General features: G+C 46.0%; 2 protein-coding genes across 3 annotated transcripts; both read left to right on the forward strand.

Annotated features, from left to right (window-relative positions):
- The first annotated feature begins 1,493 nt into the window (after positions 1-1,493).
- On the forward strand, positions 1,494-11,135 carry LOC135243654 (probable G-protein coupled receptor 146). Its single transcript, XM_064315630.1, has 2 exons — positions 1,494-1,795; positions 8,609-11,135. Exon 2 carries the CDS (start codon positions 8,637-8,639, stop codon positions 9,642-9,644), a length of 1,008 nt encoding a protein of 335 aa, XP_064171700.1. The 5' UTR covers positions 1,494-1,795; positions 8,609-8,636; the 3' UTR covers positions 9,645-11,135.
- Positions 11,136-32,396: 21,261 nt separating this feature from the next.
- LOC135243681 (G-protein coupled estrogen receptor 1-like) lies at positions 32,397-42,571 on the forward strand. Of its 2 annotated transcripts, XM_064315671.1 has the most exons (3): positions 32,397-32,769; positions 35,172-38,412; positions 39,279-42,571. In XM_064315671.1, the coding sequence occupies exon 3, from the start codon at positions 39,679-39,681 to the stop codon at positions 40,735-40,737; it is 1,059 nt and encodes a 352-aa protein (XP_064171741.1). In that variant the 5' UTR covers positions 32,397-32,769; positions 35,172-38,412; positions 39,279-39,678; the 3' UTR covers positions 40,738-42,571. The 2 variants fall into 2 exon arrangements, with proteins under 2 accessions (XP_064171741.1, XP_064171740.1); XM_064315670.1 differs by lacking the exon at positions 35,172-38,412.
- The last annotated feature ends 9,778 nt before the right edge of the window (positions 42,572-52,349 follow it).

Here is a 52,349-nt window from a genome sequence, read left to right on the forward strand (position 1 = left end):
TGTCCAAGTAGGACACACATGGTATTTACTGCCACAGTCTTAATTACAAACCATCTCCTGCAGCCTGGATTTTAATATGTGGGTCATAATGAATACATTTGAACCTCCTTCTGTAATCATTAATCTTCTTAGAAAACAGGAGTGCTTTTTAGGGTTGTGTTCAATTTCAAAACAAAGCATGACAAAGTCTAAAAATAAAATTATGCTTTAACTGTTTGCTGATTAAATCATGTTGCTTTGCGGAAATTAATAACTGACCCTTCGCCCTCGGAAGAACTGGGCATGCTCAGTCAAAGAGAAGGGGTACTTTCACATAGGCTGGCTGTGTATCGGTAGAAGCCGAAGGGGTACTTTCACATAGGCTGGCTGTGTATCGGTAGAAGCCGAAGGGGTACTTTCACATAGGCTGGCTGTGTATCGGTAGAAGCAGAAGGGGTACTTTCACATAGGCTGGCTGTGTATCGGTAGAAGCCGAAGGGGTACTTTCACATAGGCTTGCTGTGTATCGGTAGAAGCCGAAGGGGTACTTTCACATAGGCTGGCTGTGTATCGGTAGAAGCCGAAGGGGTACTTTCACATAGGCTGGCTGTGTATCGGTAGAAGCCGAAGGGGTACTTTCACATAGGCTGGCTGTGTATCGGTAGAAGCCGAAGGGGTACTTTCACATAGGCTGGCTGTGTATCGGTAGAAGCCGCTGCTGGGGTTAGACTGAACTGTCTGATGTCGGGATTAGTCCGGTGTGGGCGTGGCTGCTATTAACCCAGCTGTCTGAGATGGCTGCAGGGTGACTGCAAACAAAATCCCCGGCATTCTTAAATCAGCAGTCCCTTTAATTTAGGACAGCTTTTCAGGGATACACGTCTCCTGTCAGTCAATCAGTTAGCAGCCACGGCACAGTCTATTAAATTCATAACATGTATTCATACATTCACTGCAAGATAGAACATACATGTGCAGGGTTGTGTAGGTATGGCAACCGGTATGATTTCCACATGATCAGATTAAAGCACTGTGTTTCTAATGTCAAAATATAAGTATGTTACATAATGCATAATCGCCTATGATCTATGCTGACTGTGAGTATTTCCAGGATACATAAAGCTACCGCAGTGTACAGAATGGCACTGTTTTGTTCTCAGTGGGCTTAAGAATTTGAGACCTTTGAGAATGTTTCCTGGAAAGGACCCAACCACAGACTATTAAATTCCTCCATCCTTCCCTGCCTGTTTATTCAAAATCTGCAGGAAGGGTGGGAAGTTTAAATATCTCTCTGGCCAAGTAGCCAGGTTCAAACGTGAGAAAAAAACGTTTTTTGCACACTTGAATTTTCTTTCAACCTTGTTATATCAGCCGGGACACTTTCTGACATGTATTCCCTCTACAAAACTGACAGCGCGCGCTCGCGTGTGTGTGAGCTCGTGCTTGCAGGTTGTCACTGTCACTCCTCCTTCCCATCCCATCCAATGAATGTCAATGAAAACCAAGCTGGCCTCATCCGACTTGTTGAGTGACGATGGGGGAGGGTCACGTGTGCAGTAGTAGTTCGGAGCAGCACGGCTTGTAGTGTGGAATAGCTTGTAGTTTACGCCTCATTTACTGGAACTGCAGACAGAGAATATAACTGGCATGTACCGCACTGTTAACTTATTGAACATTTCTCGTTGGACGCAGAGAGGACGTGTTTGTGATTGCTTTGCATTGCCAAAGACAGACAGAGGGTCATGTCTGCGGGAGTAAATGGGATTCAAATGCCGCCTCCGTAGATCTCTCACCGAGTCGGAGCCTTGCTGTGCAGGTTGGTCTACTTTGTAAAGTTACGGCTGCCTTTATAACCATATACTTTCACCAGAGGCGAAATAACCTATGTTTACACATCAGATGCTCAATTAAATATATTGACACAATGCTACATGCCCATTGCTTCTGAGTGCGAGCAGGATAAACTTGTTAGTTGCAGCGAACTGGATTTATTGTAGGAGCAGTTAGCGAGCCACAATTGACAGTCACCAATTCAACACTTTAGCGAAAATGTTTATTTTGAAGAGTTTCCGTCGTTTAAGCGTGTAGCTTGTGACCGTGTATGTAAACACGTACTAGGGCTACATCTGAGCTACATATTCATAATTGATAAGCTCCGTTTCTCATCTGTTGCTAGCCCATGGTTTAGAATGTTTTGCGTGCATACAATATAATTGTTATTGTGCTTTAGATCATTTGAATTAAACCCATTCATGACACCGATGCTGTTCCCACTTCGCTTTCGCAAGATGTTGCTTCAGTGGTGTAAATGCCGCATTACGACCGCTTACCGACTGGTGATGAATGATCTGTAGCTTGGCAGTTTATGACCGATGATGAGTTTTTAAATTGCGAACATAAAAATTTGGATCACGTGACCATCATGCGCAAGTCACATTATCAGAGTTTCTTTGGATAGTCTAGCATACACAAGTTGTAGCCCACAATGTTTAAAGTGGCGGTCATATAAGCACTGGTTCTCATGAGCAAAATTCGGAAGTCCCGGTATGGTGTCCCGGTCCGTTCCAGCCCACTTCAAGACCTGATAGCCCCGACATGTTTTCCAATAGATCTAGGAAACTGTCACCAAATTTACAACTTCTCAGTTTAAGTTATTGCGATCCGATTGGTCTGTGAAGTTATAACCAGTGTTGTGTTGAAACTCAGTGGTTAAATTTGCTAGACCCACACAAGGTAATCTGTCAGAAGTAGCACCTGACCCAAGCGCATCCCCAGAATATGGGCACTTACCTCACCTTGGAGTGTCAGTTTGGTCAGGCTTACAATGCCTATAATTACCTTACAAGTGTGTGCCTACCTGGTGAGGCTGTGGTTTGCCATACCGGCTAACTTTCCCAGAAAGGTTGAGACTTGCTTGTTTTGTAGCACTGCGTGAAAAGAATACTAAATGTCCAGTTTACTCTTGGTACAGCACTGCAAATACATACAAAATCACACAAAGTTGTGGTACACAACTGGTCCCCTAACAAAAATAGAGAACACACAGGCATCATTTGATAGGCAAGCATGGTGGGGGATGTCTGGCTCTTCTGGATAATGTGAGCAGTAAGTCTGTTTTATCCAATTTTCCCACTAAATGGGTAGCCTGGTTTTTCCTTTGATCAGTTGTCTCACTGAATAGAGTTAGACTTTTGGCACAAAATAAGAGAGTACAAGATCATAGGTAGATAATGGTATCTTAGTATCAAATTTAAGAACACAGAGAAGAAAAATGAATCTGTCTGAATGTTGGGTGAGGTTACCTCAGGTAAAATGTTTTTTTTATTTATTTCAAACATTGCTGGCTGTAACTACAAACCTGGTGATACATTAGAGCAGGGCCTTGCTGTAAAAGAGCATGCATGCTCAGTCAACCTACCCTGAATAAAGAAGAGGTTAATAAATAAACAACAAAAGAATAAATAAATATGTAGTATGATAGGATCAGAGTTTTAATGGTCAGGGCTGTGGTAGGGTTAGGGTTAGGGTTAGAGGGATATGATCAGTGCATATTCACTCTCATGCATCTTGTCTTTTTTCAGTTAGCCTGTTACTCATGTATAAATTGCCTTGAAAACGGTGTACACCCTCTGTAAATGGGTGTTGTATTTTGAGTGACCTTTTGCCTATGTGAGCAGGGACCATGGATCCCCAGCTTTAAACCCTGGGCCAATGGCTTTTAATTTACTGAGCTGATGGAAGTGGTTTTGATTGCACGAGCTTTCTTGGCAACATCGGTTTTCAATTGGCAGGATTGGACAACTCCCTTTCAATAAAGGTAATACAGGAAATGAACAAAAAAATCCCATTGATTTATTTGGAAATATAATTACCAGAGAACACTATGGGTATGTTTTAATTTATAAATTGAATTTTGCTTAATTTCCTAAATTGACCAAATTGAAATTGAGTTGGCCCTCAATCCTGATAATTTGCTGACAGGTAGGTGTATAAAGGTATCCCCCTGCTAAACTTTACGCAGTGTAAATTCTACAAGGTCAGTCCAGTGTGTGGAGCAGAGAGATAACATTGCAAGTTCTCTCTGAGTCCTTCGGTCAGAGAGACAAACGGAAAGAGGTGATGCCAAAAATTGCATCACTCATGGACACGGAGCTGTCTCACAGTCTGTCCTTCAGAAAGTCGTTCATGGACACCGAGCTGTCTCACAGTTTGTCCTTCAGAAAGTCACTCATGGACGCGGAGCTGTCTCGCAGTCTGTCCTTCAGAAAGTGAAATCAGAGAGCATAACAACCTGGCTATGCAATCAGTCACATAAAACTCCCTCTAAATAATAATTTTGGGCCGGTCAGTTGCCTTAGGCTAGGGCTTACGCTAGATATGTAAAAATACTGCAGTTAAAAAATAGTTTTGTGTTGGTATTCTGTATGCCTATTTTATGGGGTTTCCTACTGTTGCTGGGTAACAGATACAGGATCGTGTCTTATGTGGCAGTGCCAAAAGGCAAGTGAAGTGAAAGTAGACGCCAACAATTTCGGTTCCAATCCAGTGGTTAATATTGAAGATTAGATTACAATGATAAGCATGTCACAAAAGAGTTGGCACAAACCTGGAGGTTTTGGAGACTGCAAAGTTTACAAATTGGGTTTATGCTTTGAAGTTTCTCATTTTAGGTGCTGCAAGGTAAGATCTGGAGCCGATCAGTGTATTGAGCTCCCGGCTCGCTGCAGAATGCTTCTTTTCAATTTTGACTGGCAGAAGAGTGGACAGTGGGTGGGCAGGCTGAATGTTTTAATGGTGTGGACATAGGAACAGGGCAGACATGGGAGCAGAAGGGTGGGCAGTGGGTGGGGATGGGTGGGTGGGTGCTGCGGACGCAGGAACAGGGCGGATGTCGAAAGGCTCTACACTGGGATCCTGTCCCATCTTGGGTCATCGTTGGCGTGAAACCGCACAAACACCGCCGGCCAAAGTTACTCGGTCAGTTTCGGGAGTTTTGGGGTTGGGTGCACATGAGGCCTCACGCCCACAGGACGAGCAGCTGCTGTGATTTCACAGTGAGGAGGAGGACCTCCGCCCCCCCGCCCCCTGGGAATCACCGCAGAATCCTAAAACTCACCAGATGCTCCCGAGGTCCTTACATCCTCTGACAGAGACAGAAAGGGGGTCACGTGACAGGAAATGTCTCGGCGGGGAATCCGACTTCTGACCTGGCTGGAGCATCTGTAAGCGGGGTGCAGAGTTGACCACCGCGAGACGGTCTCCAGATACCCCGCTCTAGCGTTCCTTTTCGTTCTCTTTGCATTTTAACTTCAGGAGATTCCGGTTTTAGTAGGCACTTCTGGTGCTGCATTGCAGCGCAGAACGTCCAGTGCAAGCCGTTATATTATTGGCCGTGCCCCTTATGAATATTAATGAGGGTGCATATAATTAGAGTGTCTGGACGTCAACAGTTGGGAGATTAGCTTTGTAAGTGTTGCCTCCTGGTTGTTGAGAGGAGTATCTCTGGGTGTGTTAGGTTTGCGTCGGTCAGTGCTGCCACGGTCTGGATTCAGTTCAAACCGTGGGGGTGCATCGCTGCATGAAGATCCATCAGAACCGCGACACAGCCGTGACCAAACTGTGACAGAACCGTGAAATCCCCGTGAAGGGAGCCCAACCCCCCCTGTTCCTACGGGCGGGTGCGTAGGCGCGTTCAGTCTCTGCTCCTGCAGTTCGGGGGTCGGCTCAACTTGCAGTCCCAGGCGCCCCCTCTCCAGGGAGCCCCGGTAGCTCCTTTTGGACGGGGAGCAGAATACCCTCTCCTGTGTCTTCACGTGAGATCGGTTCCCAGAGTTCGGAAGTGGTTTTTTTTACAAGTGATCGGGGATTTGCTCCTTTCAGGGTGCAACCCGCTTCTGAGCTGACATCAGATTGGGGAGAGCTCAGTCGGTACTGAAATGCGACAGGGGAGACCTTACCAGCCACAAAGTGACAAGCCAGCAAGTTTGCTTGTGGCACTGGAACTGCATTTTGCGATAAGACTGTTTTCATGAGGGGGGGAAAAAAGGCCAATTTGAAAATTTCATATGTGTATGTTTTGCAATAAGCATTGCCCTAGTAAATCAGAGGCTTCAGTGTTTTCCTAAGCTGGTAAAGTACACGCTACTCTCAGTTGTGTGGTGACTGCGGGAGTTTGAGGAATGTGAGTCACCCTGTAACTGTAGAGTGGAGAGTGGGCGCCGTTGACTGTTTTAAATTCCCAGGAATGCTTGCATCTTGCCAGCTTGAGCAGTGTTTTGTTATGGTCTCTCTCTCTCTCTCTCTTGAGAAAAAATGCAGCCAAACAGAGGAGTAAAGAGGCTGGACTTGATAAGCGGCTTCCTCCAAACCGTCAGCCTTGAGCTTCGCGTGCGCCGTGACTTCAGATCTCGAGCCGTCTGATGTCACCACAGGAAATCAGCCAAAGGGGACTGCGGGGCCCCTCATCCACAGAGCGTCTGAATACGAGCGCTTTATCTCGGATCGGGCCTCCCCCCGTGCGCGTCGTAGCCAGATCCGCTGCGGGCTCGAAGGCAGAACCCGGTCCTCGGGCGACGCTCGTATTCACAAAGCATCAGAGAGCGGGAGCGCCGATGTGGGACGAGGTCCTCCTCTGTCCGTTTCTGCCCTTATTCACGGAGCGGCTACGTGCTGCCTTCCCGTGCCTCGGCTTTCTCAAGCGGCCGGATCTGGGAAACAGAACCTCGTTGAGCGACTGTTATTGAATGGTTTCTGTGGGAGTTTTAATAGCTTAGCGGTTAGCCTTCGGCCTTAGCAACGGCCGTCTTACAGCTTTCATTTTACGCATCCGTTCGTGCGGCTGGATCGGATTTAACCTCGCCTCTCGCGATTGGCTGTTTTTTTTGTTTTGCTCCGGCCTCCCCTGAATCCCCCCTCAGCCCGATGACGTCAGAGCCAGTCAGGGGCTGGCCCTCTGTTCTGCGATCGGGATGGCCCACGCCCCGGTGCCAGAAAGCCCTCGGGTACTAAGGTTACAAAACTGACCAGGAAAACAATCCCTGTGCTGACTTCTTTCCCAGCCAGCCTCTAAAATCAAGACATCAGTTTACAAGCGTTTAACATTGTCTGGAAACGGTCCATTAAAGGCACAGTTCAATTTGCGCTTTGTGTCCGATGAGCACGTTCATCTTATAGCATACATTCACAATTATTAATGTGTTTTTAATATTGCGCTGGTTCTTCTTTCGTTGAGTGTAGTGGTCTCAGGTTGCATGCAACAAAGGAAATGGTTCCCACAGGAAATTAGATTAAATGTAATTTTTGAAAGAATGCACACACGTATAACCTCTGGAGTTGTAAGGTCGGTTGTACAAGCTGCTTTGGAGTTACTTGAAGGGCATTTAGTTGCTTTACACCACAGACCCCGTAATGTCCCTATACCTGCCATTTGTAAAGTTGAAACTTCTGTAAATATCTAAAATATCCTTCATTGCGCACGAGAAATGTCTGAGCCAACTGAAAACTGAACTAATTTCAGAAGACCGCATGAAGTAGCTTTTAGCAACACAGAAACTCGTAACGTGTTAATGTCGCTCAGCTGTAGAGGGACAGATAACCGTGAACGTTCCTCATGCCTCAATGTAATCTTTTCATGTGTGTTAGTTTGATTGTGTATCAAGTATGGCAGAAGATGCCGTATGTAAACATAACATCACATCGGAGTTGGAGAACTTAAAGTGGCAACTGGAAAAATCCGCCCAGGGAAATTTTCGTTACAAGTTGACAAACCGGTCTTGGAAAATGGGACACCAGAATTTGAGTAATAGTGTGACAGTCAAAACAAGTGCACAGTAAGGACACTTCCTGACGTCTGCACGTGCAGAAAGGTCATCCCAGGGGGATGGGGGGGTGGGGGGGTGTCATCATATTGCTCGGTGACCTCTGCCTGAACTCCAGTGCTATGCTTGTGTGTAGCTGTCCCAGAGGCAGGGCCCCTTTAGGTACTGTGCAGTGTGAATCAGCTCATTTTGTGGCCCCGCTTTAACCTCAGAGAGAAGAGAGAGGTCCGGATCGAGCTGGTTGTAGACTGGAGGTTCTGTTCTTCTAAGTTTACCTGATTAATCACAGAGCGCTGATTCTTCAAACCCGACATATTTCAACTAGAGCCAGCAGACTTGGGTACAAGGAGGAGCACGCACTTCAGAATGCTGATTGCCAGAGGGTGTGTTCAGCAACAACAAAGCCAAATACTAAATGCCCCGAAGACATTTGTGACTGGAAAAATCAGTATTTCCTGATTAATCAGGAGCGCGCGATTGAAAAGCTAACCGCACGCTGCAAAAATATCTGTCTGTTTATTCATACTGACAAAACAATGGCACACGTTCTGTCACACCTGCGACTCCGCGTCACTCGTGCCTGGTGGGGAGAGGTGCGTTTAAGGGCACTGAAAAGCGTTGAGCTTTAAGAAACACGACTGAAAAATGGCCTTGGTGTTTGGGAAAGGGAGAGTGCCTTACCAGAGACGTACTGAAAACACCATTTCAGTGCCGCCTGTTTGCTTCTCGCTGTTTTTACAGCCGAGCTGTTTAGAGGAGTTTAACTGACCCCCCCCCCTCCCTCTCCCCCCCCCCCCCTCGCTGTGTTGCAGCTGATCCTGCCCCCGTGGGTCCCGCGCCATGTGGAGCTGCGTGCTGTCCAATGAGACGGACGACAGGGCGGACCAGCGGCTGTGCCAGGACCTGGGCCTGGCGCTGTCGGTGCTGTCGCTGGCCTACCTGCTGGTCTGCTTCCCCACCGGCCTCTGCTACAACGCCCTGCTGGTGGCGGTCAACCTCTCCAACAAGGTGTCCATGACCATGCCCGACGTCTACTTCGTCAACATGGCGGTGGCCGGCCTCCTGCTGGGCGCCCTGGCGCCCGTGGAGCTCCTGGGCCCCGCCTACACCCGCTGGCCCGCCTGGGACCCCGGCAACGAGGTCTTCGTGGGCCTCCTCATCCTCTTCGACGTGTGCGCGCTGGTCACCATGTACTCCACGGCCCTGCTGAGCCTGGACTACTACATCGAGCGGGCCCTGCCGCACACCTACATGTCCAGCGTCTACAACACCAAGCACGTGTGCGGCTTCCTCTGGGGCGGGGCGGCGCTCACCAGCTTCTCCTCGCTGCTCTTCCACGTCTGCGGCCACGCCTCCGCCAAGATGGCCGAGTGCGCCAAGATGCGCGACAAGGAGGCGGCCGACGGCATCATGATGCTGGTGGGCTACGCCGTGCCGGCGGCGGCCGTGCTCTACGCCCTGGCGCTCGTCCTGCGGATCCGCCGCGAGGCCGCGTCCCTGGAGCCGGACCCCGGCAGCCCCGACCCCGCGGCGCAGCGCCTCCTGCTGGCGTCCGTGTGCGCGCAGTTCCTGCTCTGGACGCCGTACTACGCCGGGCTGCTGGCGCACGCCGTCTCCGGCGGGGCCGGCGCCCTTCCCGGCAGGCCGAGGGGCAGCACGTACCACTTCCTGCGGCGGCTGGCGCAGCTCCTGGCCTTCTCCAGCAGCTTCGTCACGCCGCTGGTGTACCGGCTGATGAGCCGCGACTTCTCCCACAAGCTCCGGCGGCTGCTCCGGAGGCTCCCGGGAAGGAAGCGCGGCTGCGGCCACGCCCACGACCCCGCCGCGGCGCAGCAGGTAGTCACGTAGCCCCTCCCCCCACCCCACCCCCCGCCACGTTTCACCTCAAGGCCAGAGATAGGACCCAGCAAAACCCAATCGCGACAGGCGGACCTGGCTCACAACATTCCCCCTTATTCCCTTCCGGGCGACGGCAAGCGGGAGAGACCACTAAGTGCGGCTTTCCTGACCGAGGGAGCCCTGATAGCGGCTACAGAAAAGCTAAAACCCTCGCAGGTCTCCTCTCTCCTCTGTGCCTCTTGTTCTCCGTGAACGGGACAGGGCGATCTTCCGTCGCGCGAAGAATTCGGCTTTTCCACAGCTCCCCCTTCCTGTGAGAAAGAGACGGTGTCTGTACCTCAGTGTGACCCCCCCAGGGCATTGCTGGCTGAGCCTCTCTGGGCCCAAGTCCTCAAACACATCGAGCGGAACGTAGTGACCTGCAAACCGCTTCTCTTCTTCACAAACACAACCGCTTGCCGCTCACACACACAACATACGCTGGATGGGAGTGTGTGGAAAGGTGTGCTTCTCTTTTAATGATCTGTGGCTGTGTGGCATACAGTGTGTTTGCGTGTGCCTGCGTGTGTGAGTGTGTGTGTGTGCCTGTGTCTGTGTGTGCACGTGTGTTTGTGTGAGTGAGTGTGTGTGTGTGTGCACGTGTGTTTGTGTGTGTGTGTGTGCACGTGTGTTTGTGTGAGTGAGTGAGTGTGTGTGTGTGTGCACGTGTGTTTGTGTGTGTGTGTGTGCACGTGTGTTTGTGTGAGTGAGTGAGTGTGTGTGTGTGTGTGCGTGTGCGTGTGTCTGTGTGTGCACGTGTGTTTGTGTGAGTGAGTGTGTGTGTGTGTGCACGTGTGTTGTGTGTGTGTGTGCACGTGTGTTTGTGTGAGTGAGTGAGTGTGTGTGTGTGTGTGCGTGTGCGTGTGTCTGTGTGTGCACGTGTGTTTGTGTGAGTGAGTGTGTGTGTGTGTGCACGTGTGTGTGTGCGCGTGTGTCTGTGTGTGCACGTGTGTCTGTGTGTGTGTGCACGTGTGTTTGTGTGAGTGTGTGTGTGCGAGCGCGTGTGACTGTGTGTGTGTGTGTGCGCGTGTGTGAGAGAGACCCACATAGCTACGATGTAAAGAGTAAAACAGACTCATTTAATTTCTAAACCTGCGACCTCATAGACCTGTAATATGATGCAGTTTTATTTATAGACCTGTGATATGATACAGTTTCATTCATAGACCTGTAATACAATACAGTTTTATTTCTTAGACCTGTAATATAATACAGTTTCACAGGTTTCTGTATGCAACCACAAACCACAGTGCTGTCAGTACCTTTACTGAAACTCTAGCTACATTTTAATTCACTCAGCACAGTTGAAAAAGTGTCATATATTTTACTTGGAAGTGTCATGTATGCATGTCAAAAACGCACTGAGGTAAAGACGTCTGCTCGCTGGGTCTTTTCAGACCAAGCCGATGTACGCCGCGTTGAGAGGCCGCGGTCAGAACGCACCGCAGGCCGCCTACGCGTAAATTCCAGGCATTCGGCTTTCGCTCTACTCGCACGTAATGCAGACGGGCTTTCAGGACTGCAGACGAACGCACTTCAGCTAATTATCTCGACGGAGCAAAGTCCTCTTCAGCCCAGTTCAGCACGCGCATTTTGGTGGGACGAAATGGAATATTCCGCCAGTAAAACTGTGGGATAGTTTATGGCCAGTTATTTTGCAGTTATAATACCTTACACTGGGGGAGGATTTGAGGAGATTTTTTTTGTCATACAAGCAAACCTGGAAAGTAGCGGGCGTCTGAAACAACAGGTATGGCATCCAGTCCTTAAATTAGATGAACTAACAGTTTTTCTTTCTTCACACTGTATAATTATGATTATGATACACATTTTCTTAAATTGCCCACCAGACATTTGATATGTAAAAAGTAGGCTAATTATACATTTTTGTCACGGACAAAGCAGGCTAATTATTGTCACAGACAAATAGCCATATCTGTCCCGAGCGGTTGGCTTTGGCTGTGTGCTGCTCAGTAGCGTCAGAATCACATAAACATTATGGTCCCCTGCAAAGCAAGCAACTCCAATAAGAGCATCACTCAAAATGGAGCCTTTGCAAAGTACTGTCCCCTTTTTTTTTTATAATGAATCCAACAGCCTGTAGTCCACAGATTTGAATACATCCATCACAGATATACACAGAAATGATTGCTGCTTGTCGATACTAAATATATCATCTGGAGGGCTAAGCACAGGTGTACCAATAAGGGAGGCGAAAGCGTTAACCCTTTGTATCTTAAATGGCAAAACCACAGTTTGGACAAATCATGTGCAACTCGACAGAATGAGCTGATGTTATTACTTAATCATACAAAAATCAATATTTTTAAAAGTACTGTATGCGTTATCTATAAAGGCAATGGCATTTTAAACCCAATTATGGAGACTTCAAAATATATTTAATTTTATGAGAGTAAGCTACAAACAGGAAGATCCTTTCAAAGGTTGAGAAAAGCAAAATGTCCTTTTCAGATCTCGAGGCTTTCTGTGTATTTATACTGGTATGTATGTACATATATATTAAAAAATGTCTGTATATATTGTATGTTAGAGATTTACTGGAAAAAAAAACACAAATTCACTTTAAAAAGTACAGAATTACGTTCCGAGATATATTTACATACTTTAATGTCTATAATCTACTCTGCTGTCCTTTGTGTCAGTGCTGATGAATAATTAAATAAACTAACACGAATGTAAAATACTGTGGTTTTATCGATTTATGAACTTTTGGTCTGTTACTTCTCAAGATGTCATTTCTTCCACAACTCTCCACATCCCCATAACCCTTCTCCAAATATTATTATTATTGTTATTATATTATTATATTACATTACATTTACATTACAGGCATTTAGCAGACGCTCTTATCCAGAGCAACTTACATTGTATATAATTATACGGCTGGATATATACAGGAGCAATGCAGGTTAAGTACCTTGCTCAAGGGTACAATGGCAGTGTCCTACCGGGGAATCGAACCTGCGACCTTTAGGTTACAAGACCAACTCCTTAGCCATTATACTACACTGCCGCCAAATTGTTATTATTATTATTATATTATTATTATTATTATTATTATTATTTTTATTATTGTTATTGTTATTATTATTATATTTACGTTTGTTTAAAGGACTAATCTTTCTTTTTTGGCTAACGCTACTCAGTACACTCTCATTGCTGCTGGCTCTGTTCTCTGAGATGCTACCTGCTCCCTCTGAGATGCTGGCTCTGTGTTCCCAGATGCTGGCTGAAGGCCCTGTTTCCGTAAGGGGCCAAGGGTTTCTGGGGAGATCTGTTTACATTCGGTGGTGCAGAGCAACCCCAAAGCCCCTGACATCACTCCGGCCTGAAACCTGGTCACGCGTACAGCTGTGTGCGTGTGCGTGTGTGTGTGTGTGTGCTCGCGAACACGCAGTGCCCGTGTTCATATCACGCCTACAGCTGTGTGTGTGTGTATGGGTGAACACGCCCATGTTCATATCACACCTACAGCTGTGTGTGTGTGTGCATGAACACGCAGTGCCCGTGTTTATATCACCTGTCAGTCAAGGCCACTCGATAGGACAGGAACATCCTTGGAATTCTGGGAATTTATGGCACTACACTGTATGCCCTGTAAATGCCCTATTCTAGTTATTTCAGGAGAAAGGGGCCTCTATATTACAGTTATTCAGGAAAAAGGGGCCTCTATATTACAGTTATTCAGGAGAAAGGGCCTCTATATTACAGTTATTCGGGAGAAAATGCCCCTATATTACAGTTATTCAGGAGCAAGGGGCTCTATATTACAGTTATTCAGGAGAAAGGGGCTCTATATTACAGTTATTCAGGAGAAAGGGGCTCTATATTACAGTTATTCAGGAGAAAGGGGCCTCTATATTACAGTTATTCAGGAGAAAGGGGCTCTATATTACAGTTATTCAGGAGAAAGGGGCTCTATATTACAGTTATTCAGGAGAAAGGGGCCTCTATATTACAGTTATTCAGGAGAAAATGCCCCTATATTACAGTTATTCAGGAGCAAGGGGCTCTATATTACAGTTATTCAGGAGAAAGGGGCCTCTATATTACAGTTATTCAGGAAAAAGGGGCCTCTATATTACAGTTATTCAGGAGAAAGGGCCTCTATATTACAGTTATTCAGGAGCAAGGGGCTCTATATTACAGTTATTCAGGAGCAAGGGGCTCTATATTACAGTTATTCAGGAGCAAGGGGCTCTATATTACAGTTATTCAGGAGAAAAGGGGCTCTATATTACAGTTATTCAGGAGAAAATGCCCCTATATTACAGTTATTCAGGAGCAAGGGGCTCTATATTACAGTTATTCAGGAGAAAATGCCCCTATATTACAGTTATTCAGGAGAAAGGGGCCTCTATATTACAGTTATTCAGGAGAAAATGCCCCTATATTACAGTTATTCAGGAGCAAGGGGCTCTATATTACAGTTATTCAGGAGAAAGGGGCCTCTATATTACAGTTATTCAGGAGCAAGGGGCTCTATATTACAGTTATTCAGGAGCAAGGGGCTCTATATTACAGTTATTCAGGAGAAAATGCCCCTATATTACAGTTATTCAGGAGAAAGGGGCCTCTATATTACAGTTATTCAGGAGAAAGGGCCTCTATATTACAGTTATTCAGGAGCAAGGGGCTCTATATTACAGTTATTCAGGAGCAAGGGGCTCTATATTACAGTTATTCAGGAGCAAGGGGCTCTATATTACAGTTATTCAGGAGCAAGGGGCTCTATATTACAGTTATTCAGGAGCAAGGGGCTCTATATTACAGTTATTCAGGAGAAAGGGGCCTCTATATTACAGTTATTCAGGAGAAAGGGGCCTCTATATTACAGTTATTCAGGAGAAAGGGGCCTCTATATTACAGTTATTCAGGAGAAAGGGGCCTCTATATTACAGCTATTCAGGAGAAAGGGGCCTCTATATTACAGCTATTCAGGAGAAAGGGGCCTCTATATTACAGCTATTCAGGAGAAAAAGTCTTTACCTCAGCAGGCTAATCATATCCCTTGTAGAGTGAGTGGCTTGGCTGTGGTTAGAAACTCACAGCAGATCTCACCCCATTACACCTACGCCGCTGTACATATTCATTATACGTTATAAGTGCGCTCATGTTGCTGGAGAGGGACGCCAGTGGTGCTCTGCACAGCTGCTTTCTCATGAAAGATTTGGCATCTGAATGAAGCTGAGGATTATGATGACTTGAGGAGTGTTGCCATGGATGCAGCTCCTTTCTGCCAATTCACCCTGGTGCCTCGCAGTTCTGGAGACATTTTAAGACGATACAAGAAAGCCCCCAAATGGAGGTGGCACGTCTGCTAATTTTCCTCTTACCACCATTATGTCCATCCTATTACAATCCTGTTATTCAGAGGTGGCGTATATCTGACCTCATTTGTGTGGTCTGCATGTTACACTTACTCCCCCTCTGCCGAATGGATACTACATTTAAAGCCTGTTTCGGGTTTAGAATGCTATTATTTTTTACTGCAGTGTGTTGTCTGTGCCTTTGTGTGTGGTTCTGTGACCTGACCTGACGGGGAGGGTGGCACAGCACCCCGAAATGTGCCCACTGTGTGCCGAGAGCAGCGGGCACGGGCACGGGGCATAGCCTGACTCCCCCGAAAACAAAACCCCCCGCCGTTGCCTGAGGCCACGAAGCCCCGCGCTGCGTTTCCATGGAAACACACCGCAAGGCACGACAGCTGGTAATTAGTCCACTCGGCAACAGTAACAATGGCGAGCTGCCTAGGAAGAGCCTGGCGGAGGGAAAAAACACAAAGACACACGCCGCTGCTGCTGGGTTTTTATTTAAACCGAGCCCCCTTGGGTCTTTCAGGTACATGCGGGGACACTTTCGTGAGGAGCATTCAACTAACCCAGCGTCGCCTCGACAAAGGCCACTGTACATTGTCAAGTACATTTAAAACGTTTCTAAGTCAAAGGTTCTTTACTACAGCATCCCTAACTCAGTATAAAAACAAAAAAGGCCTAATCAACTGAAAATAATAAACACAACTATTTGTTTCATAATTACAATTGATTTTGTGGCATTCGGTTCGGCATTCGTCTCGGCTGCGCCGGCAGGTGGAGAGAGAACACGCACCTGGTTTGCGTTAATTAATCACACCTAAAGGTGTGTGCCTTTCCACAGTTCGGGGCCGAGACCGGGAGCACACAGAGAGGGCGCGTTTTGATGGTCATTTAATTTAGTTTCAGTTTAGTTGGTTAGCACGACAAGAGAGACTAAAAAAAGCTGGTCCGTTAAAAGCGTGCCAGTTATGATCTGTGAACCGAAAAGGCTGCCATTTTCCTTATTTGCCGTTACTTCTTATTTTAGTTTGTTTTAGTTTCTTGTTTTCGCCCGGAAGGGCGAAGGGTGTTCGTTTGATTTTGTGTTGTGGGTGCGCGCTCTCTCTCTCCATGCAGCAACCAACGGTGTTCTCATGGCGCTGCCGCATCTGTCACGCTGGCGTGTGACAGTGTTTTATTCATTTATTTATTTATTTTAATTTATTTTTTATTATTATTAAAGCAAATTACTGCTATTCTCTTCACGTTCACGTAGCAAATGCTATCATCCAGAGTGACTAAGACCATGTTCAGACTACAGCTGAAAGGTGTTCATTAAAAAAAAAAATTGGGAGACAGTTCTGATCTTTTTAGAACAATGTGAATTGGGCGGAAAAAACATGTGGAGTCACATCCTTTGTTCTGATTGGTGGCACATCCATGTGTGGAAATAAATTGGACCTGCAGCCATATGACTTTCATGAGACTGTCATGTTTGCTGCAATCACTGTTGGTCAGGCCCTATATGCGTTTAGTATGCTGGTGTCCACTAAGTGGGCGAGGTTTGCCCTCGATCAAAGACAGGTTTGGTCCAGAAGGGTATTCTACACCAAACCAGTGGTACACTGGTGTAGTGATTCTTATGTGACTCTCCGTGTGACAGGTTAATGATGTCATCATTCTGCATTGGCAGTACTGTGGGCTCCCTTTCAAAAATGAATGCGAGCAGCTAGTGTAAAAGACTTTGATCTGAACAGCGAATCGGAACTGAGCATCAAGACCTGCAGTCTGGACGTAGCCTCACACCGTGGCATGCAGTGTTCTGAAAGCTGGAAATGTATAAAGGCGGCGTTTCGCCCGGGAATCAAACCCGCAACCTCATAGTTACGAGACCAGTTCCTTTGGGCTGGAATTCCCACACTCCCGTTTCCATGGCCCCGCTCCCGACGCCGCTCACGCATCCAGTCACATGTTCCTTGTGAGGGAATATCTTGGTGGAGAAACAGGATTTTGTGTCCTCCCTCCTTGGCTTCGCCCAGGCTAGCTTGGTAAAAGGCTTTCAGTATGATTTAAACATTGAACTGAAGCCATTGCTCAGAAGTGCTTGTCAAAACAATTTGGCGGAATGCGGGGTTTTGGTCCACCGGCCGCAGTGCAATACCCGTAACGTGACTTTCAAACCAAAAAGGCACGGGACCGGCGAGCTCCAGCGGACCACCGGGGCGCTGGCTCGCACCGCTGCGTGTTCTTTGGCTGTTGGGCTTGGCCGCGACTCCGCCGTCTCCCACACACCGAGAGCGAGCTTCGCTCTCCGAGCGAATACCGGGGTTATGCCAGGTAACCGGTATCCCATGAGCCTACGGGGCACGCGCGGAAGAGAAAAACAGCTGCTTTAGGACCTTTGCAAACTGCCGTGTTTATCGTAGGAAAAGGCTATCTGCGCTCTCCTTGAAAAACAGCACAAAGGTCCACAGAAACAGGCCCACCGCGAAATGTATTTTGAGCTTCACTCAGTAGCTGAGCTGTGCCAGGAATGGGTCCGGCCGCTGTCCCGCTGTGACTGAGCCTCTGTTTGATCCGCCATTGATCTGTCAGCAGCCCTGTGAGTGCTGTGGGAGGGGGGGTGTTTGGCAGTGTTAATGCTATTGCTCTCTGTGACATCATGAACACTGCAGAACAAGAATCAGGGAATGGGCTCAGATTACAGACATAACTGCTCTCTCCCACCCCACCGCACACATACACTTGAGCTGTGAGGGGGCAGCCAGGCCTGAACACGGGTGTCATACCTCTCTCCCTCTCTGAGACAGGTATGACCAAAACATCCCACATCTGAGCTCAGAATTTTGTCACCTCTCTCACTCTTTCTCTCAGAGACAGGTATGACCAAAACATCCCACATCTGGGCTCAGAATCCAGTCACCTTCTCTCTTCACACAGAGAAAGGTATGACCAAAACACCCCACATCCAAGCTCAGAATCCAGTCACACCTCTCTCCCACTCAGAGACAGGTATGACCAAAACATCCCACATCTGAGCTCAGAATCCAGTCACACCTCTCTCCCACTCAGAGACAGGTATGACCAAAACATCCCACATCTGAGCTCAGAATCCAGTCACACTTCTCTCCCTCTCTGAGACAGGTATGACCAAAACATCCCACATCTGAGCTCAGAATTCTGTCACCTCTCTCGCTCTTTCTCACAGTGACAGGTATGACCAAAACATCCCACATCTGAGCTCAGAATTCAGTCACCTTTCTCTCTTTCACACATAGAAAGGTATGACCAAAACACCCCACATCCAAGCTCAGAATCCAGTCACACCTCTCTCCCACTCAGAGACAGGTATGACCAAAACATCCCACATCTGAGCTCAGAATCCAGTCACACCTCTCTCCCACTCAGAGACAGGTATGACCAAAACATCCCACATCTGAGCTCAGAATCCAGTCACACTTCTCTCTCTCTCAGAGACAGGTATGACCAAAACATCCCACATCTGAGCTCAGAATCCGGTCACACCTCTCTCTCTCGCTCAGAGACAGGTATGACCAAAACATCCCACACCTGAGCTCAGAATCCGGTCACACCTCTCTCTCTAGCTCAGACACAGGTATGGCCAAAACATCCCGCATCTGAGCTCAGAATCCAGTCACCTCTCTCTCTCAGAGACTATTCCCAAAATGGCACACTTTTTCCTGCTCAGAACAGCGCTAGTCATCATCAAAACCACCAATCCAAAACTCACACTGTGCGGCTGCAATAATAATGATGTGTTGCCGTGGCAATCATTACAGTGATGGGGTCCATGCTGTTGGTTTTTTCCTCTGGTTTTTCTGTACAGTCTGCAGCAGAAACTGGAGAAAATACCATGCTGTCACAATAACACAGAACCTTGAGAGTCAAGGATATCTTATACACACACACACAAACACACACACACACACACTCTCTCGCTCTCTTGCACACACACACACATACACTCTCTCTCTCTCTCTCTTGCGCACATGCAAAAACTCACACACACACACTTTCTCTTGCATGATCACACACACACACACTCATACATACACACACTTTCTCTTGCATGCACACACAGACACTCTCTCTCTTTATTGCACACACATATACACACACGAGTGTTTAGCTGAGTGTCATGCTTCATTGCACATACAGAGTATTGGGAAACCACAGATAATCTAATTTGTGTCCCTATTACAGGGCAGTCCTGGAGTTACCATGGTGAAATGACCCTTAAGCTGTCCTGGTTGTCACTACACACAGATTACGGACTCAGAATCTAACTCCCCCTTTGTGCGTTTAAAGGTCCTTTGGTGTGGGGGGCTTTAATGCGTTTAACTGCAGCCCTTCAGCTGATAACGGGAAAATGCAGACAACCAGTGTGATGCGCATGGAGACTTAGACCACGACCTCCTGTCAACACTGAGCCCTGTATACACTCTCCCTCCCCCCACTCTATCTCTCCCCTCTCTTCCTTTTTCTTTGCCTCACTTCTCTCTCTACCTCTCTTTTCTCTCTCTCTCACATACTTTTCTCTCTCTCTCTCTCTGTTTCACACAGAGCAAATAAGGAACTTTCCTGTGAACAGAAGGCAGCTCGGGTGACAACTCTCCCTGGATTTTCATCGCGGTGAAAGCCCTCCATGTTCTGTATTTGCAGAGTGAATGGGCAGCTTTGTGCTGGCGTAGGAAGAGCCTTTGCTTTCAGGCAGGCTGTCACCTGTGCCCTCTACTCCACCTTCCTCTTCACCCTGGGCAGCTGTGACCCAGATGGACCCCTTCGGAGACCACACGCCCTGGTTTCCCAGGTGTGGGGTTTCTGAACCCGCCAGGCTGTGGCCCCAGGCCTCAATAGAGGCCCCTGCCCATTGACCCCTGCTAAAGGCTTCACTGCTACTATCACACCTGCTGGTGCTACAGCAAAGATGACTTTTTCCTTTCAGTGCCACTGCCAGCCTGAAAATGCACCTCTTTCTCCCCCTGGTGGACACATCAATGATTGCAGTTATTATGACCGTGGCACTGTCAGGGTTTCTTGCAGACTATCATACCAAACACAAGGGAGTGTCTAGGTGAAGTGTTTCTTTTTTCTAAGTGCAGAACACCAGTTGAAACTGACAGAAGAGCGCCACTGTGTGGCCATTTGAAATATCAGTTGAGCGACAGAAGGGTTGGCTCAAGGCAGAATGGATTTTTAGAGGGTTCCAGAGAAACTCAGGCTAGACTAGAGAAACTAGGGTAGACTAGACCAATCGGCAGTGGTACTTTAAGCTGCATGTTTTTGTTTTGAAACTAGCATTTTAGCATCCAGGACCTACATTCCTGGGTCAGCATAGCATAGAACACCAATGTTGAACAATCCTGGAAGCTGGTCTAGGCTCACCACAATGAAAGTGCCTCACAGGCTTTTCAATAGCGAGAGTCATGTTAAGTCAAACTAGGAGGCATGAAAATAAGATACAAATGCTGCATGCTACAAAAGTAAGAGAAGTGGGTCAGAAAGGCAAAATTGCAGTTATGAACAGGCGGTTCACAGTCAGGTTTCGATCATTATTGAAAAGCTTATTTCAGAACTCCCATCACACGGATGGAGATAATGTGAATGTGACAGTAGATGGCGCTGTTGCAGCGTGACTTTCCTATTGTAGGGCGGTTTACAGAAGTGTACCCCTTATCAGACCCCCAAAGGAAAACAGACTGTTTACTGTGCTGACAGGGAGTCAGCAGGTGTGATAAAGAGGCAGTGCTCATTTGAAAAACATCCTACTGGATCGGCATTATGTGAACTTTAGGTTCTCCATAATACAATGTAATCATGTTTTTTTGTATTGATGAAAAAGTCAATGTCATGGGGAACAAGTTGGCGTCTTTGGTGGTGGGATGCTGAATTAAGAACTTGATACCTATGGGTCAGCACCCAGCCAGCTACAGACGTTAACTCGGTGCGATGTGCTTACAGAGATAGCAAAAAGATAGCAAAAGTCACAATGGGTAGATCTTAGAGAGGGTAGTAGTAGCTGGCTTTTAGGTCATTTACTCCACACTGGAATGTCTAATAATTTTTTCGCTGAAAGCTAAGAAGTTACTTTTTTTTTTAGAAAAAAGTGCACAATACTTTTTTTCGGAAATACAATCTGCACTATTGTGAGTAGTTTCATGAGAATATTCTGTATTTATTTATTTATAATTCGTTTCGTTTTTTTTTCCTTGCCTTTGAGTTCTGAGGGCAGAATACGTAATCAGGGAAAGGGTTGGGCTTCATTGTGAAGTTAAATGGAGTTTAATAAGTAGCAAAGTTGCAGGTAAAGCGCCCAGAATTAGCATCTCAGGCACAGCTCGCACAGGGACGCCGGCGGAGTGACCTCATCATGGCACCTTCGCCCCCGCGCATCAGCGGACGCGCAGCAGACCCGCAACCCCTGGGCGGCCGCCTCTACATCATGACTCATTTCCCCGCCGTTAAAGAAACGGCGCTTCACGCTTAATGCAGTGAGAGGCCGAGTCTAGCAGGAGACGAGCTCCATGCGTTTCATCACTGCAGCTGGGAAACATTGCATAAACCGGATATTTAATTACGATTTCAAAGAAATGTGTACAAGCCGATGAGACTCTCATTTCAAAAGCGAGGTTTTCTCTAATTAAAGACGGGTCGTTTTGACCGAGGTACATGCTAATCAAATGGCTGCGCTAATGACCAAATTTGAAGTACTGAGCGCTTCTCTCTTCTGGTAATGTGAAAAAAAAGTTTCAGAACATTAGATTTTTTTCTTTTTTACCTTGTCTTTTGTAATCTTTATTGTCTATAATTTGTTTTAATATTGTGTGTGTTATATGTCTTGGCCAGGCCACTCTTGAAAAAAAGAATTTTAATCTCAATTCCTGGTTAAATAAAGGTTTTAATAATAATCTTTAATAATACTTACTTTCATTTAATAGTAAGCAAATAGTCCAAAATCCTGAGTTGATATTATTGGCACATTCATCAATGCTATTTAATGAAACATATTAAATATGTGTCATTCACTATTATGTGAAAGTGTGCATTATTTATCTATAGTGTCATTATTACTATGTAGCGGTAACAGACTCCTACCACCAGGGAACTGGAGAAAAAGCGCAAAGAACCTGATTTCTGAAAACAGGACCCTAAACACAACTCCAGTAAACTTGTAAAAAATCATAAGGTTGGCACATTCTCCTAGATTCAGTCAAACACACTTAGCCAATTTAAGGGCATATGCAATTCAGCCAATCCAGACTTAAGTTGTTTTGGACTAAATCAAACTGACCTTAAAACTCATTAAGACTGAAAAATCCAATAAACTGTAAACAATGTGGCCTGAAAATTGTCATTTTAAAATACAATTACCACATTGTAATCAAAGAAAGAAAGGTTGAAATAATTCAGTGAATAACTAAAAAAAATCATAGTCAATTCTTGCAACATTATAGCAATAATTCTATTAAAGAATATAATGTAAATATAAATATAACCGCAAGAGGTAATTAACGGGGTCCAAGCATTATGCATGCAGTAAGGACACACATCAGCACTTTGAGATACTGCTTGAAAAGTGCTTTATAAATAAAATTTATTATTATTATTATTATTATTATTATTACATTGGATGGATGGTACAAAATGTCTTTTTTTACACAGGCTAGCATTGCATCGAAACCTCACCTGCATCCCTCCCTGCAGCGCTTGGTGTATCTTCTGTAGTGTATCATACACCACATGGGAGGACTTCAGCGACATCAGTGCTGAGCTTGAGTCTGAGCATATCACTGCTCCACCAGGCCTCACTTCCGCTACCCATTCTAAAGCCAGAAGAACGGCTATCAGCTGAGCTGTGCAAACTGCTGTGTGATTGGACACCCTCCTGCTCACTGCCACCTTGGACACGGGCACAGGAAATGCCGCGCTCGTGCGCCCTGAGCGGGGGTCTTAGGAGCCGTCTCTTTAAGTAGGGACGGAGTGTAGCACAGTGGGTAAGGAACTGGGCTTGTAACCGAAAGGTCGCAGGTTCGATTCCCGGGTAGGACACTGCCGTTGTACCCTTGAGCAAGGTACTTAACTGAAATTGCTTCAGTATATATCCAGCTGTATAAATGGATACAATGTAAAATGCTATGTAAAAGTTGTGTAAGTCGCTCTGGATAAGAGCGTCTGCTAAATGCCTGTAATGTAATGTAATGTAAATAGGAAGGAAGACGCAAAGCTCTGACAGTGGTTCCCAGCCCCGGTCCTGGAGATCTACGACCAGGTTTTCGTTCCAACCCTAATTTGGCACACCTAATTCCATTAATTCATTTGCAGCTCAGTGAGACCTTTAGCCATTGAACGAGGAATGAGCCTTGTTTAGGGTTGGAGTGAAAACCTTCAGGACGGCAGATCGCCAGGAAGTGGATGGGTTACCACTGCTCTGTATCGATGTCTCTGTTCTCCTCCTCAACAGTATCCCTGATTGTAAGGTTGTGTGGATCGGCTGCTGATCAGTGTCAGGAAACCGAGTGTTAATGAATGAATGAATGAATGAATTAGTCATTGAGAGCAGCTGTTGTGCATTATTCTCTTCTCCTATTAGGGTGTGACAATGCCCTTCCCATCAGGATTTAAAGAGGCAGGAAATGGCATCATCCATCCATTAACTATACACGCTTATCCTGGGAAGGGTCGTGGGGGTGCTGGAGCCTATCCCAGCGTGCATTGGGTGAAAGGCAGGAATACACCCTGAACACCAATGGGCAATTTTAGAGCCTCCAGTTAACCTAACCTGCATGTATTTGGACTGTGGGAGAAAACCGGGGTCCCACACAGCCATGCAAACTCCACACAGAAAGGCTGGGATTTGAACCCAGGACATTCTCGCTGTGAGGTGGCAGTGCTACTCACTGCACCACTATGCTGCCCAAAAAATGACATCGGTATTCATTTTATATTCAACCATCTCTTGCGTCTGCCTTCATGTCAGCACCCTATTTAGCTAGAAACTCTGTGGGCCAGTGTTTAGCCTGCAGCTGTGTACTAACACTGGTGTCTGTACAAACGCAGGATCTGCTGCGCACTGAGTTTAGGAAGGTCTTGATTGCAGCGGGCATTTGGAGTTCTGTATCTGCTGAACCCCAGCATGCCTCCTGCTAGTCCTGGGGTTCAGTATTTACGTTCTCCCTGCTGCTGTGCGTGCACTTTTGAGTGATATTCAGAGAGATTTAATGCACCAGTTCTGTTGTAAGCACAGCGAAAGCAGAGAATGGAAATGTTTTGATATTTGAAGTGGGATCATTTTTTAAAAAATCCTGAAATATCTGTGATTGTAGTGACTACAATATAAATGAGACAATGCCTTAAAACCACTTGAAATGTGCCTCTGAACTTTATTCTAAATAAACTGCAACAAAGGGAACATTTCCTAGACATAAGTACTAAATGTCATATTGATAACTTCATGATTTGAATGCTAACTCAATAATGTAAATACTGTGATTACTGAAATAATTAGCCTCTCTGGCATTCGCATATGAAACTGATAACTAGATAAATTTGATTAAACACACCTCTAACCACACATTAATTGCTATAGTTAATACTGGTGACTGTTGAATGAATATAATTATTCAGTTATCAGTATACACCAGGTGCCTGGTGTACCGCTTCGACCCAGTGCACCCACTGCAAGAATAACACTGATAAGGAAAATGATTTGAAATCAGAAACATGCGCACGTCATTGCTCATCAATCAACCGAATAATTAATAAAAGCTGTTGAGAAATTGCAATTTGAATTTAATCAGTAATTTCATCATTACTTCAGTCTCTTAAATGACAATGTTGTCCTGTTAAAAATTCATTTGAACGATGTGAAATCTCAATTAAATATTTATTGCTTGAGCATGAAGTAGTATAGTTTTAAAATGCCAATTTAATGGAAGAACAGTTCTCAATATAACCCAGGACAGCAATTTTGGAGACACTGAGAATAATATCATTTACGTAGCCTATTTATTTATTTTGCTACAAAATACATTTTTCAAGTGAATAATTTATGTTCCCAGTTGGAGACACGAATGAAGACACGAATGAAGTAGGCAATTTAGCAGTGGTAGCTGACTCTGTTCCTGGAAATCTACCATCCAGGTCTTCATTTCAACCGTAATTTGGCACACCTGACTCTACTAATTAGCAGCTCAATGAAATCTCTAGCTGTTGAATGAGGTGTGCTTTGTTAGAGTTGGAGTAAAAACCTACAGGATGGTAGATCTCCAGGAACAGGGTTGAGCAGTTCTGCTCTAGCTGTTGAATGAGGTGTGCTTTGTTAGGGTTGGAGTGAAAACCTACAGGACGATAGATCTCCAGGAACAGGATTGGTTACCACTGAACCAGTACAGTGCTGGGAGCATGCTACAATCCGGACTAAGGCAATGATTTACAGCTGGAAATACGGAAAATCCCATGCTGGTCTTCAGCTTGAAGGCATGCTGGATTTCATCCTATTAGTATTTAAGGACTTTAATTTTAGATTTTTTGTTGTTGTTGATGTTTCAGTACACAGACCAATGGAGGGTTAGCAATCAGAGCACCAGGAAGCTAGGCTGGTTGACCCAGCCACGCAGATGACCCAGCATGGCTAGCAGAACTAGCCTTGGATATCCAGTGCAAGTTGATACTTCTTGCCTAGCCCTGCAGGATTTCGTGTTCATTTTGTTTATTTTAAGTTAAGCTCCAACACCCTCCACCTATCTACACGCATCCTTTTCTTATTTTCTGTTTGTCAGAGAAACTATTAAGGGATAGGGAAGAAACTGCTAATAATAATTTTAGTTTCCTTCTAAACTGGAGGTGTTGGTTTATTATTGTGTATTGTAGAGGCATTTGTTCAGTAATGTATATTGAAGTGGCATTTGTTTGTTCATAAGTCATAACTTCTATTATATAAAAATATATTCTTCCTTTCTTTATTTTTGTGGTTCGAACTGGCACACGGCACCTGAATAGCTAGGGTTTGGGAAAATAATACCATCACAGACGTTCCCAAGTTTGAATAATACATGTATTAATATACATGTTTATGGAGATATCAATATGCTGTGCATCTAGCTACGCCATCTCATTGTGATGTAATAACTGGATCTCTGAATTCTTATGTCTTATGATGTTCCTGGAATCATGATTCAAAAAGGATTGGAAAAAATGATCAGCGAGAACTGCAGGACACATTTCACGGAGTCTGTAATTGTCTGAGCTGCCGGAGAAGTCGGAACCCGTCAAATTAAATTAGCATGAGGCGGGATAGCGAGACTTTATCAACGAAGCTTTTCAGATGAACCTGGGGGCCCACACGAAGCCTGAGCCCCATTGGACGACCCATTGCCTGGCAACATCCAATTATACTCTCCTGTCATCTATTACCATGAGCGAGGCTGCAGAGGCTCAAAGGACTGATCCAGGGGGGGGTTCTATAGAATTGGCTGTGGAGTAACAATCCAGCAGTCACAAACAGACTCGACTTGCTGTCTATTTAATATCTGAGGGGTATTTCACAAAGCAGGATAATAGATTTAGCTGGATAACTGCACCGAGTAAAACCCAGAGCAGGAGCCTGTATCACAAAGCAGGATTACTGAGTTAGCTGGATAACTGCACCGAGTAAAACCCAGAGCAGGAGCCTGTATCACAAAGCAGGATTACTGAGTTAGCTGGATAACTGCGCTGAGTAAAACCCAAAGCAGGAGCCTGTATCACAAAGCAGGATTACTGAGTTAGCTGGATAACTGCACCTAGTAAAACCCAGAGCAGGAGCCTGTATCACAAAGCAGGATTACTGAGTTAGCTGGATAACTGCACCTAGTAAAACCCAGAGCAGGAGCCTGTATCACAAAGCAGGATTACTGAGTTAGCTGGATAACTGCACCGAGTTAAACCCAGAGCAGGAGCCTGTATCACAAAGCAGGATTACTGAGTTAGCTGGATAACTGCACCGAGTAAAACCCGGAGCAGGAGCCTGTATCACAAAGCAGGATTACTGAGTTAGCTGGATAACTGCACCGAATAAAACCCAGAGCAGGAGCCTGTATCACAAAGCAGGATTACTGAGTTAGCTGGATAACTGCACCGAGTAAAACCCGGAGCAGTAGCCTGTATCACAAAGCAGGATTACTGAGTTAGCTGGATAACTGCACCGAGTAAAACCCAGAGCAGGAGCCTGTATCACAAAGCAGGATTACTGAGTTAGCTGGATAACTGCACCGAGTAAAACCCAGAGCAGGAGCCTGTATCACAAAGCAGGATTACTGAGTTAGCTGGATAACTGCACCGAGTAAAACCCAGAGCAGGAGCCTGTATCACAAAGCAGGATTACTGAGTTAGCTGGATAACTGCACCGAGTAAAACCCAGAGCAGGAGCCTGTATCACAACGCAGGATTACTGAGTTAGCTGGATAACTGCACCGAGTAAAACCCAGAGCAGGAGCCTGTATCACAAAGCAGGATTACTGAGTTAGCTGGATAACTGCAAGGAGTAAAACCCAGAGCAGGAGCCTGTATCACAAAGCAGGATTACTGAGTTAGCTGGATAACTGCGCTGAGAACGGGCGGACGACCAGACGCACCGCAGGGGGTGAACGGTGCCAGTTCGGGAAACGCCGACGAACCGGCACCTGGCACAAACGGCGAGCAGACGAGCGCTCATGTTTCAGGCCCGACTAATCGACACTTCAGCGGGAGCGAGCCCAGCGGCCCTCCGGAGCGCTGACGCGGCCTGCCGTGCGCCGCGCGGCTCTGACGTCCGCAGTCACGGGGACGGCCTGAGTCATCTGGGAATGGCAGAATCGCTCCGCCGCCCTTTCCGGCCCCTTCCCTTCCCCCCCACCCCGTCCTGCCCAAGTTCGCCAAGGAGTTCGGGCTCTCTGAGAACCCTAACCCTAACCCTAACCCCCCCGGCCTGCCCGAGTTCGCCCAGGAGTTCGGGCTCTCTGAGAAACGGCCAGCTTTCCTGATAGCCGGAGCTCGCGGTTGCCATGGCTACAGATGGCCGACCATCAGCAGGGGCTCTGAGACACCGGCCCTGTGCATGCTTATGTGAGAGAGGAGAGAGAGAGAGAGAGAGAGAGAGAGAGAGGAGAGAGAGAGAGAGAGGATGTCCACTCTCAGGACCGCCGTCATCACGAGAGCTAACCCCCCCCCCACCCCTTTCTGTCAGCCCCTACCATCCCCCGCTACCTCCCGTCTGTCCGTCTTCACTTGAAACTCAATTTAGGCGCACCTCCCTTTCAAATTTCCACATCGACTTCCACGCGGCTTTGGGAGAGGACGGTAAAACAACATCCCCTGCTCACATCGCCGTCCGTGCTTATTCATCTGTTCACTTTCGCGTTATATTTATCCCCGGATTCAGCTCTTCATACAGCAGAGAAATCCGGGCTGATGAGAACATCCGGCGGGAGAATGCCATTGCATTCTTAGTGCAGCATTTGATCCGTTTTCCGCAAAAAAAACATCTAAACATTAGAGTTCACTACCAACTGAGAGCAAGCAGATGCTGTGGTTTTCCTAATTTGGACTTCCCCCGCCGCTGCGGTCCGGCCCCTCTCTCGTCGTCGTCTCCACCCTGCCCGCTTCCGTCGCCGCCTGACGCTCCCCACCGTCGCCACTCGGCCCCGCCCATCGTCTGAGCCGCCACCTCGGGACTGTCACGTAGCTGGCGCTAATTTGATCAACGCGAACACTGGCTGACTGGCCGTGTTTGTCACAAAGCTACACCCTGAGCCGACCAGAGGAGGATGGGTCTCCCCCCTTGAGCCCGGGTCCTTCCGAGGTGTCTTCCCATCTGTTACAGGGAGATTTTCCTTGCCATTGTTGCCTTGGGCTTGCTCCTGTGGGGGATTGAGGCCAGGGTTGTCTGTGAAGCGTATTGTGACAATTGATTGTGAAACGCGCAGTATAAATGAATTTAGATATTATTATTATTTTTATTTTTTTTATTTTACAGCGAGTCAAAACATCGACATATTTGATCTATCAGCATCTATTCTAATATCTACAGAGCATTAGATTAGATTTTATCATTAGATATAATATTAGATAAAGTGAACCTGAATGAAGACAGAACACATTTTTTCAATTATTATTTCATTTATTTAATGATAAAAGTTATCAAACACCTATATCATCCATGTGCAGAAAAGAAGCCCCAAAATGTTCTGGGAAAGGAGGACATCTGCTCAGCCTGCTCAAAATACAAAACTGTTATCAGCCACTGCCTTTTTAAGCCTTAACAAGCTTTACAACATGACATTGAAAAACATTTTGCAAGCTAAACTTGCACTTTGACGCTTGCATACGTAGGGGCTTATTCACACTGAAATGCCTATGTTGCGGGGGGTGTTGACGGTGCGCTTACTTTGGCTGTGGTATAAGAGGACAATCCTCGTCTTTGCCAGCTGTGGAATTACAGGCTGTGATGCAGGTGGCTGTGATGCTGCTGCTGCTAGCCTGCTGTTGGTCTGGTGCGGGAGCGCTACTGTGGCTAACGGCTAGCTTAGCCTCTTCCACACTAGCGCTATCCCGTGACTGTGCTTTAAATAAAGCTAGAAATTAAAGGCACATTTTGCCTATTTTACCTCTCCCTCAGGTCCCTTTTCTTTCTTTCGTTTGCTTTGAGCTCCCCCACATGGTCGATCCTTAGCTAAACTAGGTGAGCAAGCCAAGGATAATTTCATCCTGGCGGTCACTGGCACTCACTTGCTTCTTGCCACTAACAGCTTCATTGATTGGCTATTTCTTATCCCTCACCACGAACCACAATACATTTTTTTTAAATTGCAAATTACTATCATGCCCTGTCATTGGCTCATAAGAAGTTTTTTTTTCTTTTTTTGCTTCCTGCCATTTTCTTGGGCCCCTTTTTTTTTTTGCTGTGGGGCCCTGGGCATGTGCCCGTCGGGCCCCTGCGTAAATCCAGCCTCGAATGGGAACAATGTACTAACGGTAAATGGCCTGTAGGGGTGGCAATAAGATGAAGGAACATGCGGAAATAGAGGTGCATGATGTAGTGTCCAATACCGCAGGAACAGACTCCCAAGAACTCCAAAGATAAAATGGCTGATCCAGTAAGTGACATTTATTTACCAAGGAGCCCACTGGGAGAGCATCTCAAGGACAGTCCGAGAGAAATCTTCCTGACGCATTCACCTTTACAAACATAACATAGAACATTACTGCCGGTTATTACCCTCTACGTTGATAATTGCCCCCCTCCCAGGGCAGTGTTCCTTGCTCAGAACCTCATAAGGGTAACGGTCTGTACCCCTCCCCCGATGTCCAGGCACCTGCTATCATGGCATGAGTTGGACTGATGTCATGGCCTTGAAGCAATGACGCCTTGACATTATCTAAACACATTGTTTGCTAGCTAGCAACATATAACTTTAGCTTGGATTTATACTTAGCCATAATAGCAAGTTACATGTTAACTGCATTGTTATGACATAACATAACATAACGTACCATAATGAGGAGAACAGGCCATTCAGCCCAACAATGTTCGCCATTTTCTTGACTAAATTAGTGCTCTGACTACCTAACACTGTATCAAACCTAGTCTCAAAAATCCCCAGAGTTTCTGCCTCTACTACGTGACCTGGCAGTCTATTCCACACAGTGTCTACTCTCTGCCTGAAAAAAAAAAACTCTTCCTAATGTCTGTATGGAATTTACATTTGCTAATTTCCATTTATGTCCCCTCGTTCTACTAACAGAACTCAACCTACAGAATCTCTTGTAGTTCACTTTGTTATTCCCCTTTATGAATTGAAAAGCCTCAATCAAATCACCCGAGTCTCCTTTTAATAGGCTTGAAGCCACACCAGGGAAAAGACTGCTTCCTGGACCACACGAACCACAAGCTTCCGGCCTTTTCCGAGGTCATCCCCCAAGACCTACAGTCATAATTGTGTAGGGTATGACATAACAAGAGCTTAACGGATGGCCCAGAAACGGCATTACAGCACAACAGTGTTGTGAATGAAATGCGGAAACAGCCATGGGAGTCTGCTACTGAAAGAGAACCGGAACGAATCAATGCGGGTAGACTCAGCCTCAGGCTACACGACCATCCACAGCACCAGCTAATCCTCTGGCTTATGAAATATATCATGGCCTTTATTATTTTTATTTTTAACACACATCGGAACTTCCCATCTGGCACATCTAGCACTGCTCTAGCTCTATGCACTGTCAATGTTTCATAACCCAAAAACTAATAAAGTTGGGTTCAAAGGCCCACATGAATGAACCAAAAGGAACAGAAAAGCAGTTTAATCCTGGCCCTGAGAAATTAATTTTCTGATGTTATTGTTGTGTTTATGGAGGAAGTCTCATTCTCCCATGCACCCCAACCCCCCCCCCCCCCCACATCCTTTTCTCCTGTCTCCTTTTCTATTCTCTACCTCCCCCCCACACACACACACACTCTCACACACACCCAACTCCTCTCCCTCACATCCTTCTCTTCTTTCTCTCCTCTATTCTCTGTCCCTTCACATAACGTCCACTCCCTCCCCAAGACCACTGCTCCTCACAGGACCTGAATACATACACATACACACTCACATATTCACACTCACACGCCAACACAGAAATACAGACACATACATCCACACACACTCACACACTAACAAACAGATACACACACACACAAAATATACACGTACACACACAAATATACATTTACACACACACACACACACACACACATATGCAGTTGGTGTTCCCATATACTGTAAATGCCCTCATGTGAATAACATGGTGGGAATCTCTGGTGTTTATTTGAGTGCCTTAAGATCCATCGAACCCCTACTGTTTGATGGAGTGCAGAAAGCAGCACTCCACTTCATAGGGCTGCCAAACTTTTCCCATTTGCTGAAATATGTGGACTGCCCTCGTGCAACAAAATATATTGCAATGTATTTTAAAATATACTGTAATACACTGAATGATATATAGAGGTATATACCAATACAGTATATAGAGGTACAAATATGTTTAACAAACCATATAAAAATATTGCCATTTTTTCATAATACATTCAGTTGGTATATATCCCAACGAAGCGATTAGTATGTGAAGTTAAAAAACACAAACACAAACAGTCACACACACACACATTCACACTCACACACACTTACAAGCACACACACACACACATTCACACACACACGCACACACACACTCTCTCTCGCTCTCACACACACACACACTGCGCCTCCACGACAGACAGCGAGGGACGTGGAGACGATGGGGGGGGGGGGGGGGCACGGCGACTGCAGCGGGCGTGGGGAGGGGAGGGGATTCGGGGGGGCAGTCGCGGCCCAGCGCAGCAGCAGCAGCAGCAGGTGGCGTCCGCCCGCAGTCTGCTCGGGACGTGGGAGCTACGGACGCGCGGCTCCTACCCGACTGCCATGCGCGCGCGCGAGACCAGAGCCGCGAGCGAGGAGCCGCACCGCACGCTTTCTCTGCCGTCTCACAGCGCGGACGCTGAAGCTGATTAGCGCTGCACTCACACCCACGGGTCTCACGCCGGCCGCAGAAAAGCACGCGGAGCGAGGCTGTGCTCCGGGCTGCTCTCAGGTACTACCGCAAGGGAACTTCACTCGTAACTCAGGGGTTGCAGGATCAAATCCCGAATTCCGGGGGCACGGCTCTGCTTAACCTGAAAGACTTTGGTTTGGTATCCCGGCGTATCAAGAGAACTTGAGCAGGTAAGATGTTCCTGTACACTTCAGAGTTCGTTCTGCTGCTGCTGTCCGCGGTAGAATTCTACTTAACAAGAAATACTTTGGTATGGTATCTGTCAAAAGACAAAGTGTGTAAAAAAAGAGTAAAATAAGTCTAAGCTCTGCTGTGTTGTTCGGGTGAGATTAGCAAATAAAGAATAATGTTACAGGATTTTTAAGGACTTTTTGGCAAAGTGTATGTTTTATAAAGGCAAAGCGTATCTTTAATAAATTCAAACTAATGAAAATGACAGGAAAGATAATTGCAGAGTTTCATTTAGTTTGATAGATCATAAACATAAAAATGTTTTGTTGTTGATATTTGTAGCTAATCATGGGCTGACATTCTCACAGAGCCTGGAAAGTTCTCTCACTGGTACCCAAATAATTTCAGCTAAATGTATGTATAGTTAGCCTCTAAAAAAGACCATGAAGCGAAAAGTCAAAATTTTAAACCATTGAATTTGATGTGTATTTAAATGTCAAAAGCACTAAATATATTAGAAAATACTAAATGTATTGTTACATGCATACATGCAATTCCATATGATTCAGCCTACATTTATGTAATATATATTTAAAATGGGTATACATGAAATGTTTCAATATATGAGAGTGGCATGAACTGAAGTTTTTTAGAAAAAAAAATACATACTTACTTCTATATTATTCATTTTTATGTGATTATGTGATTTTGGAGCTCATGTTACCCTGTGTGGAATATATATATATATATATATATATTTGGGGTGGAGAGAGATGCCACTATTTTATTTGTATCTGTATTTGTTCCACCAACAAAATTATTTATGTACTGAAAAGTTGCTCCTTGGGAAAATCTCCTTGGGAGGCTGGTCGGATGCAAATCGGTTTATATTTCACGCAGTTGTTGTGTAGCTTTTCCATTCAGTTTGTTCAGCTGGTGTCTGTATTGTTATATCTGCAGAGTTCTAAGCCTATCATTTCTATAATGTCAGCGTCCACAATCATTCATCCCCAGCCTAAAGGCTTTATCGACTTCATCACAATTCCAGTGAATGACTTTCGCGTGATTATATGTGTGAAATTAGCTTTGATAGCGCTTTATTGGGAAATCTGTGTCAAAACAGCGGTCATTCAGTTGCTGAGTAGTGTGCCAGAGTAGACAGTGACATGTTTTCACCTGGGTAATTGAGAAACTTAGTGCTGAGCCAATCGCATCAAAGAGGCGGGAAGACCTAAATCCGAATGATATTGGCCAAATTCGAATATACACAAACAGGAGACAAATTAAAGGAAAAACCTGAATAAATGAGCGGAGAAACATAACAAATGCTGGTAATTGTGTACAGGTGCACTACATGATTTAGACGAATGGGGTTCCATCCCTCCAGTATAGTTGCAGGGACTTGTAGAATCTATGCCAAGGCACATTGAAGCTGTTCTGGTAGCTCGTGGTGGCCCACCACTTTACTAAGACACTTTATGTTGGTTATATATATTTATATATATAATAATTTTTGCATATTTTTCTTGATTTGGCTCTGTACTCACACTATTTTATATTTGTAATCAAACAATGACATGTGGTTAAAATGCAGATACTCCATCGATTTTGGTAAGCCTAAGGCTTGGAAAATGTCACCTGTCTAATCAGAAACACCTGTAAAGCTATTTGTCCTAAACATTATGGTGCCCTGAAATGGACAGACTATGTATAAAAAGTGCTGTAATTTCTACACGGTGAAACCAAAATGTACAACAATATCCTTTAATAACAGCTGAAAATCTGCACTTTAACCATGTGTGAAAATACATGACTTTGTTTCAGATCTCATGCAGGGCAGTATGCACATATACAGTACATATAGGTGCTGTACTCCAGCACATTGGATCTGAAAGAAAACAATGTAAGTGGGGTTAAAAGTGAATATACTCAGCTTTTTGATCCGTGTCAGTGATTCATGTTGGAATGCATTCCATTCCACATGTAGCCCCCCCCCCCCCACCCATTTTAGGAGATCAAATGTAATGGGACAATCGTCTCCTCAGCGGTTTCTTGGCTCGGTGTCTTTACATCATTATTTCATGCACAGGAAAGCTAACGACAGGTCTACAGTTCATTCGAGGAGAGAAATTTGCATTCAAAGTCAACGAGGACCAAGTAAGTGTCAATGCCAGTACCGCAGGCCATACTAAGGGTGACAATTCTGGATAAATCGATCAGAGGCAACGCCAAAACGTTGGCTGTGTCAAAATCTCAACTTTTTGATACATTGTTCGGAAGCAAAAATGCACTGGTGAGCTCAGCAATAGCAAACAACTTGGCAGACCATGGAAGACCACTGTAGTGGATGATCAGATAACTCTTTCAATGAAAGAAAACCCCATTTTTATTTGTTGAACAGATCAACACTCTCCAGGATGTAAGCACCGATGTGTCAAAGAGAAGAGAAAGGAAAAGAGAAGACTACACCAACTTATCCTCAGGCGGTTCACTGCAACGTGCTAACTACTGGTGGGCCTCAAGAATATAATAGTTTGTCTTCTGTATTTTTCATCGGTCTTGTGGAAGATACCAGAAGATACCAAGCATCTGATGATGTCTGTGGGTTGCAGACTTCAGGCAGTCATTGATTGCAAAGGATTTGCAACCAAGGACTAAACACGACTTTTTTTCAGTTTATGTTAATTTATCTTATTAATGTTTCTCCCCTAAAATGGGCAGACTATACCAAAAAAAAAACATGTTCATTGTTTCTTTTACAATCCAATGTGTTGGAATACAGAGCCAAAACAACAAAAATGGCGTCCCTGTCCCAATGCTTTTGCATTCATGTACATACTGTTTACTTGCAACGTCGTTTTTTTCTTCTTCTTTTAATCATTGATGTGAGTCAGGTGAAAATCAGTTGATACTACAAAAGTGGCCCCTCTCTGCGCTACGTGCTGTAACATTGTTTTTGTTTCGTTTACAAAACTGTGTTTAACGGAAATGTGATTTTAACCAACAATCTCTATGTGCTGCTCAACAAATATTTTTATAACAAAAAAAAAACAAAAAGTTAAATTCCCAGAGAAATAATATGAAACTATTAAAATCTATCTTTGTTATACAAATGTAACACTCATGCGTATTCTTCTCATAAATAGCTACGTTGTCATTTCCAAATCCTGGTCGTACATTTTAGGAATTTAACTTGCGGAACACAGTATTATGGTGGTACTTAAATTGATATTTTGTGTCATTTTTCAGTATACAGGCCAGATGAAACAAGTATAATTGCATAATAATAACTGGTATTAATTAGAATAAAGAATTCCATTTCAGGTCCTGTCTGCAATTACGTTGTGGATCAATGCGCACATTAAACCTGACATTGTAGAACATCTTATTATATCAAAGTTGCTTTGCATATTAACAAGATTACTCTTGCGCAGTAGCCTAATGGTGCAAAGTTTTCCAGCTTGAATAAAATTGAACGGCTCACTCGCAACGTGATATCAGACACAATTGTCATATGTCATGTCTGCGACTGAATTTATAGCATTCATTAAGTTGTGTATTACCTTGGAAGGCTACAGTCTTCCTGCAGCGTGTCACATTTCTATGAAATTTCACAGCCAGACATAGGTTATACACTGCGCAAGCCCAAGAGAGTCATCCCACGGATGCTTTTAGCGATAATTAGATTTCATTCCAGTCGGATGAAAATTCACAGTTCTGACCGGATCAACACTTCGTCTGCCTTAATGAATCGATGTTTCTTTCCCAGCGACAGCCCCGCGTTAGCAGTCAGCCAGAGGCGCTTTTAGGCCGGCCTGTTGCTCCTCGGGGCTGCCTGAGATGATAGTACTCAGCCATAACAGCTCTTGCCCCCTCTCAGCGACGTAAACGCAATTCGTTATGAGAATAAAATTTGCGTCCTTTCCATTTCAACTTCCGCGCTCCCCTCAAAACCGCCTTCGGCGCTCGTGACATAAAAGTGCAGGCAAAGTGCATGGTGGGCGATCGTTTTGTAAAAATATATAATTGTCCTGTTATACTTCTCTAACAAAGGTTAAGCTAGTTTCTCATCCTTTAAGCCATTATCTCTGTCAGCCTCTCAATAAAGTTCAAGATCGCTGGTGGATCTTACAGTTATCAGACTCCTGGTACACTTGCTTCTGCAGAGAAATCGATCCCAAGTGAAACCAATAAGCGGAGGACCTGCTTCGAGGGTTAAAGGTTATATTTTTTCCAAAAGTATCACTGATAGTGCTCTTGGTCGGCAACTGGAATACTACAAGTTATAAATGCAATATATGCAATTAAAGGACTAACGATGTTACGCCTTCTTGAATTTCAAGTTCATATTTTTATGGCTAAATGTTTGTTACTACATTATGTTTATTGACCATGAGCAACATTTAAAATTATAGGAGAATTATATTTGTGCATAGCCTATGTAACGTCAGCTCTCAAACAAAGTTCACCAGGGGGAACTGGTGTTTAAAGCAAGGAGTGACACTAATTAAAATGTACCTCGGAGGCATGATTGATTATTATTTTCATAATTAATGTCAAGGACTCAATTTACGCCATCCCGTGTTGGAGAGGTCTATAAGTGCTAATTGTAAAATGTTTTTAAAAAGTATCTGATGGTTGTGTCGTACATTACAATCTTTCATTTATCACATAGCCTGAGAGAAGTTTTTGAAGCGGGACATTCCTTAAATTGATGGGGAATGCGTAGGCACAGAGAATGGTTTAAATTATTTCTCAGAGGACCTCTTTGAATTTTATTTTAATGAACCGATATTTTTATTGAGACAATTAATGTTTGAACGTATTGGTTTGTCACGTATTTCTGATAGAGAAATAATAATATGTTATTTCCTCCGCGCCGGTGCGAAAACAGTGAAAGTATACTGACTGTGGACGAAGAAGGTCTCGGCTGTCGTGTTTATACAGGCTTGCGTGGGCTCAGACAGCACGTTTCTATCTAATTAATTGTGCATTTTCATGAGTTTTGACTCTCCTGGCCGGCGCACCACCAATCCCACTATCAATATTAATCATATTTACAGACAAGCATGAGGATTTCAAGGGAGCTTTTTCAATGCATCTGTTTAAAATGTCTGCTTTGAATTTTAAACTCCTTCAGAAACCACTTGATGCACTGGGCTCAGTAAATATAAGCAGACGGAAACTGCACTCCCGTCGAAAACACAATTAAGAGAGAGACAGCGAGAGAGAAAGCGCGATTGAGCGAGAGAGAGAGAGCGAGATTGAGATTGAGAGAGAGAGAGAGAGAGAGAGAGAGAGAAAAAGAACACAGCTGAATGCGCACGCAGGACTCGGAGCGCTAATTACGTACGGAGCGCTGCGGCGTCTGCTGCCTAATCCTCTGTGCTGTTATTGTCTGAAGACGGGCATGTGTAGGCTGCATATTAATGGCAGCAGCGGTGGAGGACCGGGGGCCAACTGGAGCATCTCACCCGAGAAGAGACTACAAACAGATCATCAAAGCAAGTCTAATCTAAGGAAGCCCTTTATCTATAGACTCTGCTTCTTACGTGCAGGCAGGCACGGCGGTGCTGTACTTTACTTTGAAAAAGATCAGCGCTTCAAAACTCCAGTCCTGGAGGACCTGCGCGTCCGCGCTGGTTTGTGTTCCAGTCAATTATGCGTAATTTTCTCAACAGCTGTATACACCAGGGCTGGTTCGCTGCTATATCGGACCACAGCCGAACAAATTCATCAAGGCCGTGCATCCGGTCTGCTGCTGTAGATTTAAATAACCGAGAGCAGATGTTGGCATCGAGTCCCACCAGCAATTGTTCACCCCTGGTGTACATTAATGCAGACGCGATTAGCGCACCGCCTGATTAGGGCTGTAAATTAGATCGCTATAAATACGGGAAGACAGCTGTACCTAATGCTTAAGCCAGTCATGAAACATCGCTCTTGAGATCGGTGTGAATTAGAGCCAATATGGCTGCAGTGGGTAGCACTGTCGCCTTGCAGCAAGAAGGTCCCGGGTTCGAATCTGGCCTGGAGGGCGATGTGTGAATCTGAAGAGTGATGTGCGGAGTTTGCGTGTTCTCCTCGTGTCCGTGTGGGTTTCCTCTGGGTACTCCCACAGTCCAAAAACATGCCAATTGGAGACTCTAAATTGCCCATAGGCATGAGTGTGTGAGCGAGTGGTGTGTGTGTCCCCTGTAATAGATTGGTGGCCTGTCCAGCGTGTATTCCTGCCTCTCGCCCAGTGCACGCTGGGATAGGCACCCCCCGCGACCCTGCCTAGGGTAAACGGGTATAGATAATGGATGGATGGATGGCGTTTAGGGGCTGGTGACAGAAGAGCAGTTTCACGTGCTGAAATCCTCAGCACCGCCTCTGCGTTCTGCCTCGGCGACGATTAGGACAAATAGAATGTGGAACGGGAGCAGAACCTGGCAGAGTAATTTAAACCCAGACGCTCCGCTCGTGACCTTTGCTCACATCTAACGGCTTCTTTCTCCCCCTCCAGCTCAGGTGTCACGGCGACAGCGTCAGAGAGCCGGGCCGAGGCCAGCTAACATGCACGCGGGCGGCCAGCGCTGGATCCGGAAGGGGCCGAAGACAGACCGTCCGAGGAACGGGAGGAAGATGCTCGACCCCTAAGGACGAAGCCCCTGGAAGCCAGACAGCAGCCGCAGACGATCTCGCCATGGACGCCTTTCTCTGCGGAGGCTTCCGGTCCCGTTCAGTAGAGCACGCGCCCTAGAGCATCATGGGACCGGGCGGGCCTTGAGCAGCGGGCAGACACGCTAACGGACGGGCCGTCGGGATGCGGACGCAGCGCGGGAGGGGCGGCTGAAGGATGTAGCGGGGGGGGGGGGCCGCGCCAGCAGCTGAGTGTCCCGCGAATTCACGCCGAGACCGCCAACATGGAGACGGGCGCGCCGTTCCCCGTCGAGGTCTACGAGAACGGCACCGACCGGCACAACGCCACCGCCGCCTGCAACGCCACGGCCGACGCCGCCGGGAGCGCGGACGCCTACGCCGTCGGCCTCTTCCTCTCCTGCCTCTACACCATCCTCCTCTTCCCCATCGGCTTCATCGGCAACATCCTCATCCTGGTGGTCAACTTCAACCACCGGGAGAAGATGACCATCCCGGACCTGTACTTCGTCAACCTGGCCGTGGCCGACCTCATCCTGGTGGCCGACTCCCTGATCGAGGTCTTCAACCTGAGCGAGAAGTACTACGACATCGCCGCCCTCTGCACCTTCATGTCCCTCTTCCTCCAGGTCAACATGTACAGCAGCATCTTCTTCCTCACCTGGATGAGCTTCGACCGCTACGTGGCGCTGGCGGGCTCGGTGAGCAGCGGCCCGCCCCGCTCCATGCAGCGGGCCAAGCTCAGCTGCGCCCTCATCTGGGCGGCCTCCATCCTGGCCACCCTGCTGCCCTTCAGCATCGTGCAGACCCAGCACACCGGCGAGGTCCACTTCTGCTTCGCCAACGTCCCGGAGATCCAGTGGCTGGAGGTGACCATCGGCTTCGTGGTGCCCTTCTCGGTCATCGGCCTGTGCTACTCGCTGATCGTGCGCGTCCTCATGCGGGCGCAGAAGCACCGGGGCCTGTGGCCGCGGCGGCAGAAGGCCCTGCGCATGATCGTGGTGGTGGTGCTGGTCTTCTTCATCTGCTGGCTGCCCGAGAACGTCTTCATCAGCATCCAGCTGCTGCAGGGCGCTGGCGACCCCGCCGGCCAGAGCGCCAGCACGCTCTGGCACGACCACCCGCTCGCCGGCCACGTGGTCAACCTGGCCGCCTTCTCCAACAGCTGCCTCAACCCCATCATCTACAGCTTCCTGGGCGAGACCTTCCGGGACAAGCTGCGGCTCTTCCTGAAGAAGAAGGTGGGCTGGCCCGTCATCTACCGCTTCTGCCACCACACGCTGGACCTGCGCATCCCCGACCGCAGCGACGTGTCCGAAGTTTGAGGGGGCCCCTTTCGGAAACACAACTGCGGGGCCCCTTCCGAAACCCCGCTGAGGGGCCCCTTCGGAAACCCCGCTGAGGGGCCCCTTCGGGAAACCGCGCAGAGGGGCCCTGACGCGCAGACCTCTATCGCGCGGGGTCGAAACCGCACTCAGGAAGAACCGAGGAGGGGAGTCGGAGTGGGAGTGGGGGGGGACGGGGGGGGACGAAAACAGCCTCAGCCGACCGCGACCGGTCTTAATTGAGATTGGCTTAATCTCCGGCGCGGCTTAAGGAATTAGGCTCTTCGTGAGCGGCTGGCCTGCGAGCTGAATGGGACGGAACCACCGGAGGGACGCCAGGGTTTAACTGTCCTTAGCCAGCGCAGCGGAAGCTAACTGTTTTCTTTTTCTATATTTAAATAATGTCAGAATGAAACTCTTGAGCTGAGCACGTCGTTCTCAGACTAAAAAAAAAAAACTTTCGGAACACTGTAGACCGTGGAAAGAAAAGGTAGGATAGACAGTTTTGTCTGACTTTCTGCTGTCCTGTGGCTTTGCGGGATTGTTTAGTGAACTGCTTTTACAGGGATGCAAAAACATATCAAGTGGACTTAAGCTAGCTCCTTGCACCAAATACAGGACAGGGAGCTCAGAGACCCTGTGATTGGGGAACAAATCAAAAGCTAACGCAGAACTGGTGGCTATCACAATAACATTGTACTGTACAGGTGACCATGAGCAATGTACTATAAGACAAATCTATTTAAAGATGTACATAGTTATTGCAAAGGTACCCATACATATCTACCAACTTATTTTCAAAACAATAAAACCTGTACCTTTTAAGATATATGATATATAGTACATATATAATTTATTGACAGTATCTGAAAAATACGGGACAAGCCAGGTTCCTCCTGGGTAAAAAAATAACATTGTTTTATTACCTGTTTTATTTTTTCTACTGTCTAACAGTGATTCAACAGAGGTAGTAGCACTGCACTGCACAGACAGTACATTTGGTTGACGTGGACCAAACTTACTGTAATAAACTGTCGGTTTCTTTTTGATTGTCAAACTAAATTTCTGAATCACCAAGTGGATTGGCTGCTGTAGCCATTTATGGTCAGTTAAGCAATGATTCCCTCTGGTCACGATATGAAACTGTTTCTCGTGTTTCTCATTCCGAGTCTGACGTCTCCCAACAGAAACCAAGCTGGAAGAACATTCTAGTGTAATTTCTGTGTGTAGCTGTGGAATTGCAAAATGCCACATATAGCTCATCTGAGTGAATCAGGAATGCTTTGGCAATGGTCACCAAGGGTGAGTGTCATATGCTTGGCCTGAAAAAAAGCCGCTGGTCAAAATAAAAGGAAACAGAATGTTGACAAAAAAAAGCACTTGGTTCTGAAGGGATCCATTTCAGTTCATTTCCGTCATTCCCAACGTCACGACTTTGCGTAAGCAATGAGAAGTGCTGCTTTTAGTTTGGAGAGTTTTTAGATCTGAATCTGAAGCTGGACAGTGTGAAATGCAGCGCTTATCTGACCATGTGCTAGCTGGATGTCCAGATTGCAGTTTTAGTGGAAGGCGAGCATCTAAACTTCCGATGGCCCTCGTGTCAGCTCAAACGGAAGACCGTGCTGAGGAGCAGGTGGGATGGAAAGCGGTCGAAGAAGTGAATCGCATTATTCATTGAGACTTGGAGGGCTCAGAATCAATCAGGTACCTGTCCAGCCCTGTCCACTCTGATTTATTACTGCCGTCAACAGTATTTCTTGTCATCTTCCTCACAAGTTTATCTATCCCCATAATTCAAACAGAATTTCTAGCAATCTTCCCAACAAGTTCATTTATCCCCTTAATTCAAACAGTATTTCTAGAAATCTTCCCAACAAGTTTATCTATCCCCATAATTTAAACAGCATTGCTAGCAATCTTCCCAACAAGTTTATTTTTCCCTTTAATTTAAACAATATTTCTAACCTATCTGCATTCAATCAACACTTGTCTTTATCTTTGACTTGAGAATATATGTGTTACTCTAAAGCTGGATGAAAGTGTTTGCCAGTTTCAGAAGTCGCCAAATGTTTTGTGAAGACAAAAACAGCCCTTGCATTTAAGTGTGAGTCAAAGACGAGGCCAAATGTTTATGAAGGAGAGAGCTGTTTGCTAAAGAATGAATGTGGAAGCTGGGGAGGGAGAGGAGCTGAAATGCATTGAAAAGGCACAACCAGCACCTGCCCTTCTATCGCTAATGAGTGTCTGTAATAAAGAGGAGTACAGACGACAGTAAATCCCTGTAACCTGAGAGGCTGGGGGCCTCGCAGACTGCCTGTGTTGTGCTGTGCGTGAGACCGGGCGTGGCCTGTTCCCCCGAAACGCGCAAGTCCGCCCTCTGCACTCTCTCAAAGCCCCAGAATGGGAATTACTGCCTGTCTCAGCTCAAATCATTCATTCAGCTTAATCTTATTAATTTATTTAATCTTATTGCATACTGTAAGTTCGACATCAGATCAGGAAGTTATGGCTACATCTGAACACAGTCCTTTGGCCTTTATCCAATCCAACTGCATTGTGCTTTGAGTTTAGCCAAAGTGGCACTTCTTTCATCAATCAAATTTTGGGTTTTGGCAGTGACTAAAATTGAAACAAATTGTGTAGAACAATGAACAAATCTGACACGTGCTTAAAAGTTATTTACATATTTTGGAAAAGTAGTCAGACACAGCATGCGGTGAAGTGGATCTACAGACAGCAGTTATATGGCATATGCAGCTGACAGGACCTGTCATACAGACAGCAGTTATATGGCATATGCATCTGACAGGACCTGTCATACAGGCAGCAGTTATATGCCATATGCATCTGAAAGGACCTGTGATACAGACAGCAGTTATATGCCATACGCAGCTGAAAGGACCTGTGATACAGACAGCAGTTATATGCCATACGCAGCTGAAAGGACCTGTGATACAGACAGCAGTTATATGCCATATGCAGCTGGAAGGACCTGCGATACAGACAGCAGTTATATGCCATATGCAGCTGAAAGGACCTGTGACTGGCTTATTCCCGCCAGAAAGAAGCGAACAGCTCAAGTGCTTCCACTGTGCATGTCCCGGCATATAGAGACCTGCACATATATGGTCATGAATCCTGGAATCGCGTTTCCACGGCAACGGACTGTGGCCGAGATCATCGCTCCATTGTAACCAAACATAAGGATGCTCAGGGATGCAGTCATGGCAACGTGAAATTAACCATGTTTCAGTTTCTGAAATGATGAATGACTCTTATATCCGCTGAACACCGGTGTCCACTATATTTTTATTACCACTCTTAAACTATCAATGTCACAGGGTGAAATGACATATGAGTGACAGGTATGATAGGGTGAGGTGAGACCCAACGCAACACCTGGCAGCTGTGACCATAACTGGCCAGAACCGCCAGGATCAAAAGACAAAACTGACACCTTTTCAGAATTATTTTTGTAGCACTGACATATTTTTTCATACATGGTACAATTTTCACACACACATACTTATTTTAGACATACAAGTAGATTGCAAATAACGGTACAAATATTGTAAAATTGTTTTTGAATCGTAGCCGGAGTCACTGCTTATGCGGCGCTGGCGCTGTGAGGCGTTCGCCTCGCGCCTCTCCGGACAGCAGGGATGCGGCCTGCGGGCCCCTCATGGCCGCAGTTTCACTGCTAACGCTGCACCCTTCAGCGCATGGACGCCGGTGACTCTCCCCAACCACCAAACGCAAAGCACCGCCTGTCCCCCATACAGCGAACAAGCCCCTTTAAACTCGCCTGGCAACACTTTAAAATACGTGACCCAGGCATCAATCCTATTCATGCCCTTCCCTTTTCTTCTGATCACTGTGAGGGTAAGACAGAGGCTGTAATTCAGTTGCCGTTGGCAGTTTGTCTGTCTTCTTCATTTAGAAAGTTCCTGCCACTGACTTGGGAAAGTAAACAGCACAGGGATCTCCCAACACAAGTCAGTTCCCAGCTTAACTTAAGCACTGACTCTCACTGGTCTTTGCCCATTGGCTTCTGTCACTCCTCACCTTCCACAACTCACTCCTCACCTTCCACAACCCACTCTTCATCTTCCACTGCCCACTCCTCATATCCCATAGCTCTTTCAATGTCTCCATCAACAATGAGAAACATATTCCTTTTAATATTGTAATTATTTTTTTATACATTATTGATCTGCAGATTTATTAACAGCAGCAGCATATTCACATTCACCCATGAAATTTATCCAGCAAGAAAACAAAATAAGCCTGACCCCAAGAAGCTGTGTTTCCAAGGGTTTCTTTTCTCCGAACATTACTTTTTTCATCTTTCTATTTATGTTTTGGGTTTGTTGTGGCGTGAGTTTTCGTTTCGTAAGAAATAATAGCCTGAGCCAGAAATGATTATCTCATGCACCCTTCCCCAAGGGCCGCGTAAGCTGATAAAGACCTTAAAATATCCAGTAACTCAATGAGTCCACTGGGAGAAGTGCTTCACATCAGCGCAGATCCCCCACCGGCTCTACGCCCTGCATAAATAAACTGACGTTTGGATTTGCCCAGTGTTGCTGCACTGGCAGCGAGTGTGCCGGGAGGCTCATCCTGTTAAGGGAGTGCTCCAGAGCATGGATGGGTCACATGGTCTGGCACAGGTGTCAAATCCAGACAGGCCATTCAGCTCATCTAGAACGTAAGAACGTAGGCATACTGTCACGTTCGGTCCGCCGGAGAAGCGGATTGGTCTTGGTCACGCCGACTGGTAGGGAGAGCATACACACCTGGGTTGCATTAAACAATCAGCCCAGATGCTTAAAAGTGTGTTCCTCTCCACAGTTCGGGGCCGAGACTGGGAGCTCACACAGAGAGAGTGAGTACTTATTTCGTTTTTGTTTGTGTGTTCGTCTGAGCACGACAAAAAAATCAACTGCTGCTGAAAATCTGGAGGAGCTCAAGTCAAGTCAAAGTTTATTTGCGCTGAACAGACTTAAAATACCAAAAAAACGAATATAAAAGTAAATAAAAATAAGAATAAAAGGAAGCAGTAAACATAGCTCGTCAGCTAAGATCGGCAAACTGAAAAGCTGTCACTCCATTTTGCTTTCTTTTGCCTTCGTTATTTTAGTTTGTTGTTTTAGTTCATTGTTTTTGCTCGGGACCCGTGAGGGGGAAGGGTGAAGCTGTTCTCTTGTTTAATTTCTCGTTGGCGTGGGTGCGCTCTCTCTCTCTCTCTCTCTCCATGCGGTAACCAGCGGCGCATTCCCAGAACTGCCGCATCTCCCTCCCAGGGGTCTCACAGCGACGTGTGACACGTACATAATGAGGAGAGCGGGCCATTCCGCCCGTTTAGGCTAGCATTTAGCTACAGACAAGAGAGGGAACCCAACACTGTGTCAAACGTGGACTTCAACACCCAGACTGTCTCTGACCCTTACATGACCCGGCAGCTATTAAACACACGGATAACTCTGTGTGTAAAACCATTTCCTCAAAGAAGAAGGAAGGCTCCGCACACCAGAAGATGCCTCAAATACACTTGAAGCGGTAAATTTGACGATGACGAAAACATCAAACGTTTCAGCGTTAGCTTTAGCAGTGTGACGTCGAAATGTTTGTTGTTTTTGTCTTCTGTGAAAATGTAATGATTCAAGCATATATGAGGCATCTTTTGGTGTGCGGCGCCTTCCTTCTTCTTTGATTCATTACTTTTCTGCCATTTACATACCCAGCTTAAGTCTGAGTGCAGTCATTTTTTATTTTTTTAAAATAATTTCCTGAAATCTGTGCAGGATGCACCTTTAGCTAATATCTACCTATGCCCCTGCATTCTACTGATGAATTCCATTTTAAGAGTTTAATTTTACTTTTCCTCCACCCGTATTTTCCGATTTTGTATCTCGCATGAGATACTCCTGTCTTAAACGATTATTTCCCACATAAATTTAGCCGTATTAAATGCCATTTGCCAGGGTTTCTGCCAGCTCTTGGGCTCTGTTTAGTTTCCTCGGTCGACTTTAATAGACTGTAAACGTTTTGCGAACCCCCCTAGGTTTTGTGTAATCTGTAAGCGTAATTGGCCGCTGAGGTCTCTATAAAGATCGTTTGCGTGGGCTGAGGGACAGCCGAGGCCACAGGCAGCGCAGGACAGGGGCCGGGGTCTGGGAAGGCCGAGCTGAGGAAGCAGGAACTGTTTTTCCAGCTGGGGCGTCCCAGCCTGGGAAACCAGCTCCGTGCATCGCTCGCATAATTGGGAAAAGAGCGGGAAAACATTACGCGCCACTCATCCTTTCTCTCTCTTTCTGTTTCTCTCTCTCTCTCTGTCTCTCTCCCCCTCTGTATCTCTTTCTTCCTCCCTCTCTTTTTTATCGCTCTTTCTTCTAGGTTTTCCTCTCTCTCCCTCTCTCCCCCTCTCTCTCTCTCTCTCCCCACATCTCCCTCTCTGTATCTCTCTCGCTCTCGTCCCCCTCCTTCTCTGTCTCTCCTCCCTCTCTTCCCTGTCTTCTCCCTTTCTATCCCACATCTCCTTCTTTCTGTCTCCCTCTTGCCTCCCTCCCCCTCCCCCTCTCCCTCACTCTTTCTCATGAACCCTTCACACATTGCCCCCCCCCCATAGTGAAATATCAGCCTTAATTGTCTGTGAGGGAAAGCGCTCTGAACGCGTTCGCTGTGTCCCGCCCGTCAGGGCGTCTCTCTGACAGAAGCGTGGCGGGGCGGAGGACCGCGCCCCGTCTCCGCCTTCAGGGGCCGGTTCCCCTCGGCAACGCCTGGGCGACGTTCAGATGAGAGAGAAGCGGAGCGTGCGGGGAGAGAAGCTCGCAGACGTGAGTCACAGAGAGAGGCTACAGGAGGGGAGTCAGAATGCAGTGAGGGCTGACAGTTCCGCAGTGAGCAGAATGAAGACAGACAGACAGACACACCAACAAACAGACAGACAGACACACAGACACACAGATAGACAGACGCACAGACAGACACACAGACTCACAGACAGACAGACACACAGACTCACAGACATACAGACACACAGACACACAGACAGACAAACACACAAACACACAGATAGACAGACACACAGACACACAGATAGACAGACACACAGACTCACAGACAGACAGACTGACAGAGCCAACTGTCTTCTGGCACAGCTTGAATGGAGACAGTGATGGGGGGATCTGCACAATGCAACATGCGCTATCACACACACACACACGAAAGAGAAAGGGGGGAGAGAGAACGAGAGAGAGACAGAGAGAGAGAGAGAGAGAGAGGAATTTCTTAGCAGGGAAGTATTGCCCCCACTACAATGTGTAAACCTCCCTGTCTCCAGTCACAAACCTGACATGCTGTTTGTCAAATTACAGAGGACAAACTACACATTTTCTCATTTAAATGAAAGCCGCTCTCTCCGCCCCCAACTGTTTTTCCAAAATACACAGAAGATGATAGCCGTATTTTACACAAGCATCTCCGGGAAATCCATATGTACGTCTGCAGTTCAGCCCATAGCTCTAACCCTGGCTCTCTACAGCATAAACAAGCCCACGTTATGACACAGCACAGAGCTAATGAATCCATACTGTAAGACTATATTATAACTGAGCACAGTGTACATTTATCCATACAGTAAATCTCTGTAATAACAGAGCATAGAGCTAATTTTATCCATACAGTAAGACTCTGTTATAACAGATCACACTATTAGTTTGTTCGTAAGATAAGTGACCCGTTAGAGCACAGTGGTAACTCAACCCATACAGCAAATCAGAAACATTCACTGTTCATTTTTTTAAAATTTCCATTACTCTACAAATTGCACAGTAATTATCTCTGATCTGGTCTCGTGTTGTGAAGGAGACACGTATTCAGACTTAATTAAGCCAGAGCAGAGCAGAAAATCCCCTCCAAGGCATACAGTAATCAGCACCTCCTCTTATCTCCTGCTGTTCTTACACTCCTCACACACACAATTCCACAAAGCCAAACAGTGAGGAGGCCGGCTGACTCTGACATGGAGCAGTTACACATGTTTTCAGTCACTGGTAGCACATTTAGATGTATTTTCTCAAACTCTGACTTTATTTACAGTTGATTTGGTCAATGTGTAGCTCAGGCATTGGGGCGGCAGTGTAGTATAATGGGTAAGGAATCGGTCTTGTGACCAAAAGGTCCAGGTTCGATTCTCGGGTTGGACAGTGCCGTTGTACCCTTGAGCAAGGTACTTAACCTGCATTGCTCCAGTATATATCCAGCTGTATAAATGGATGCAGTGTAAATGCTATGTAAAATGTTGTGTTAGTCACTCTGGATAAGAGCGTCTGCTAAATGCCTGTGATGTAATGTAACACATACACCTTGGTGTTAGGCCTCCTCCCACGTGCAAGATTCTGTGAGGTTTGATTGTGCTTGTGTTTGAGAGGAGAGTGCATGCTTGTGTTTGACAGGAGAGTGCATGCTTGTGTTTGAGAGGAGAGTGCATGCTTGTGTTTGAGAGGGGAGTACATGCTTGTGTTTGACAGGAGAGTGCATGCTTGTGTTTGAGAGGCGAGTGCATGCTTGTGTTTGACAGGAGAGTGCATGCTTGTGTTTGACAGGGGAGTGCATGCTTGTGTTTGACAGGAGAGTGCATGCTTGTGTTTGACAGGGGAGTGCATGCTTGTGTTTGAGAGGCGAGTGCATGCTTGTGTTTGACAGGAGAGTGCATGCTTGTGTTTGAGAGGAGAGTGCATGCTTGTGTTTGACAGGAGAGTGCATGCTTGTGTTTGACAGGAGAGTGCATGCTTGTGTTTGAGAGGAGAGTGCATGCTTGTGTTTGACAGGAGAGTGCATGCTTGTGTTTGACAGGAGAGTGCATGCTTGTGTTTGACAGGGGAGTGCATGCTTGTGTTTGAGAGGCGAGTGCATGCTTGTGTTTGACAGGAGAGTGCATGCTTGTGTTTGACAGGGGAGTGCATGCTTGTGTTTGACAGGAGAGTACATGCTTGTGTTTGAGAGGGAAAATGAAAAAATGTAAAAACGCTTAAAAATCATGAATACCTGAAATTCTGAAACAGGCAAGGCATTGCAGCTAAATAGGTTCCAAGATAAGCCATAATTTTGGAGGCCACGGTTTAGAGCTCTTCACCAGGTTCGGGACACAATCAATCTTCGTGACTTTTTTTTCCACTGTGGGTTATAAAGAGGGCAGTAGTGTACTGTGCATAGTACACTGACGTTCTACCCATAAACAAAACAAATAGCCTGGATTTCTTTAGTGAGCTTATCCACCTCTATGATTTAACCGAATGGAGCCTTTGAAAGTCGCTCTGTGAAACCCCATGTCTCAAGACCTGCCGTAAACAATCAATATGGTGTCCTACTTTCAGGTTGGCACTCACAAGACGTGCAGATTGGACCAGACATTCCCGTCTGGCCTCTGACACAATCAGCATGGCATGCTACGTTCTGTGACGTCCATTTTGGTGGCTTGAATAAAATCTTGAGTCATCGCTGTAGACCGCTTGGCACGTGTTTCTGGGGCGTTTCTGCCACCGTTTCATTCTGATTGTCTGACGAACAGAGGAGAGGGCCCGGTGACCGGCGCGTTCCTGCTCTACACAACGACCGTGCGGTCCTCACATCGCACCAAAGAAATGACAAAACACCGAAACGCTTCTTTAGACGCTCGGTGTGAATTTGATGCGAGACCTGACACGGCGGACAGCGACTGTACAAATAAAGAGGTGCCGGTTACACAAGCCTCCTCCTCCGGGAGGCTTGGAGACACTTTTAATGACGTAGCCGTCCGATCTTTTCATTCTCGGCAGTGGCTGCGAAGGCCTGTATTTATTTAGAGTATAAATACAGGCGTTAGGTACCAACGACACGTCTGAGCGCGGTGTGCTCAGCTTCACTGTCAGACCGAGTGTTCTGTGCGAAATCCGCCCGGTCGGAGGACTTCTACCCGCAGCCGAGTTCACCTGGTTTTGCGGTGGACTCACGTAAACTCTGCTAGAGTTCATTTTAACACCGGCGGTTTGGGTCGGAGCTTGCGTTTCCGCGCGCGACGCCGCGGGCGGAGTTGGGGCGGAGCGGGCGGAACGGGGCTCTCCGGGAGGAGAACCTGCGGGGGGAGAGTAATTAAGAGGGGGAAATGCATAATCCTAAGAAAACACTTGCGGAGCGCGGAGTCTGTTGAATAATGGCCCCGGCCCCTGATTGCATTTGTGAATTAAAATCCCGAGCTGCAAGAAAAGGAAAAGAAGGGCCCAACTCCTGATCTCGCAGAAAACATTATGAAGTCATGCAGGGGAGTAGGTGGCTCAAGACAGGCCCGAGCTACAATTAATTCACGCTCTAAGAATGTCCTTAATTGTCTTCATTTGCAAAAATGTTAGCCGTGAAACACACAGCCTACACTGCCTTGTCTGCAAACCCGTATAAGACAAGTGTGTGGGCAGAGAGGAGAATGGGAATAAGAGTTAATTAATTCCAACAAATGTGTGAATAATTGGTGTGGCTGACAGGTATAAAGCTTGTGTTAACACACACACAATCTGCTGACCTTACTTAATCTGGAAGAACAGAGAGGGGTCCAACTGGCCTGATGATCTACTGTAACTCCAGAAGAGCAGAATACAAAAGCTACAACTGCACATTCAGTGAGACCATAATCTCCCTTTATAGCACTGAAATGCAGCCAGCACGCTGCTAGGTTTGAATCACACAACCATAATACATAACACCTGCATGATTCACTCACAGAATCACATATTGTGTGACAAATACAATTTCACACACTGACAAAAACAAACCTGACACAGGCAAAACAAACCTCACATTAGCCAAAAAAAAAAACCTCACACTGGCCAAACAAACCTCACACTGGCAAAAACAAACCGCACACTGGCAAAAATAAACCTGACACTGTCATAGCCCAATCCCAGTCATAGCCTATGAGTGTTTTGATAATAATGTTTTAGTGACAAAAATAGTGACAAGGTGACAAAGATAGGAAAGAAAAACACTTCAAATAAAGGACAGCCAAGTCAAAACACTTACGTGTCTGGACTTGACTGTCCTCTATTTGAAGTGGGAGAGGGCAATTATTTTCACGGTCGCCCCCCCGAGATTCCCCATCCTACATAATAGGGAAATGTCCTTGTTAATAAAACCTCTGACTTGCTCCCAGAAATGATTCTCTTTTAAATATTAGCATCAGACGGACCTACACAACTTCATCCATCAGATGGAGCAATACTGGAATTTGTCTTGACTGTAAATTGTACCAAAATTGGAAAATTACTTGGACAAAATTAAAGCATTGAATAAATGCTCAGCTTCTTCACTGAAAAAAAAAAAATCCTAAGGAACTTATAAACACATATTTATGTTGTCATTTATTTTATCATGCTGGTTCTTTCATTTAAAAATCATTGTCAATATAATTGTAATGTCAGTTTTCCAGGGAAAATGTCATATAGTCCAACAGACAATTTAAAATTATTTTAAATGCTCAGTCAAGTTCTATGCTAGAAATGTGTTGCATGATATATTTTTATTGCAACTTATATTTACAGGGGAAGGGATGGGTGTTACAGATATGACTATAATATCATATT

The sequence above is a fragment of the Anguilla rostrata genome, chromosome 17, assembly GCF_018555375.3.
Source record: "Anguilla rostrata isolate EN2019 chromosome 17, ASM1855537v3, whole genome shotgun sequence".
Taxonomy (NCBI): domain Eukaryota; kingdom Metazoa; phylum Chordata; class Actinopteri; order Anguilliformes; family Anguillidae; genus Anguilla; species Anguilla rostrata.

Bases quoted from the DNA above. Each gene is read 5' to 3' on its own strand.
- LOC135243654 (XM_064315630.1), top strand. From the start codon at position 8,637: ATGTGGAGCTGCGTGCTGTCCAATGAGACGGACGACAGGGCGGACCAG.
- LOC135243681 (XM_064315671.1), top strand. From the start codon at position 39,679: ATGGAGACGGGCGCGCCGTTCCCCGTCGAGGTCTACGAGAACGGCACC.